General features: G+C 36.7%; 10 protein-coding genes and 1 long non-coding RNA gene across 29 annotated transcripts in view; 5 read left to right on the forward strand and 6 right to left on the reverse strand.

The window, feature by feature from the left end:
- Positions 1-13935: 13935 nt before the first annotated feature.
- On the forward strand, positions 13936-16164 carry LOC128883236 (mitochondrial import inner membrane translocase subunit TIM50-C). Of its 2 annotated transcripts, none has more exons than XM_054135388.1 (8): positions 13936-14303; positions 14535-14875; positions 14954-15073; positions 15149-15256; positions 15343-15474; positions 15551-15674; positions 15763-15866; positions 15936-16164. In XM_054135388.1, exons 1-8 carry the CDS (start codon positions 14162-14164, stop codon positions 16026-16028), a joined length of 1164 nt encoding a protein of 387 aa, XP_053991363.1. In that variant the 5' UTR covers positions 13936-14161; the 3' UTR covers positions 16029-16164. The 2 variants fall into 2 exon arrangements, with proteins under 2 accessions (XP_053991363.1, XP_053991373.1); XM_054135398.1 differs by lacking the exon at positions 13936-14303 and adding an exon at positions 14324-14451.
- On the reverse strand, positions 16075-19350 carry LOC128883213 (uncharacterized). The gene is made up of 11 exons (XM_054135322.1): positions 18817-19350; positions 18646-18747; positions 18428-18558; positions 18263-18353; positions 18075-18194; positions 17791-17989; positions 17580-17715; positions 17281-17501; positions 16956-17221; positions 16712-16885; positions 16075-16648 (listed from the first exon to the last, which is right to left on the reverse strand). The coding sequence occupies exons 1-11, from the start codon at positions 19058-19060 to the stop codon at positions 16224-16226; spliced, it is 2109 nt and encodes a 702-aa protein (XP_053991297.1). The 5' UTR covers positions 19061-19350; the 3' UTR covers positions 16075-16223.
- On the forward strand, positions 17043-26100 carry LOC128883302 (U6 snRNA-associated Sm-like protein LSm6). Of its 7 annotated transcripts, none has more exons than XM_054135535.1 (5): positions 17043-17183; positions 19404-19577; positions 25309-25390; positions 25755-25845; positions 25930-26100. In XM_054135535.1, the coding sequence occupies exons 4-5, from the start codon at positions 25755-25757 to the stop codon at positions 26076-26078; spliced, it is 240 nt and encodes a 79-aa protein (XP_053991510.1). In that variant the 5' UTR covers positions 17043-17183; positions 19404-19577; positions 25309-25390; the 3' UTR covers positions 26079-26100. The 7 variants fall into 7 exon arrangements, with proteins under 7 accessions (XP_053991510.1, XP_053991528.1, XP_053991537.1 ...); XM_054135553.1 differs by having other exon boundaries at positions 25348-25390; XM_054135562.1 differs by lacking the exon at positions 25309-25390.
- LOC128883244 (lysophosphatidylserine lipase ABHD12) lies at positions 20125-25119 on the reverse strand. Of its 9 annotated transcripts, none has more exons than XM_054135431.1 (10): positions 25032-25119; positions 23521-23679; positions 22257-22375; positions 22052-22157; positions 21785-21984; positions 21564-21699; positions 21359-21476; positions 21110-21271; positions 20904-21031; positions 20125-20821 (listed from the first exon to the last, which is right to left on the reverse strand). In XM_054135431.1, the coding sequence occupies exons 2-10, from the start codon at positions 23589-23591 to the stop codon at positions 20782-20784; spliced, it is 1080 nt and encodes a 359-aa protein (XP_053991406.1). In that variant the 5' UTR covers positions 23592-23679; positions 25032-25119; the 3' UTR covers positions 20125-20781. The 9 variants fall into 9 exon arrangements, with proteins under 9 accessions (XP_053991406.1, XP_053991435.1, XP_053991412.1 ...); XM_054135460.1 differs by lacking the exon at positions 23521-23679 and adding an exon at positions 24705-24799; XM_054135437.1 differs by lacking the exon at positions 25032-25119 and adding an exon at positions 24831-24845.
- Positions 26101-26118: 18 nt separating the features above from the next.
- On the reverse strand, positions 26119-27415 carry LOC128883280 (protein TIPIN homolog). The gene has a single exon (XM_054135478.1). It carries the CDS (start codon positions 27189-27191, stop codon positions 26274-26276), a length of 918 nt encoding a protein of 305 aa, XP_053991453.1. The 5' UTR covers positions 27192-27415; the 3' UTR covers positions 26119-26273.
- Positions 27416-28353: 938 nt separating this feature from the next.
- Positions 28354-40204, forward strand: LOC128883218 (long-chain-fatty-acid--CoA ligase ACSBG2). 4 transcript variants are annotated; one of them, XM_054135355.1, is made up of 13 exons: positions 28354-28513; positions 35455-35522; positions 36127-36178; positions 36261-36468; positions 36541-36675; positions 36755-36950; positions 37034-37135; positions 37274-37420; positions 37499-37974; positions 38057-38271; positions 38359-38510; positions 38581-38706; positions 38824-40204. In XM_054135355.1, the coding sequence occupies exons 2-13, from the start codon at positions 35460-35462 to the stop codon at positions 39016-39018; spliced, it is 2067 nt and encodes a 688-aa protein (XP_053991330.1). In that variant the 5' UTR covers positions 28354-28513; positions 35455-35459; the 3' UTR covers positions 39019-40204. The 4 variants fall into 4 exon arrangements, with proteins under 4 accessions (XP_053991330.1, XP_053991338.1, XP_053991310.1 ...); XM_054135335.1 differs by lacking the exon at positions 28354-28513 and adding an exon at positions 31831-31879; XM_054135344.1 differs by lacking the exon at positions 28354-28513 and adding an exon at positions 32581-32662.
- On the reverse strand, positions 28524-31625 carry LOC128883334 (uncharacterized). The gene is made up of 3 exons (XR_008458855.1): positions 31067-31625; positions 30770-30988; positions 28524-30663 (listed from the first exon to the last, which is right to left on the reverse strand). It is a non-coding gene; the product is annotated as an uncharacterized LOC128883334 (long non-coding RNA).
- An 879-nt stretch (positions 40205-41083) lies between the features above and the next one.
- On the reverse strand, positions 41084-42453 carry LOC128883293 (alpha-endosulfine). The gene is made up of 3 exons (XM_054135501.1): positions 41990-42453; positions 41619-41735; positions 41084-41483 (listed from the first exon to the last, which is right to left on the reverse strand). Exons 1-3 carry the CDS (start codon positions 42029-42031, stop codon positions 41313-41315), a joined length of 330 nt encoding a protein of 109 aa, XP_053991476.1. The 5' UTR covers positions 42032-42453; the 3' UTR covers positions 41084-41312.
- A 312-nt stretch (positions 42454-42765) lies between these two features.
- LOC128883287 (uncharacterized) lies at positions 42766-43978 on the forward strand. Its single transcript, XM_054135487.1, has 2 exons — positions 42766-42995; positions 43119-43978. Exons 1-2 carry the CDS (start codon positions 42924-42926, stop codon positions 43872-43874), a joined length of 828 nt encoding a protein of 275 aa, XP_053991462.1. The 5' UTR covers positions 42766-42923; the 3' UTR covers positions 43875-43978.
- On the reverse strand, positions 43866-45570 carry LOC128883231 (proline-rich protein PRCC). The gene is made up of 3 exons (XM_054135374.1): positions 45094-45570; positions 44965-45021; positions 43866-44899 (listed from the first exon to the last, which is right to left on the reverse strand). Exons 1-3 carry the CDS (start codon positions 45463-45465, stop codon positions 44000-44002), a joined length of 1329 nt encoding a protein of 442 aa, XP_053991349.1. The 5' UTR covers positions 45466-45570; the 3' UTR covers positions 43866-43999.
- Positions 45571-64794: 19224 nt separating this feature from the next.
- Positions 64795-69243, forward strand: part of LOC128885141 (aristaless-related homeobox protein-like) — a 15221-nt gene continuing 10772 nt past the window's right edge. Inside the window, exon 1 of the mRNA XM_054138991.1 lies at positions 64795-65177. Within this exon, the coding sequence (XP_053994966.1) occupies positions 65105-65177 (73 nt within the window). The 5' untranslated portion in view covers positions 64795-65104. The remainder of the gene's footprint in view (positions 65178-69243) is intronic.

The raw sequence follows: 69243 nt of genomic DNA on the forward strand, positions 1-69243 counted from the left end.
CTCCATCATTAAAAATTAATAAAGCAACAAAAACGAAGGATAAATATATAATTACAGTGTAAATCGTAACTTTCCTTTCGATTTCCTTAACCGCCCAATCGAAGAACGCCCCCGTCGAGGTCAAACAAATAGCCAGGGCCAATATGGTTGACCCAAAGCGTCCTGCTTTACATATAATGGGACCCCCATAAGTAACAATGTATCGCGGCGGTAATACGGCACCGATGGTGTGCGCGAAACGACCGTCTTGGTTGTTGGAGCAATTGTAACCAACGAGTCGGAGGGACCAGCCGAAAAGTAAAGAAAAAACAATGGAAAGGAAACGGGGAGGCCCCGATGTCGAAACATTTGGATCCCACTTACCGAGTCGGCCACAATGCATTGATTAATGAAGGACATCAAGCCCGACACGCGGTACCCGCTAAGAATTTAATATGGGCCAACACTGTGTGTTGCCGTCCGAATGTTTTACTAGCGTATTAAGCATGTCTAACAATGCCCCGGGTGAGAGCGGGCATATTTTCGTCTTTGATATACGTTTACTTGTCAGGGATGTCGGATGGCGGATCCGGGAAGAATGATTGCTAATAAAGAAGGAATAATGATCCTATTTCTTAACCGAGGTTACTTTTCGGTACGAAAGGAAGAAGCCACCACGGTAAGCGAACGCTGCTTGGGATTACTTGATGTTTCATTCCGTCTCGCGATGAATAATTGAATGTTACTTATTGGCACGATACTCTCCACGAAATTTATTAAAGGAGGACTTCCGCGGTCTCTAACCTCGCGTATTCCTGCTCTGAAATGATGTGGATACAAATTTTCTACATTATTTCTTGGGTTAATTTTTGTCAGCGTCAGGAAGACTAAGAGAAACTGACCAAAATGGCCCTCTGTGTAGCCTCAACACTGTTCCACGCTCAAGAATGTAACTCTGAGAAATCCAGAGATTTCTTTCTCAAAATTAAATACAATATTCTTGAAACGTGTACCTTTCGAGAAATGGAACCAAGAATAATCGATTTGTAAAGAATTTTAGTGTCGTTGCCCCTTGAAGGAAACTTCATTAATACCAAAGTGCAGTTGACTAACTCCTCCTCCTCCTCCCCCCCCCCCGCCTCCCAAATTGAAGTATGGACAGCTTTGAAGCTATGTGAAAAACAGTCCAGCTAGTAAAGGTACCATACAGCCAACATAATAAAGAAACCTGATCGCCCCTTCCGTTCTTCAGCTCCAGGCGAGCAGACGGCGCCAATGAACGCGATATAATTTCTTGCGTAAGTACCGCCAGCGGAATCACCGTTGCCGCAGTAAATTTTATACATCATGAACAATGCCGGCCGCCCATTGTCAGCGGGTATACATTTTTTGATCCAGTCCATCGTGAAACGTATCACCGTCCAGCGTCTAAGTTATTGCCACGTGGACGAGCAAGGTATTGTTCGATCGGGATGTGCGCTCGTATAGGACGTACGCTTTGTGCCCGTAAGAATAAAGTCACATTGTCTAACTGAAACGGGAGTAAGACACGCGGCCATTCGTCGCGGGATCCTAACTGTGAACGATGACGGAGCCATCGTTCGCGAGAGAAGAAGCTTTTCGAGCTTAAAACTCGCCCAGCGTTAAACTACTAAAAACACCTGGTGAAATCTGCCACCGAACCTCCAACCAATCCCGATTAATTTCATCCGCGTGCGGAAAATCGCTTCAAATAATTACGGAGACTTCGTTTACTCGATTTACACTCTCCCGTAAGGGAATTCTTCATCTACTCGCGTGAATTTCGTTCAGTTCCGGGATTAACGCGTTCTAAAATCAAGTACGGAGTTGAATGTGATCGGGAATATTCATAAGTCCTTGCAGCTTTTTAATTGCCAATCGCTGTCGAATTCGAGCGCTGAATTTTAATAAAAAGTTCGCCGAGCTTCGCTCATCCGAGGCACGTCAACCGTGAAACGGATGGGTAAGGGACGATGAAAATTGCCGTTTTTGTACTCGCTGTGGAAGACAAATTTTGGAATAACATCGGTATGTCCCGAGGAACCAGGAATGATTACTTAAGCGAGAAATAATGCAGACGGTTTTCGTTATTCAGATATAAACCTCAGAGACTGTATTGTCTTTGTATAGTTCGCTGAAAAGGGTCTAAAACCTCGCTTGGACTAGGTTCATTGTAAATATTAATCAACGTTACTGTAGAATTTGCTCGATGCTTGAACAGATATATATTTTTGTATCTGGAAGTGGCAGGAATGGTTCCTTTTGAGTTTATATTTTCCAAGCGAATATTTGCAGTGAAACAAGGGAAGAATGGCGTTTCGAATCGATACACGCGTGACGCAACCATTTTAATCTCTTGCCACTTGGAATGGCCGAAACGCTAGTCATTTCGATCACGTCCCGACGCATATGCGTGCACGCGCGAAATTTCGTTTGCTAAGTGTCCGTCGACGCGGGATCACGTACGGTAATCGGTCACACCCAACGATCGTCATTATCCATGCAAATGTCTGAAATATATGATAATTAATTTTATTGATTTGCGTGATGAAAACGCGCCCCGTCCAATCCGACAAATATTCGTCCGTGTGTTTTCGGCGGAAAATAAGAAACAGAATGGGACCTTTAGAACTTCAACTTTTTCAAGTCAAAAGTAGAAGCTTCATTTATTGTTTTACTATTTATTATTTCATTTATTTACAAGAAAATCGAGGATTTTTATTCAGTCATTAGTAATGATGCGCACGAAACGAGATAAATGTCAATCTCGTCTCGATTTCGAGATGTGATTCGAGATCGAGATTACCTGTAACATTCGAGATCGATATCGAGATTCAGCATATCGAGATTTGGGCGAGATCAAGATTATTTCAAATTCTCGTCGAGATCTCGCCAAAATGTTTTATACCAAATGTTTCAGATTATTATACCAATGTTTTTCGAGAAAGTAATATTTCCGAACATTAAAAGTTGAGAAAGAGTAATCGTGAGATATTTTTCTATAGTTTAATATCTATCGATTGGACCAACTAAATATTAATTTATGACAATAGTTAAGTTAATTATTAAAAATACATATTGTTTAAACAATGTTCGTGTATATGATTTTTCTGTAATATTAATGGTTCGCGAAATATTTCCTCGATGAATCCAACGAGCCTTCGAATCAACAGCCACGCGGTTGTTGTTTGCCTTTGCCCCACTCTTCTTCGATAGCGAACCGCGAGTCGCAACCCTCGACCGACACAGGTATACGAGGGGTGAGAGCTCATTCTTCGACGGTCCTTCGGTCGGTATGGATCTACCGATCGCGCGTCCGCGTCTCGCGTCCTTCCTATTTGTAGTTTCCCTTAGTTATCGTAGCTTGGTATTGGTTGTGGGTATCTTAGTTTGGTTTGGTTAGTTTTAAGGCATGAGTGTACGAGTATCTGTCCTCTACCAAATAATTATTAATCATTTGTTCAATTCTTTTGTTTGTTCGTAGGTCTATATTGGACTCGCAACTTCGTTCTCCACTTCGGTCACTATTACTTCATGTGATAAGCGAAGTGACCAACTGTGTAACTGGATAGAAAGGTCGGTTGCCGTCCTCCTGGTGGATCTGTATTCGAGAGGAAGACAATCGGCTCCTCCGGATCGGTTCTTTAAGGTCCTCCATGGTCCACGGTCCACGGTCCACGGTCCACGGTCTACGGTCTACGGTCCACGGTGTGGAGGACTGGTTCGGAGGTGTCGGTCGTCTTCCTTTCGAGTCCAGATCCAACAAGAGGAAACGGGACTGACTCAGTAAGTCCAGTTTCATGGTCGCGTCGTGTCGCGATTTAGCTTCACCCCTCTTAGTTCAAATAATTAATTAACAGAGTCAGACTTAGACTTTGGAAATCAAAGGGAGTTTGTTTTCTTTGATTTCCACGGTTTCGTACTTAGTATTAAGCTCGTCGACTCTATGTAGAGTATGCATCTACGTATGTATACTCTATGTAGGGGGAGATCGAAGGAACTTTGATTCCTTCTATCTCCGGGTCTCCAGTCGCAGCAACCTCCACGTGGTGAGACCTGGTAATCGGTATTATTCGTGACGAACAATCCTTCGTCGCGAATAATAGCGAGCTAATGGCTGCGAACTTGTAATAAGATCTTTAGATATAAAAAGTGTAAAGTGTAAAGGGCAAAAGTGTAAAGTGGCAAAAGTGTAAAGTGTTAAGTGAGATTAGATTTAGATTAACAGAGACAATACCGAGAAGCCGTGGCTGGTACTAGTGGTCCGTAAAAGAACAAAGTATTCAGTATATCATGAATTTTCAGAAAAATTAATTTTTATAAATTATATATTAACATTAATACATTCTCATTGCATAATGTTAGTCAATTATCACGACAATTTGTGTTTTTAAACTACAGACCAAACTACACATACATATTTTCTGAAATTTTGTTTTCTTGCATTATAAAATTATCCTATTTGTAATATTCTTACATTCTGTGCGAAATGCAATCCTTAAACTCGTATAATCTAACTGGAACACTTGTATATCGTTCCTAATAACACAACAGATATTGGCATATTTTGAACTGTATTGTCAATCTTGTCAAAATCTCGTCAAGATCTCGTCGATATATTCTAAATTGTTCATATGTTCTAAATATTAAAAATTCGAGATCGACATGCATGTTTCGAGATCAAGATCGAGATCGTAGAAATCTCGTCTCGTCTCGTCTCGTCTCGTCTCGTCTCGTGGGCATCACTAGTCATTAGTAATAATCGCTTTTGTGCGATTGAAACAACTTTGAACTCCAAGAAATAGTTATTGAATTTTTAATCTTCATTAATAGTAATCTAAATACTGCAAAATTGATTTTAATGCATTACTACTATAGAGCTTGATTGAATACCACGTCTGAATCGATTACCAACCCCAAAACATTTTTGTAACTGTATTTAAAAGTTGCAACAAAGACAGACACAACGGTATTTACTTTCATGGTTTCGGACGTTGAGAGTCAGGATACCGTTGCAGAGTACAAAACGTCCGTTTGCAAGAATTTGCGGCACGGATGCTTTATGATTCGTAAAATAGCGGCCGTCTAATTTACTCTTACGACCCTGTGGTTACCTCTCGCGTCGACGGTCTAATGATTTCGCGCGAAGAGAGCCTACACAGTATTGTGCAACCGAAACCGCAGCCCCGCAATGTATGACAATGAACGTCAAACTCGGAATAAAGGAGGAGGGCTGTAAAAGGACAAAGGAAACGCCGATTGCGTAACGTCGGTTTCGAGCTTCCTGCCCTTGGTATTTAGAAATTTAGATCCTTTCTGCAACTGATCAATTCATTTCGCACCGAATTAATCCATAGAAAAATTTTACATGTTTGTAGTTTTGCATGGCCACTCGAGCCGTTTCCATCGCCAACGAAAATGATCAACCCTCCACCGAGCCAAGAGAGGGATAAAAAAAAGTAGGCCAACCGCCGAGACGTCGAGGTGATCACGAAAAAATATTAATTTCGTAGCAGGACGGGATTAAGTAATTTCCGCAGGTCCCCGCGTGTTGTTCGGACGGGGAATATACGATTCGCACAATTCATCCGTTGAAAGGATAACATTTTATTAAAACCGATCCCCGTTAACAAGGCCGCGGCCGCGCGATAAATTACAGCGTAATATCGGAATGTACGGCGAAACAATGAGAAAGGATCACATTGCAATAACGCCGTTTGAATAAGTTCCACGGGATACGTAACACGTTCGCCCCGCGCGTTGGAAACACGTTGAATTCACGCAAGACTTACGCGCACGAGAGAAATATGAAAGCGTCGCCCTCGGTGTGCACTGTTGGCGAAGCTTTTGTCGGCGTTCTGCGCTGCTACGAAACGAAAGAATGAAATTCGCACTGTCCCGAGTGCCATTGTCCGCAAGAGCACTGTAATCGATCGTTGCTCGATGAATGCCATCGAGGTTGGGCGCGAGAAAGAGAGAGCGAGAGAGAGCGTGTGGCGGAATCGAAGGGTGGAGTTGGAGATAGGGTGCGTGCACCGGCAGATACGCAGAGCCGATTTTTATTACCAGTCGGGGCGCGCGCGAAGCTTTGTAATTCAGACGATCTATATGAAATCTCCCGGTCACCTTTATCCTTTGCATAAAGGAGGAGTCTCGTGTCCCAACTCCCAGTCGATCGTTTAACGCGACTTTTCAACGGAAACATCGCTCACGAAGAGGAACGGTACGCGCCACCATCGACGAAACCGAAAGTTTCTGCTTCTGGTACGATCTGGGGGGTCGTATGACGATGTTCGTAAAGATAAATCATTTTGTGAAATTGTGACACCTGATATATTTGCACGAAATGAGATATGTATCACAAAAAAACATGTAACATTCCTTTTATTTTTTGAATTTAATGAAGACGCATAGCCAACTATAAATATTTACTTTATTTGTTAAAATGGTGTGTCACGTCGTTGAAAATCTCAGGATGTCAAAACTCTTGAAAGCAGAAATCGAGAAACACGACGAAGACAAGGTATGAAATAAAAAATCGATTATTTCCTATAAGTTTGTTGTTTTGCACGTATACCTTGTAAAACGTAATATCGAATAAAGTAAACGTAGTCACAGTTTCTAAATAAAGTGACTGTTGTTAGGGTCCTAATTGATCATCTGGGTTTCACCAGTAGATGACACACTATCCTATTTTACTCGATTACCTGCGGTAGCAATATATCTGAACCGCACCTCGAATCCATCGTCCAATGAAAATAAAATCTTCCATCTTCGTGAAAACTAAGATAGAGGTCCCTCCATTTCCACAGCCAGGTTGATACGAACGACACGCGGGAAGACGCGTTAATACTCGTTCGCCTCCGACGAACAAGGAGGGCGGGGGAGCAATTTTTAGGTTGAAAAAGTGGAGCGCAAAGTAGCGCGAAAAGTTAGATTATTAAAGTCCCCGAATAGCCAGGGGTGGCGTATTATCTGCGCTTTGGTTTACCTCGGATGAAGAAAGTTTAACCATGAGCAAGATGGGTGGCGTTTGTGTTAAATGTCGGGGAATCATAATAACGAACCACGAATTTCGCGTGTACTCGAGGTCTCGCAGTGGGAAACGTCCTTTACGATGGGGTGAATTAAGTGGGCTGGAATTCATTTCTAGTCTCGAAAGATCTCGTCTTTCAGCTCTGAAGATATTCGCAAAATTCGAATGTTTGTGGTAGCTGCTAACTTAAAAATGTAAGGCTTCTTGTTTTCTTTATTTTTTAGACACTGGAAATGTTTGATGACACTGGAAATGTTTAATTTTCAGAACTGAGAAATAGATTTTTGAACCTGTTAGACTCTAAGCCTTTAAGGGTACTCATGAAGGATGCCCATTTCTCACGAATTAATAAAAATGGATAAAAATAACTCGATTTCGTATAGATTTCAGTAAATAAATCAAGCAAAACTGGACGGAAACAATGCAATTTTTTACGAATAAAAATAAATAAATGGGAATCGATAAAACCAATTAAATTTTAATTGAATTGCAATAACAATAGCGACGATGTTCATCTGTAAAACTTGATCGCTGATATTTTTTTTCTTTTTAGAGGGTTTTGAAAAAGTTTCGGAACCACTACACGAAGCTCTACTCCGAGCTTACGGTCTCGTCCGACTAGTCTCCCTGGTTATATTTATGCGACTCGGAACGTTGCTTTCCCACGCGATGAGAATTACTCGCGTATCTCACGCACGCGCTTTCACGACGACGGATGGCGATCGACGAAAATATCTGATTGTTCGCGATAAAAGTGTCCAGCCTTCGCTGTACGTATGTACGTACGTTTGTTCTCTCGCGTAATGGAATTATCGTTCCGCGGGAACTGTAGCACGCGATACCTCGATTACGCCAAATGCTCCCTTTCGCGGCCAGTGACGGATCCAACCCAGCAAACCCCTCTAACAATCTTCAAAAATTGTGTTTACTGTTCAATTTAATTTTAGATTGCATTTTATAAACGTTTAGGAGTGTTCAAACAACGAACTGATAATCAATGAACGATTCTGACTTTTTATTAAGGTCTGCAATGTCTGTATCAGAAATTCTCTTCTAGAATCTAATCCATTATAATTTTCGCGCTGAATTATTCGATGTATTATGAAATCAATCGTTGCGAAGAAATGGACAAATTTATTTTTATATATTTTCTTCTCCATCCTCTATGCAAGGTTCCTGGACCCGCCCCTGTTCGTGAGCGTTCTCCACCCTCCACTCGTTTTCCAATACTTCCACCACCGCTCTGTTATTCGACGCCTATAACTCGAACTCTTACTCATTCTTGGAAACTAGTGTCGAGGCAATTTGCGATACATGAGAATCCAAGCGGTTTTGAAACCTTTCATGTACTGGAAGAGGGGGTCGACAGAAATACAAGTGAAGAAACGTATTCAATTTTACTCATTTGTTCATGGTAGTGTTAACAAAAATTTCCTCGGAATTGGTTAACAAAAAAAGGGTAACCATTTAATATTACAAAAGCCAGCCGAGGCTAGTCAGAGCCTGAATTTTCGTTGCGAACAGACGTGTCTTTAAACGGGAGATCGACTGCCTCGAATGGCAAATCGTCGTCGATTCACTCCTCGATAGGGATGAATCGAGAAACCCCCGGCCGTTTCGTGAATAGAACGTGGCGAGGAACTTGAATGACTCGACTATTCCGGTCTCTGGAAAGGGAATTCCGCGCGAAAATCTTTCGACGAGGAGTGAGGTGTGCAGGCGCGTGCAAATAGCACTGCGAGACACCAGTATCACCTGGAATGACGCTTTTTCTATTTACACGATACGGGACATTTATAGATCCCTGCGTTCGGAATCCTTCTGATCTTCTGCGCGACGAGTCCACTGAGCGACCTGGATTAGGCTAGCATACCAACGGGATAAGATTGTAATAGCACTAAAAAAGACCTTTAGGAGCTGTAGGTTTACAATGTAAATCTGATGTGGAAAAAAACGCATATGAACCCTTCATTGCACAAATCGATTAACTCCATGAAACAGAAAGTTGCGCAATGCAATCAAAATGGCCTCTGAAATAAATTATTTGTTATTCAATGGCCAAAAAAATGTTGTCGTTTAATGGTGTTAATCTTTATTACTCAGGAAAGTTATTATAAATATAAAAAGTTATAACTATACCAGGTGTCTTGACACTTAAAGTTAAGATTTTTCAAAAAGTCGAGTTAATCGACAAAATTAAAATTTAAATAAAAATTGTAACAAGCAAGCCTGGACCAACAGGTACAATAATCGATGTAAAACAGATTATGTACCCTTATAAAATAAAGAAACAGACAAACAGCTCCAAAAAATGACTTTCCCTAGCCTCTTTTGTTTGTATCTATATCTTCGACTTCGCCTTATAATTTCAGTTTCTCGTTGCCAACATCAGGGACTTCCCCTCATAGAGAAACGAATCAAATCGAACATTTCAAAGTCTGTAATTCGCTAATTTGAAAACGGTCGAGGGAACCAGAAAGCGACGAGCTCCTGCGGTACTTAAAAGATTGATATCTGTAAAAATTGTAGGTTGCGAGGAAATTGTGCTGCAGAGAAGGGGTTCACCAAGCCATGAATACCGTACGAGGGGATAGGGTCCTTTACCCGAAGGCAATTTGTCGCGAAAACCTAGACGCGCAATCCGAAAGCAAAACAGAACGTCCAACGAACGAGGTGTAGCGGCCTTTTTGCGCTCTGGCTCGTCTAACCGACGGAAATATTTCGCATATTTTTATTAGGAATTAATCCAGCCCGTAATACTCCGTGCCCGGCGTGTTCACCGCTGAAAATTCTCTTGACAAACATCCCTCTCGGCCGCGTTCGCACCCCTGCCTCGCTAAAGGGCGCGTCACGCTCGTGTTTGTACGCTTTTCGCGCGTGTGTGCTCGACCGTCTGCGAGTAGAAAAACCCGCAGAGGATTCAACCAAACGGTCAGCCGACGATCTGTTAGGGTCACCAAACTCTAGCAGGTAGAGCGAAATTCTTAACTAGATAATACATTTCAAGGTATAAGAGACGTAATGTAGACATTAGACTAAATATAGTTATTGAATTTTCCAGAGCAATAGAAACGCCGTGTCAGGAGCCAACTAACAAATTTTATCGATACTCAAGGCACTGTTACTGTTTTATCATATGACCTTTGAGAATAAATTTCCACAGAGAACTTTTACGCCATACAAGTTATTTGAATGAAATTCTGCATGTCTCTATGGGCATATCTCTCCCCTAGTCGCGAGCGAGTGACCTGGAATTTCTCAAGTTTGCCCAGGGACAGAAATTAGTCGGAGCGACGTAATTGCTCGAACGTATGTGCTCACCCGTTAACGTTATGGCACCTCTCATTACGGTCCTAACAGCAGCTGACACAAGCAGTGGACGGGTTCATCCCGTGCGCACGGTTTACGGACGACCGAGACAAAAATTTAAGCGTTGTCCTGGGAAATCCCAGAAAAATTCAACGATATATTTCTGTCTTCATATATATCTTTAAGATACTCGTCAGTACTTGTAATCGTTTTCTCGAAATTAATTCCCAAAGAGGATTCCACTTGGACGCCTCAAGTAATTTGATTATTTATTTTGTCACCTCAAAGTGTATTTCATTTTCGTAAGTAAAAAGTAACGGCAGATTACTTCACCATCTCAAAAATAATACGAAACACATGTACAGTTTGAATGCTTGGAGAAGTAACGATCGCGAACAATGGAAGGCTGATTGGATACGCGAGATACCATATAATTGGGTTCAGATTAATCGATGCCTTATCGCATTAAAATGCATTTTAAATCCATTGTTAAGGGAGAAGGTGGACAACGCGAAAGTTCGATAATTAATATTTCTGTTGATTACGCGAACCTGTTAGCCGTTCGGCGTCATTTTACCACAGTGGTCCCAATTTCGTTGCGATCGTTACTCGAGATTGACGCGGCAGCTGAACACCGGCAAATTATTGTCATTCCATTGGGTCATCCCGTTAGTCATGATTAAGCAAATTTCATACCAGAGCTATTAATATTATAGCGGTTGACCGCGCGACGTCCACAAAATTCCCCTGGCTAGTATAGAATGCATATACTGCCCGACAACTGCCGCCACTACCAAACTTCCTGAAGTTGATTAAACCGGAAAGACCTTCAAATGTTCGCAGTTGCGACAGCTTCGTTCCGTAGGATTATTTTGATGAAAACGGCAACAGTTGACGCCTTTGATACCTTTTAATCTCCTCTAGAAAAATATTTCCTTTGCTTCTTATCGAACTCCCATGCCAACATTACATTTAACAATTTCTTGCAAATTTGATACATTTGATGCATTCAATATGAATTTATACATTCTATGCTTCACTACTTCATATATTGGATACACATTTCTTGCCAGACTTGAACAGACTAAATTAAAATTCGTCATGTTGTTTGGTGGTGTTTGTTGATATAAACAGGTGCAGACTTTAAATCTGCGTAGGTCTACAAGTCCAGTGAACTAAAATTGATTAATTGATTCACTGATATTCTTTATTGACTGTAGCCCTGTCGAACTGAGAACACTTTACATAAACAATAATTCTATTACATCGCGGTGTTTCATGAATCTTACATACAGTGGGTGTAGAATGTATTCGTACACAGATCAATTTACCAAAAAACTTTTGTGTGAAATTGTAGTTTATTAACTTCTTTTTTTGTAATCAATGATATGTTACATATTCTCGGAAGTCTCTAAGGTAGATATAGTCCAAACAATATTTACTAGTTAATATAATTTGTGAAATTAATAAAAAGATGCGAAAAGTGGATAAAAGTATAAAAGCAATAAGTATTTGTACGATTCTTATGACGAACCATTTGCAGTAGTGTTTGTAACGTAAACATATTAGTTTATTGCTCCGTACGAATTAGAAAACATCATATTTCCAATAAAATGCTTTTAAACAGTTGTGCGAATATTTATTGCTTCAACATTTCTATCGATTAATTGTTTTTTTCTTGTTAATTTTGCAACTTACATAAATAGCTATTTTTGTTGTAATCTATCTATTCTAGAGATTTCCGAGAATATGTAGAATATCATTGTTTATAAAAAGTAATTTTACACAGTTTTTTTGGAAATTGATCGGTGTACGAATACTTTCTACACCCACTGTATATGTGTTTTCTTCGTTACATTTCGCATCGTCATTCCTTCACACATCTGTTCAATATATTCTATTGGGGCCCGCTGCCCCCCCCCCCTCTAGCTCGGTCTAATTTCTACGCGAATATGTCGAATGTATTGTAAGCAAGCTGCGAACCTATCAGATGATGTTTTAAAAGAAATTGCTTTAATTTGTTATATAAAATGAAATGTATTCAAATTATGGCGCTGCAACTGGTATCGCCATCTAGCGGTGGATATCCTGAACTAAAATTCGTTGTTATTGTTGTTTGTTTGGCGTTTATTAAAAAAATAATAAACATATACAGACTTTAAACCTGTGTAGGTCTATTAGTCCTAAATATATAAAAGACAATACAAAAATAGAAATATTTACATTGTTACATATAGTACTTAATATTAGAAGTCATCTTAGCCTAAGTGTGTTTCTTTGTACTAGATATGTTTTTGTTCTGAGTGTAGTATGTTTGTATATATTTCTGTATTTTATTGTATTGTTGGTGTCCTTCTGTGATTCTGAGTGTTGTGTGTATTGTTATTTTTGTTTCCTGTTAAATCTGCAAGTTATTTTCTTTTAGGAACTCTGTAATTATCCGAATTGCTGTTAGGTTAGGTTCCTGTAAGAGTTCCTTTGCCTTGAAGGGAGGTGTATATCCACGCCTGTGCAGTTTCTCTATCATATTCTTCCTTTTTGCTGCATATAGTGGACAATTCCAAAGTATATGGTTGAAGTCTTGGAGTTCGTGGCCACAGCCACATTTGCTGTCTTTGGTAATTCCTGTTCTTGTAGAGAGGCAGCGAGATTGTAGTGGTTACTACGGTATCTGCATACCCATGATGTGGTGTATCTTTGCAGCTTCCTATTGTAAAACCATGGTTTCATGGATTTTTTAATGAATTTTCGAAGTATGTTTTGCCCTTCTGGGCACTTTCATTTATCCATGTTTGATATGCGTTTTGCCATATTATTTCTTTTAATTTCTTTGTGAGATCAGAGGGAGGTATGAATTTGGTGCTTTTCTGTGTTGATTTAGATGCTTCTTTTGCCTTGATGTCAGCTACCTCATTCTCTACTATTCCCTGATGTGCCGGTATCCATATGAAGTTTAATGAGCTTTCTGTATGGGGTTTTTCTTCAAAGTCTTTTATCATTTTTTTTATTTGTATGATATTGGTGTTCGTGTTATGGTAGAACATTCTTTTATGTATTGCCTGAAGGGCACTGAGAGAGTCCGAGCAGATGGCATATGATTATTGCTGCGCATTCCGCTGTGAAAACAGAGGTATTAATATTGAGACTGAGGGTGATTGTTCTGTTTAATTGTGGGCATACACATGCGGCCCCTGTGGTGAATGAGTCTTCCATTTTCGAACCGTCTGTAAAGACGGTGATTTGGAAATGAATGTGATTTGGAAATTGTGCCTCCATGATTAGGTTGAATTCACTATTGGCGATTGGGGATTCTTAAAGACTGCGTCCTATGGATGTATTAATATTGGCTTTAAAATTTGGAACTAAAATTCGAACCTCCGTACAGCGCTCCAGCGGGAAAATGCCCAAGTTTGTCCTCGAATAGTTGCTATTTTTACTGCTAGATGACGCCACTAATTGCTAATTATCGACAGTGGATATAGAATCTATATTAACATGTTCAATAATGAATAAGTAATAGTATTACAAGCATTGCCACATTGAATACTATCTAAGAGAATGTTCCTGAATCTTTTTTTTGTATAATTAGAATAATTAACTAATGTCGGTAAGGAGAATATGGCGGAGCCATCTAGCGCTCAAGAATAAGAACTACTTGGCTACAAACTGGAGCGTTTTGCCACCGATGGCGCTGATCACAGACAACATCAAATGCGATAAGTGAAGTATACTGAAGTATGCATATACCCGGGTCGAATCTGGTCGGCATTTGTGATCTGTGTACATGTTCTGGAAGCTCATGGCCTGTTTAAAGTAATGGCATTTGCGACGAGGAGTTTGCGGCATTTATACAAAGTATATAATGGAAGTAAAGGCACAATATATTCTACACCCCGCCTACCGATTATTCGAAAATCCGTTCTTCCAACAGTGCATCATTATTACTACAGCACTGAGAGTAAGTAAATGTAGAACACATAACCTTGTATAGCTAAAACGTGCGCGACTCGTATACTCGGTTTATACGAAAAGTTTATAATTACACAAATATAACGAGACAAAAGTCATTCGTGGCAATATGCGACATTGTGTTATTAATTCATCTGGTTGACATATATTTCATCGATTAGTTTTTATGTTAATATCTAAATCGAATTTTATCTAATATATTTACTGTATATTTTTACAGCACATCGTCCAAAAATAACGGGTAGTTTGACGAATATACAATCATCCGGTGGAACTGTTCAATCCCTAGCACCAGATGTGTTGGACAATAAAAAGTTAGGTGAAGAAGAAAAAGAAGAGGCAGAGGAAAATGAGAGACGCGAACAATCGAAGAAAGTGCTTAAATATAGTTTCACATTTTTTGGTGTGTTTATCACTGTTGGATTATCTTATATAATATATGATCTAACGAGAACAAAATATGATGAACATGGAAATATCATTGAAGATGAATTCTCAAATTTACCATTGTACCAGAGAGTATTTAAAAGGCTTACAAGGGAATTTAATTATTATTCTAAGGTAAACATTGTCATTCCATCAATTGTTTTTAAACATTTTGAAAGGCATTTTTGAGAAAAAGAAACTTATATTTCACAGATGGTTCAAGAACCCAGCAGAGATAAGTTGCTTCCAGACCCTCTCAAATATCCTTACATTCAGCCCCCTTACACTTTAGTGTTGGAATTGACAGATTTACTTGTCCATCCTGATTGGACGGTAGGCTTGATGCAAGTCTAAATATATTTGATTTATTTAAAATAAATATTTGTTCTTACTAATTGATTATTTCAGTATGAAACTGGTTGGAGGTTCAAAAAGAGACCTGGAGTGGATCAGTTTCTAGAAGCTGTGGCTCCACCACAATTTGAAATTGTTGTGTATACTGCAGAACAAGGATTGGTAAGCATTTTTAATTGTATACATATTGATGAATCAAGTTATAATGACAAAATTAAATTATCATATCATTTATTTAATACATTTAGACTGTTTTTCCTATCTTGGATATACTGGATCCTAATGGATATATCATGTACAGACTAGTCAGAGATACAACACGTTTTGTAGATGGCCATCATGTTAAAGATTTAGATGCTCTTAATCGTGATCTCAGTAAAGTAAGTATTGGACTTATCTTTCTTCTTGTAAGTAAACTGAAACCCACACAACACATTGTGGAATTTATTTTGTTAGGTTATAGTAGTTGACTGGAATGAGAAGAGTACAAAATTCCACCCTGAAAACACTTTGAGGTTACCACAATGGACGGGTAATGACGATGATACGACATTGTACGACTTAGCTGCATTCCTCAAAAGTAAGATTTCTTTATAAATCTTATAAATTTATTTTATGTACATATTTAATTATTTATATGATTTTTATTTTAATCGTATTTTTTTCAGCCATATTAGCAATAAATGTGGATGACGTGCGGGAAGTTCTCAATTATTACAGACAATTCGATAATCCATTACAAGTTTTCAGAGAAAACCAACGGAAATTGATGGTAACTAGCTTATAATAATATTTATATATTAAATAAATTTAATAACTTTCACTTTACAATTTTATTTAGTTGCAAATGGAAGAAGAAGAAAATAAGGCACAGCAAGAAAATAGCAAAGTACTTACCTCAAAGTGGAAACCATCTTTCCTCCGAAATCGTTAAATCATGATAGAAAATGAAAGATTGTAAAATGTAAAAATTTGTAGACTTTCGTTAACATGTTCGTTTATTTTGTTAATGCACAGTACATGTAATTATTGTATACTTTTTGCATAAATAAACAAGTAATTCGTCCAAATGGTTAATTGTTATATAAAATTTATAAAAATAGTAATTGCAAACATTTAGTTCCCCATTTTAACAAAACTCATCTTTTTGTGTTTTTCGTACATTTTCTTTCTTTTTCGAACGCGCGATTTTAACTTTCGGTAAAAATAATTCTTGTAAAACGTTACTGTCGTCTAAACAAGTTATGTCTACTTCTTGGGACACGCTTATTAATTCTTGAGTATTAATTGGTGTTGCTACGTTATCCAATTCCTCTTGTGTAGGAACTAATGGTTTCGTATCTGCAGATTCTAACCAGTTTAGAACTTTTTGATGAGGTGCTGTTGTTAAAGGTAATGGAACTTCTTCGCATATTTCCCAAACGCCTAAAAGTTCCGGTGCTAGTATATCCATGTAAGAGTTTAATTTTTCGAGAGATTGCTTCCAACTCGGTTCATAGTAATCATGTGATTCACGTTCGTTATGTTTCAATCGTAATTTTCTATTTGTAAAATCTAAAAAATTAATGTATATAAATATCTCATGTATCGCAAGTATCGAAGTGAATAAATATTTACTTTCATAAGCACGTTGCATATTCGATTTGTCCGAAATCGTAAGAGGCGCTATAGTGTCCGTTTGTAAACTTATCGCGTTTTCCCAAGCATTTAATATGTATAACGATTTACAATTGATAGGTGAATATTTATTTAATTCGGTATTATGTGTTATGCACTGATAATACATATCACCTGGAAGAAATACATTACTAATTTTTTTATAAATAAAATAAAATACGAAATGAACGAGTAATATCCGTACCAATCGAATTTTGTTGAAACAAAAATATATTTTTAGATTCGTTTGCAATAACTGTGGAACCAGTATTACATAAGTAGAATCTGTCTCTTAAATGTGGATTCAAACACATTCCTTGCATTTGAGATTCATTTAATGTGTTTATAATATGAGGAGGGGTAAATGGAAAATTAAATGAGTGTGAAGTCTCACTACTTGTCCAAGTATTTAAAATTACTGTACTTTCGCCAGGTATTTGACTAGATAAGACAACGAATTCCTTGTCATCTCTGCAAATAACTCTCTGTTAATCCATTTTTAATAGTTCCATTTAACAAGTATTTGTTACCTATTTATAACGTTGCCCATAAGCGGCGGACTTTTCAATTGATGAGTCCATTTTTGTTGTACGCATTGTTTTGGAGAACGATTATCGCACATTAGAACGCTATGATAAGTACCTACATATCTACAAGAATCGTTTCTACTTGCAATATCTAATGAAAGACTTTCACATTTTTCCAAATAAGATCTTGGATACAATGTTAATGCCGGTCGACTAAATTCGATCTATAACATTGCGTGAATTTATATTAAGAATTATTGTAAACAAAAAGTTGTTTTATCAATACTCAATTTTATTCCTACCCTAACATCAAGATAATGAAGGCAACATCTATCAACAAACAAAATAACACTTGGATCCATCTTTTGAAACTTTATACTTCCCCATGAATCATCTACTGTAGTGGTTTGCATTATAGTGTTACTACTTATATGCTTCCTACAGGAATAAACATAAATGTAAATTTTGTGTACATAACACATACTTAATACTGCATTTGTAGTTCACATTTACATTCTAGTTAAATCCCATAATGTTACAGATCTTGCCACATTTAATGTACAATACTGTTTGGTATCAATTAAATTTAAATCTGCACTAACATAAGGCACTTTTGATGGTTGTCTATGGATTTCAATAAGGCTGTATTTACTATCCCGTTCTGATAGCATGTAAAAGTTACAATGATTTTTGTATCTACCCATAACATTACCTAGAATATTGATTACAATTAAATGCTACTAACAACAGTGTTTTTACTACATTCTATAAAAAACATTAAAGATAAATAAACATACATGTACCACCATTAATGTTGTGTTTTAATTCATACAAGGAACCAATAAGATTACATTTAGATGCCCTTTGAAATAATGGTTTCCATATATATTCTTCTACGTTAACAATAGGTGCAGCAACTATAAATATATTAAAATAGAGTCACAGCCTTTTTAAAAGTATAAAAATAATACTTTCATAACGATACCTAATTCATCCATAAATGGAAAAAATAATATATTTATATTATTTAACTGTACATGGTTCACTGTTCCACCCGTATAATACCAATTATAAGCCTACAATAAATTTTGTTGAATGCTACTATTTCAGATTGTTTCCTTCTTCAAATATTATTATTAATTTGTCATACCCCTTCAAAATAAGGATCTGGATCCATGTCAATGATTGCTGCTATATCTGCTATATATTTAGGCACCTTAGCAGTAGCTGCATTCTTTGAACAATTCCATTTTATATCTCTCTTATGTATCACCCCTAACTCTATATAGAATTATACATGCTCATAAATGTATAATCTTTTGAAATTTACAGAACTTTCTTTAATGGTTAATATTATTATAAAAATACCTTTTTCATGCTTAAGATAATAATACTTTAGTCTTTGTATAGCATTATTCAGATGTTTTTTGATAGTAAGTAGTTCTAATGCAGGATCCTTATCCTCTAACACTATATGATATGCAAACAAAAATGATTAAGTTTATTTAACAAAATATTAGGTATTATTAAATCACTTACCACTTCTAGGTAATTTAGCAGGTGGCAAGAGAGGCCTTGGTAGATCACAATAATAGGGATAATCTTGATATTGTTGTACAACATTTTCTAAATCTATATCATCTCCAGAGAAATTATTATGTAAATTATATCCTGGTACCAAATGATGGGGATAATTTCTCAAGAAGACTGATTTTAATTTGTCTTTTAAATTTGACTCGGCACGTTTATATGCTTTTGACGTTAAAATACTTTGATCTTCCATTATATTTTTTTTTCCATTATTTTTGGACTTCTTTATAAACCAAAAACTGATTACACTGATTCATTCACATTTCTTCTTTTTTATTAACTAGTGCCAAATTAATTTATTCTTTCATCATAACGTATAACTAAGTTTTATTTACATTTCAGTACAAACGATTAATGTTAGTCATCACAGTAATTCTTAGATTTATAAAACAGTATTTGCAAAACATATTGGCTACGATACTTTCGCACGTGTCGAGTGTGCTCAACTTTGTATTGACTTTGATTGGATATTTAAAATTACCATAGTATATAAAGATGCATTACAGTATACCTGATTTGTTTTTAAATTCTTGCAGATAAATATGGCGAATGTCTCTTAGACGTTCCGTTAGAGGGCTTCGACCAGCAGCCGATTCTCATAAGTTTGACAGTTTCATGGCGAGTACTCAATTCTTTCAAATTTAAACGTTTCTTGATCGAAAGCAGATTTGCAGATTATCCAAATAGAAATTTCGAATAACGAATAAAAGGTAAGTAGTTGTTTCTACATTGTTGATACTAAAATTTCTTGCAGAAACAGTTAACATCCTTTTTAAACATTGCTTGTAGAAACTCATTCGTCTAAATTGATACTTCGTATTCATAATGAACACCACAAATAGTGAGCTTTCAAAAGGTATTAAAACTAGAATTAATATTTCTTCTTGGTTAAACTTTGATTCAGGAGCCCATTTTTTTGGTTAAAACTTATCAAATCTTGTACTTTTTTTATTAAACAGATTTTATTTATTCAGCGAATTATACAATACGCAATGTACGCGATATATTCGAAATATGGCTATAGAAACAACGTGCGTTCGATTCTCGGTAGCTATACAGTACAGACTCAGGTAGACTAATGAGAAAGATGAGCACTCAGCCAAATTCGGTTGAAATACAAAAAAGATATAAAGGGGCAAAAACTATGAACACACCGCTTGAGACAATGTTCTCACTTTACATACATACATACATACATACATGCATGCATGCATTATATTAAATCATACAGATGATAACAAGAAATCGTTGATCAGATTTTAACACTTTTCAATTCTTCTTTATTTCATTTATGCAATGAACATGGAATACATTGACACATAAGTAGTTTAATGCACTTCACAGATAATTACATTACACACACAATTTACAAACGACAACATTAATTACCATTATCTTACGAAATGCAAGGTAATAGTAATGCTGAGTATTCATTGATTGTAAGTGGGTTACAATAATTGACAGATATAAAATAATAAATACTGTTGATGGCCTTAAAATAGCTATCACAACATTATCTTCGGCATTATAACATGCTCCTATAAATAATAGATACAAACCATTATATTTGTTTAATTTAGTAAAATTAAAATTATTATAACGATGGTGAACGCATTAAAGTTACAACACATAACTTAAGATCAATTAATCTTGAGTAGTTGCCTGTTCGAATATTTTATATTCAATCAAATTGAAGTACTACACACTATATAATTTTAAAAACAATACTTAATTAAACGATATGAATGTGTGACTTAAATATGCCGACAAAACAACGTTGAACAAACAGATCATGACCATCACAAGGTTTGCTCATTAATTCTTTTTCAACATCTCATGACATCATTCGTATTTTTGTTCTACAGATACGTGTTGTAAAAAACTTGTCATGTTAGTCAATGTCTACTAAATAATTTAATCAGTCTGATTTTTATGTGTCTTTTCTACAAATAATCTGAAACATATTATTGGAAACATGAATTTTAACCAAAAATATATTTTACCAGAATCGTAATAAAATTATAAGTAAAACTTACTTAATTATATTAGGTAATTCCTTATAATGACATATATATTTATGGCCAAGGCCATAAGACGAATTTATACGCGTAAACTGAATACGATCCGTATTATTTCCGTGATAATTTATAGCTGCTTTGTATAACTAAAAAAGTAAACGTAATATTATTAGTAGTAGTAGTTATATTTCATTGTAACATTTTAATCTAAATTGATGTAATACCTTTTCACCCAAGGAAAATGGTACTACATTATCGTCTTCGGCATGGAGTATCATAACAGGACACTTAACGTTTTGTATATGTTTATCTGATTCGAAACGAAGATGATTGTTGTAAAATGGTTCAACAATCACCCAGTGAAACCATGGTAAATGCTTAAAAATCTTAAAAAAACAAGCAATATATGAATGCGTTTTTTAATACGTTTATAGCGACATAAGGTATTAATATTTTTAAAATATGCGAAATACCTGTGCTAAAGGATGTTCGCTTAATTCTTCTGCAATATTGTTAAATGGTGATTCTAAGAACAAACCTGCAGGCTGAACATTTTCTGCTGCCAATAATGCTAACACATGAGTTGACACACTGCAAATAATTATGTTTCATAAAGACCGAATAACCTCCATTTTGTCATCACAGTAATATATTTTGATACAAATTTAATTTTCATACCCAGTGCCTAAAGAATGGCCCCATACAAAAACTGGAGCAGAACCATTTACTTTCTTTAGCAACCATTCAAGCAGATATTTACTATCTGTAACTACACCCATTTCAGAAAGTTCTGCTTCTTCACTATCACCATAGCCTGCATGTATCAAAGAAAATTAAGCTTATAAATATTTGAATAATTAATTATAATATTTATAACTATCAGAGTATATTAGGCTTACCTCTGTAGTCAAAGCATATAACATGGTAATCTAAAGTCTGAAACAGTTTATAAAGTTCTAATCGATGCCTACTTGCTCTATTACCACTATTCCCATGCATATAAAGAAAAACAGGTTGTTTAGCATTACTTAAAACAGAGTCATAATCATCGTCATTTATAATAGCAGAATCGTTTAATAATGACTGAGGTAAAATTTGCCTAAAAATAAACCTTGATTATTTTAAGTAAATAAATATAACTAACTTACTTATGCATCTCTACTAACCATACTCCTATTTTTATGTCTTGATGAGTTTTCAAGTAAAAATTTCTTGCACCTTTCAACCCAACTGACTCTGGTTTTGTCAAATCCACATTAAGAGGCCATTGTACTGAAAATATGAAAACAGTTATGTACATAAATACACGTAACAGTAATTTATTAAATGTAATAAACCATTCACAAATATACTTTGGATTTAATTACTTACCAAAGTTTAAGAAAAGTATTTTTCTTTGAAAGGTGTAGGAATAGTGAAATATAATGGGCAAAACCACAAATATGAAAAGGTATGCAATTATTGATACCTTCATTGCCCAAAATAAATATCTGAAAATTATATTCTTACATGTTCAAGATATTATCTCAGTAATGATATAAATGAATTATTAAGCAGAAATGATATATTTATTTACAAAATGCATGCTTCAATTCCATTTATATTAATAAAACTAATAAATATTGAGTAATATAAGCAATGAATGTGTATTACCTACTATTAGTATATTCTTTTTATTGTTAGTATACATAACAAAATTTAATATGAATATAATATTATAAACATAAAATCTTTTATATTAATACATGCATATAAAATTAGCTGAACAAAAATATAAAAGTAGCACAATTCCTTTGTAACAAATCATTAAAAAAGTACCATAAAATATGATAGTATTTAAAAAATTATACCTTCTGAATTTCATAGCAGATATTTACATACATCTTTACAATTTAATTACTGATTATTCCACATTATTTAATCCATTTAATTAAAAAAAAATATTCACTTAAAATAAAAATTAGAAAAACACAAATTGAGTATTGCAAATGGAACTGTTTTCATGTTACATTTTATACATTTAATAAAATATTTCAAAAATTTGTCTTTATCATTTGATCTCATATATATTGAATACCATGGCCAATTAGAAAATAAAATTAAAAAGGAACATTTATTATTCAGTGGAGTTAGAAATATGGTGTAAGAATTAGATATCAGAAAGTGCTGAGTCACATAACGGAAAACTTTCAGTTTCTATTACAAAATCTTCTGTTACTGGTATAAGTAACAAAGTCCAAAAATATTCTTCTATAATGTTTTTTTTTAAATAAGGAATATTACCTCATTAAATAAACTTAATATTTACACTAATACTACTATTTACAATTTACCATACCATATACTGCTTTTTTTTATAATGACTTGAATATTAAATATTTATTGAAAGACACTGAGCAAAAGAAGAAATGTTACATAATGAAATCTTAAAGTAAAATATGTTTATTGACTTAATTAACATAATTAATTCACATTTATATCTTGTGTTTTTTATTGATTATGATTGTATTGTACAAAGTAACAGAATCTAAGAAATGTACCCATAAAAATCTTAGACAGTTTGAGAGTTAACATTCATAAATATTTTAAATAAATGAAGAAGTAAATGAATCATAATTATGACAGAGTGACTTACGTTCCCGTATACCAAGTATCAAGAACGACGAATGGTGTCACTGCTGCTAATAGTAGATAAGTAGACTGCATGTTTGTTAGTAGCTAACAAACCTAAGGCACCTTTTTAATTCCTCCTTTTAAGGTAATTTACTTGTGTAAAGGTTCTTGCAAGGTATTACTACAGAATAATAACATGTTAAAAATGATATATAATGTTAAGCTTTGTTATATGTATGAAAGTATAGTTACACCCACACCTACAGATTAAGTTCTATCGCACAACTTCCTCATACTAATGTAAACTTGTGAATCATTATGAAATCATTAGTATTATATAATTTCTTATAAACATTTGTAATAACTTAATATCACATATAATTTTATAATTTACAAAGAGATAGATGTACTAATATGTGTATTTTATATAAGAAAATGTATATTAATTTATTACATTTGAAGCTGTATGGCAAGGTGTTTTAAAAATATTGCAAATATTACATGAAAAATTGCCTATCATACCATATACCTTTTTGCACAGTTTCTTATGTTCATTTAAAATAAAAAATTAATAATACTAAAATATTCACACACTTAATCTACAAGATTTGCAGATTTTAAATTCAATTCTACTTCTTGTGTTTAAATAAATTACTAAATTAAATGATTCAAAATCTTAAGACAAAAGGTAATAATTACACTTAACAGTTGCACTTGCGTAAATTGGATTACTATTAAGTGTTAGTTACACCATTCTACTAAACTGTTAGTATTCCAAAGTAGATGAATGACAATACTATATAGTAGAACCAGAATAAGGAAATAAATTATTAAGAAACGAAACAGTACCTCTTTTTAAAACGTTTCTTTGGCAACCAAAATACCATAATAATTGTAAATTAATAATGTTTATGAAGGAAACGATGTCTCTACTCGCGTAGAATTGATACACTGATTTATATAATTACACTTCAACTATACTATAATAGCAAGTCAAATATAGGCAATGTTATACTTAAAACGTAACAGTTTCGACTTAGAATAATGACAAATTTTTGAAAATTATAATTTCGTTTTAAAACGCGTCTAAATGGAAAACTATTATATATTTGGATTCCTTATGTCAGTTTGCACTATCGTATACAATACTGAAGAAACAAATGCAGAACAATACACATATATCCAAAGATTAAACTTTGTGTTGACCTGGGTGAGACGTAGCTTGTATCAGCTCGTCTGTAACCTGCGTCAATCACAGAGATGGTAAAGAAGGACTTGAGAAAGTAATCAATCAAAGTTTACTGAAAATAATAATGTTAAGTATTATATTACATTAAGTATTGTTAATCGCAGATACTACATATAGTAGAGGCCTGGCATTACACACGAGGTACGGAATAGACAGAACATTCAATGGGAGTTTGTGTCCCACAAACTGAAATACCGACCTAGTCTGATAAATAATATTATATGTGGTCGTTATTTTCATTTGTGTAACACAATCTTCCTTAAGATGCTAAATCTACCCTATACCTTGTCTGTAATCTCGCCATTGTAAAAATATTATCTATAAAGAAAGGTCTGTAAACAAAATCACGTGACGCGTTAGGATTGGTTAGGATCGAAACTAATCGAAACGGCAGGGCGCCGTGCCTTGAAGAGATACAATATCGAAACAAGTTATTATTCATGTAGAGTATTTACAGTTCTGCATTGAAAAACCTAATGAGAGAGTAAAAATAAATTAATAATATATTTATCATCTTATTTTGCATCAGTTATACGATATTACGATACATTTTTGACACAGCGAACCAATGAGATTTCGTCATGAAGTATAACGTTTCAGGCGTTCTACAAATAAGAGTATAGAAGCTTATCAAGAAAAAAAGGTAATTATTTAGCGTGTTACGTTTATTTTGAATTATAGAAATATACGTTGCTCGAAACATAGTAATTCTTTTTTTTCTTTTATTCATGATCATTTAAAAAATCATTCATCCTTGTGATAAGTAAGTTAAAATCTACCAATAGCGGGACATTTCTTAGCAACCTATTGGTTATTATTTTTTGGACAGATAATTTGTAAATGTGAAACGATTGTATTGTATTGTTAATTTCATAAACCAAACACATAAAACAAGTATAAAATACTCTACACAGGTTTGAGATCTACGAGGTACGAGTTAATTTCAAAAAGAAGGTAACTATTCTAACCTTATGTACTCAAATTTTGTATACAATATTAATTTTCAGATGAGTCGAAAGGAAGCATTATCTCAGTTTATTCAACAGATTCATGGACGTCCTGTTGTTGTAAAGTTAAATAGTGGTGTAGATTATAGAGGTGACAAATTCGTACTTATATATTTATACAAATTCCAATAATGTAGGAATTGTTTGATTGATCAGTGTTATTTTAATTTTATAGGTGTTTTAGCATGTCTTGATGGTTACATGAATATAGCACTTGAACAAACAGAAGAATATGTGAATGGCCAATTAAAAGATAAATATGGTGATGCGTTTATTCGTGGTAATAATGTATTATATATCAGCACACAAAAACGTAGAACATAAATAAAAATAAATGTATTATTTGTATCGTGTTTCAATTGTTTCAACCTACATGAATATTTAGGAAATACTACCCTACAATTTGTAATACTAAATTTTTGATTTGTCATACTTATTATTTTCTAAATGCTACATTAATACTTTTATATTATAAAATTTGTTTATAGTTTCTTATAATTCCTTTCGTTCCTTTTTGTTTTAAGAGTTATCATCTCCATTTGCTTCTTCCGAACCAGTCTCAAAATCTTTGTTCTCCAAATTCTGAGTTTCACTAGGTGTTTGTACATTGCAAGAACTATCTTCAGACTGTGTATCCTTAGCTTCTACCAATTTCTTTTTGTTAGCTTCATCTTCCATAGCTTTAAGTCTTGCGAGTTTCCTTTGAATAGCTTGTTGTCTATTCCTTTCTATACGTTCTTTTACCTCATTGCTTAAATGTGGTGGACGAGAATGTTCTTGAACAGGTTGAGAGTTTTTATTATTGGTCTGAGAAATTATTTGATCAAATAGAGCTTCAGCTGTAGACTCCTGGTTAATAACTTGCTTTTGTTTCTCTATTTGTTCAGCAATTAATAAATCAAATTCATCAATAGGTTCATCTTGATCTTTATCATTTTCTTCATCTTCAATATCCTGAACAATTGTACCATCGTCTGCACTAATCATATCAAGTCTGTATTTTTTTATGAACACCTGAAGATCTTTCTTAGTACCTAGTTTCTCCACTTTCTCAAGAAAATCATCAAATTCTAATTTTGGGAACAATCTGTGACCCCAATGTTCCATCCTCTTCATGATTCTATCCAAATCTAACTTTTCATTTCCTTTCCCATGAAATTTAAACCCCTCAAAGTACTTTTCAATAGTTTGTATTCCTTTAGAGCCTTTTAAACGTTCTGTATTCAACTTAGGTATAGGATTTCTTATGACATGCTTTTTAGATGTTGATGGATCAATCCTTCTTGCAGTGTTTGCTTCTTCACTTTCCTCATTCTCTGAGCCAAGGACTTGATCTCTATTAGCATTAAGCTGATCTCCATCTGAATCTTGTTTCTCATATTCAGCTACTATATCATCTACGTCCTCGTAATCAGAAGCGTTTGATAATGTCGGCATATTCAACAAGTTGTACTCCCACCTTTTTCAACTTACTTGAAATGATAATTCTGTATTTAACAGACAAATTCCTTAGACAGCCCCAGTATCATACAAGTATCGATGCATAAGGAATTCTTTAACCAGGTTTTTCTCTCAATTACTATTCTGTTCCTCGGTCAATTACACGTTCGTAACGGTACTGTTACCGTCCAACGTTATATAGGTTATGTGTTGCTTACTTAAAACTCGCTGTCATCTTGGGAATCGCAATCGGTGCTTCCTTTTTCCATAAATTTATCGAACTCACCCTTCGATTTGTTCATTCTTTCTAACAGCGAGACTAATAACTTTTTGTTTAATTTGTCGGTTTGTGTTATTTCACGTACAACGGGTTCGCAGTTCGGATTTGGGGGGCGTACAGTGTTTTGCAATTTTTCGAGTGTGTCGTTTTCTTCTTTCATCGGTGTGCCTGGCATGTTGATCGATTGACCAAACTGTCGTTATCCAACTGTTTTAAACTTGATTTTATTTTATGCGGTTCTTTACGGTTAGTAATAACAGTCTGACGCGCAAGAACAAATATCGTTTAACCTATCTGTGCTCTCATTCCCTGCGCATGTATCTACACGCGCCATTATACAATTATTTTGAAAAAAAACGACCAATAACTAACTATTCAAAATTGTTACATAGTATACATTGTAATCTTATAGGCATACAATTTCTGAATTTTATATAAAGTATTCGGCAGATTTTATTTATCAATAATATATTTTATATACATGTATCAGATATTTACAAGAACTTGTTTTAATTGAGAATCAGTTCATAACTGAACGATTAATTTTAGGTCAATTTGTTTTTGTCAAAATAGATATTAAATGAAAAAGAAATAACGTGTTTAACATCGAAATGTGTAATTGATATAATATATTTGAAATTCGTTAAGAGTTTGAAGAAGAGTAGGATGTTATTACGTTTCTATCTTTCGACAATAAAAACGTCTTTTTAGTCCCCGACGATATAATTTATACCTTATGTTAAAAAATCAATCTGCGTAGAAATATTTTTTTTAAAAGTAATATCCGCGAACCTATTTCCATACCGCATTGCTACCTAATCCCCGCCACATGGATGCAGAATTACCCATCGCAGTGTTTCGTGTAGCACAGTCCTGTAAACGAATCTCGAGTTCATCGTGGATTATCGCGGCAAAGCATCAGTATCGTAAGAACTCTCGTGCTGTGCGGAAGTAATTGGCCGGAAAGGCCTGAATGTACAGCTTCAGACACCGTTCTCTCGTAAGGTCACCGTGAAATTGTAATTCAAGAAACGATCAGGTACGTTTCGAATAATTTGTCCGCGTGAAAAATTCAATTGTGCACGCCCTCTTTAAGATTCCACCAGAAATAATTTCGCGGAAATATTTCTAGGTTCGTCGAATTTAATTATTCGACGAATTTTTCTTTGGCGAATAAGTTAATTCGATAATTATATTTTGTTGAATTTATAATGCCATTTTTTTGTTATTACTCTAAGTAAAAAGTATATAAATAATCACCAGAAAAAGCAGCGGAGTGATTTCAAAATAGCCAGCGAATTCCGATGTGGCATGATCACCGATAACGGGTTGTATCCCACTTTTCAACGAATCGACGTTGATATCTTTGACATCATGAATGTTGCAATTTTTTAAACAAAATTGTGTATGCTTTGACTTATGGGATTTAATGGATATATTCAATATATCACATTAGTTGAATTGTGACTCAGATTTGTTTAGAGAAAGGTACGCAATTGTCGATTGGTGCATTTTAATCATCCCGGATCGTATGTTCGTGCAAAATTTAGTAATCAGCCAATCGTGAGCCTCGACGTCATTAGAAAAACCGATTCATTCCGTCTACTAGATATCAACGACATTTACCTTGGATCGTGCATGTGCAGTGATAGATAAATGTTGGGGAAACAAATCATCAATTACAAAGTGTTAAATCTGCGAAGAAAGTTTACATTATTTTATCATTCAGAATTCATTTATCCTTAACCTAAAATGTCACTTGGACATTTTATTTGGATAGCAGATGACATAAAATCTACGTATAGCGATTTATTCGTGACATTTATTGGATTTAACAATTAAATTTTTATTTGTTCACTGTGCAGTGTTTTATTTTATAATTCGAACTTTGATTTTTATTCTGCGAGTAACGAATCAAAAATTTTTGTACGTTCTTCGTCTAAAAAATATTTAAAAAGTTAAGTTGGTACTTGGTCAAATTGGTTTCGTTCATCACTGTAGGTCATGATAAAATGAGGTGATCACCACAGAAGATCGTAAATATATTTATCATCGTTACGTGGGCGTCCTTCAACCTTTCTTCTTTTTGGCAGTATCTCTTTTTGTTTCTTAGTTGAGATTGCGACTCAATTTTTACACTGTAACGAAGACTGCGAGCAACTTGTCGAAAGTAAACCAGCATTTTTTTTGCAATTCGACAGGTTTGAAGCTGCAAAAATTTCGTGGAACGTATTTACATATAGTGAGTCACAGAAGTAATCATCCCAATTGCTAGCTTTAGAGACTGTCGATATTTTAATATGAAAAATGTTATCAATTCTTTACTGAATTGTTACTTTTAAAAGAAGGTTAATTAATGCGGTTAATATATTTATTGATACGTATACCGCAAACTTATGGTCTAAAAATGTATTAGGTCAGTTTGAAATCAGCAGATGAGGAAGTCGAGGATTTATGTGACTCACTGTATGAACGTTGTCAATGTTCTACTTTCTTTAAGTTTCACTCGTATGTCAAATGAGCAATATTCAAATTTATTAGTAGATATTTGGTATATTAACTAATGAAATAAAACTCTTAACTTTAAATACGGAGTATTAAATTAGAATATACATGAATGAAAACTGCACGTTACTGAATTTATTTACCTTATTATGTGTACGAGAAAAGTTCAACGGCACGATACATGATCGTATTAAATTGATTTTTTAATAGTTTTCAAATGCGGGATTAGGCTTTTCTGGTTGGAAGTTACCGATTAATATTTCTTTCGAACTTTTGTATCTTCGATGTAAGAAATCATTTGTGTCGAATTTATGCGTCTTTTATCAACGTTTCATTGTGTCGATAATGTTCTAGTAATGAGACATGTAATTGCAATTTATATTTTCGATTGGATGATTAGCGTCGAGAACATGTAGACGATGATGAATTGTCTTCTGTGATTTTATGTAGAGATTTATTCGTGCGAAAATAGACATTCTCCACTTTACGTGTTCGAATGAAACACTGACCGTTTAACGGTACAATTCTAAATAGAACACGAAGCAAGGATATCACAATAGAATTAGAGGTTACGGTCACGACGTTGTTGATAACAATGCTTATATCATCCGAATAATTTCGATCTCGCAGTTACAGTATAGACATACAAACGTACAACTAAGTAAGTTCGTATTAGTATAGTTACTACAAAAATAGAACAAAAATGAATTAATTTTTTATTGGGAAAAATATATATCTACTAATACTTACTAATACTAATCATTTACAAACAATGTGTATCTAATTATACCTGGATTGGACGCATTTGAACTCTTCCTGTTTCTGGATTATATTTGCGTTAAAAAAACGTGCAGCCTTTGTTATCAAAGATCAAGTTTGTTCACATATGGAAATGATTCACTTGATGGACTATTGATGGATAATTTCGTGTACTCTTCGATAACCTTCACGTCAAAAGGACATTTGAATCGGTGCAATTTTTACATCTTTTTTGGGTTCAATTAAATATCTAAATAGCAATTTGTGCGTTATTACATATTCCAGTATTACACTATTCGTTGTATAACGTAATTATACATGGTCTTACTGTGTTTTCCGAGTGTCATGACATGAAAGAATTACGCGGCCATGATGTATTCTATTTTTCAATTGTTAATAATTGATGAGTAATGTTCACGAAACAACGTGTCTTCTTTTATATGACTTCTGTATTTGCGTTTGCATGCTCTTATACCTTTCATATGTAAAGTAAAAGAAATAAAAATAATATACATGTCGAATTAAGTAACCTCTTCCTTTTTCGAAGTCAATTGAAAATGAGATTATATAACACTATGTACGTTTGAATCTACATACTCTTATCTCTAAAACGTAATGTTTCAATAAAAACTATTTAGTTTTTTAACGAGCCAGAGGAAATAGTCTTCTTGATAGTCTGTTCCATTATGCATGTAGTGACACGGCTGTATTTCTACGTAATTATTAAACACCGGTAGATTATCTTCTATAAAATGTATATTTTTATGTTAGAATTCTATTGAGCAATGAATTTCGCATATAATTAATCTTCGAGCTATTCAGGTATCAAAATATTGCAATTATCATTTTTAAATTAGTGTGTTGTATGTATGTTTCGTTACCTTTATGTTAAGAAACATTTGGCAGTGTCTCGTGGCTGCTGTAGAAGTTGCGTATCTTGGAAAATGTTCTGCTCGAAGACGAACGAGTTCAACGACTTATGATTTAAGTCAGTCAAGGTCAATGAAGGTCAAACAGTAATATTTTAATAACTGAATACCCTGGAAACTATTACTCTCACGATACGTGTACTTTAATACTTAACTTTAATACCTCGATCTGTATAAATAAAGTATGCACAAGATCCAAATTACGGTAGGAGGTAAGGAAAAAATTTCATTACATTAAATTTATACGCAATATCATTCTTTTCATAACTCATAAATGTTGATTTAATTTTTAAATATTGTCCAAGATATTAATATTATATAATCTTCAGAATTCATTAATGTTAATTGAATTTATAAATGTTTTTTTTAAGATAACGTACGTTTAATACTATACAAGATAATAATGAAGTAATTTCTAATTCAGTCATTACATACACGGAAAAGTGGAAAATTCGTTCTTATCACCAACATTTTATTTGAATTCAATTTCCACGTGCATTTCCACGTGCGTTTCCATGTGCGCCTCTGGTGATAGTGGTCAGACAAAATGCGCGAATATATGCGCTAGTGATGCAAATGGGTTAAGAAACGTCGGTAACAAGCTGAAATCAAACGCAACAACAATCCTGAAGCCATGAATATTAATAATAACAACGAAAGCCCTAAATGTTAAATTAATTTCTAATGTCTTTCTAATGTCATCGTCCGATGCACGTTCATATGCATCATCTTTTCCTCGGTTTTATACCGTTTTCGTAGAGATATGTCAAAGCCTCTATAAACATCAAAGCGATATACGATCAAAGCCTTTTACTTTTTTTATTGGTAAAAAAAAACACGAATAAACGAAGGATTTATTTCACGTTTGAAATTACCGCCGGAAGGTGGTGTGATGTTCTATTATTGATTTTAGCGAGTCCGCAGTTTCGCTCGTGGTATTCTAACGCGCCAGCATACTTCGAAATCAGTCAACATGGTTATTCTACTTTTCAAAGGTATTTCTTCAAATTAATTAAAATCAAACGGTCCATCGCCGTCCAGAAAATTGATCCCAATCAAATTTCAATGGCACTTTCTGAAAGCAGAGCCTTTCGACCTAGCAATGCACCTTCGAAAGGGTGGGAACGTCAGATGCATATTCGATCGCCTTGTTTCACGTTAATAGTTCATGAAATACGCGTTAAGACGCATTTGTTTCTAATTTACAAGTTTCATCGAAAGTCTAAAATATCAATCTATAAACTCTTCAACGACACCTTAATTCAGAATCTGCTGCTAATCGCCATCAAAATATGTTTGGGAATGTATAAATATTTTTTGAATAATGATTTACGTAGTACAAAATTCAATGATTACGTAGACACGATATTTATAGCCGTTTGTAAACTGTTTTGAAGAATTGGAAATTTCCATCTTGTATTCTCTTAAACCAGCCTCGTGTTTACATCTATTTCAATTACGCTCAATTCTCTACTGATTTGTGAAATGAAATATTAGATTTTGTTCGTTTCGTATATCAATAAAACATAACAAATCTGATGTGCTGTAAGCGTTGTTTTTTTTTTCTCTTTGAAGGTATTCTGGTAACATATTTCATTGACAAATCGATTTGCAAACTTTAGTAAGGAAACATCAATTTTACAGTACTATAGTTCAGAATCGCTGCTTTACAGCATAAAGTGTTCAACTGAAACCTTAATAAAAACCGTGCATGCCGATACTACGACGGGAACTACAATTAAAATCATATGCTTGTAACTTGGGGCAAATATGTCTAATCACTTCGATGATTACCTTCTTCATTATTATTTAAAATATGTTAAGTTTTCGAACTTTACATTTCATACAGTTTGCCTGTAAGGTAAATATATGTATAAAGACTTCATTGTGCAATATTTGGTTCTTTCTAGTTTCGTACGTCGTGAGATTTTTAGCATCGTTATGAAATTCAAATCGACCGATTTTATTGGCAGGATTCATAACGCAGCGATAGCTCGCGATAACTGTTCCCGTTGAGAAGTTAACAAATGTTAGTAACACTTAACAATAAGCTATTGACACTGTGTCAATCGGCCTGTTCGATAATAACAGTGACTAATAGCAAATAATTCACCGCAAATTTCGTTGCTGAAAATTCACAATTTCTAATTCCAAATCAGTCGTAGTCAAGGTTAACGTACTCAACGATATATCGCTGTTTTACGCAACATACAAAATGCTTAAATATTAGTGTATATCAGCTGTACTTTGATCGTACGTCGCCCGATGTAATCAAGAAGAAAGCAAGTAATAGTGGTAATAAATTTGTGGCGATATCTTTCAGCATATCCCTTTCGTATTTATAATTCAACTTCAAGGGTCGAAACTGTGTAACAAATGTAGACACTTTTCATAAGTAAAAACGGAAGGAAAGGTTATTAATACTACAAAATATTCCCTGGTTCTTGGGTGGATTTTGTAAAGAATCATTCAGTTGATTGAAAATAAAAATAAACACATTGTTAAAATTCGTTTTAGTATTTGAAAAAATTGGACCTCTGGTAGCGCGAGGCGCGAGGCTATGGCGCCAACCAAATTCCCTTTTAATTAGCGTCAGTCAGAAACGAAACTAGAGCGATGCGCGCGCATATGCATGTAAAATTTGAATAACGAATATATTTCGTTGTTTAGCGGTCTCTCCAGTGGTTATTCGGAATTGAAGTAATCAGAAAATCATTTAACGATCCGAATCCTTTCGTAATTTAGGCTGACTCTGTTCAATTTTGATTTATAAATGAGTCATTCAACCTATTATATCAATTACATAACACTTCCAAGCGTTCATAGTAAATTTGTTTCATAATAACATGAAAATGCTTAGCAGCGTTTTTCGTATCGAATTACGAAACAGATTTAAAAAAAAAAAAAAAAAAAAAAAAACAACGTAGAAAAATCACTTGACATTCCCATAGGAATATTAGTTTTTTATTTTGAATAGTGGAAAGTAAGTGACGTTAGTCCGTTATTCTTTTTTCCCTGAAAAATGAGTCCTTCAACTTTAATCAGAATTTTAATAGCTTTCCGTTATTCAAAATAAAAAAAAAAACCTAGATTTCTACTTGAGTTTTTTTTTTATGCTAAAGTCACGTTCATTGATTTTGTTTAAGCAAACAAATCATTAAAAATTCAACGCGATAAAAAAAAGCCGGTAACGTAACCGTCATCACCGTACATTTTTATTAAAGATACAAATCGCTTATACTAAACAATCTCGAAGTGCAAGGAATTGAATTAGCTTAATGTCGACTACAATTTTGTTTACGATCCTACCATTCAATCGAACGGAGTAACATTAACAATTTCAACTGGTACCGAATGTAAAGTTCTTATATTCAATGACAAGCTATTTTTAAAACTCACTACAACTGAAAACATCGCATAGCGGTGTTAATCAGAAATTAATTATCAAAATTATCGTTACACGAGTATCATTTCAATAGTTACGTAGCGTGAAAGAAGCAAACGTCGGTGACCTTTAACTTATTCAGTTTCAAAGTTCGTGCGATTTAACGTAATTGTGTTCGGTGTTGAATTGACATCATTTTCTAGCGCGATGAAATTAATTACATCATTATTCGAAAGCACCTGTTAACCTGAATATAAATTGTCTTTGCATTAACGATCTTATTGTGGACGGCGTAGTAGTCGCGCTGCATATTTTATTTAAAAAATGTTCGATTCGATTAAATAGAAGAAATTAATTTTTCGACCAGTTATATGGTGCAATTGTTTGTTGTTATTATTTTAGACAACATGACTACAGTGCAACCGGTCCAGTCAAATAAAGTAATGAAAGGGTTCGCAGTAAACGATAAGGTAAAATAAATGAAACATTAACAAAAGAAATATTTCAACATTGTTTTGTTTCTTCTGGAATCGGAGAAAGACTTTGTATTAAATTTCATCTTATACATTGTGTTTCATTTAACGGAAGTTTCTAAAATAATTATGTTGATCTTCAAATCACTTTGAGTCTGAACTTAAAAGATGTTCGAAGTTAACAACGGCAATCCATTTTGAATATTTTCTAAATTTTTTTCTGCGTGATTTTTGTTGTTCAAGATCATGTAAAAATCAACGTTACAAACAGTTTAATTTTTGATTTTTTTAAATAAATATATTAGGACTACCGGAAAGTTTCTGTCCGTTTTTAAAATAAAACAAAATAATAAATTTCTCATGCCTTGAATAAATTTGATTGAATAATACAATTTTTATTATTATTTATGACATCTTACCAGCGTGATTGCAATTTGTATATCATTTTGAACGAATATCCGCATACTTGTTGAAACTTGTGACCGGAATGGACAGAACTTTCTGGTAGACCTAATATATTCTAAGTATCTTTCTTTTTGTTTTTATCAGAATAATACGCATATAATGTATTGTATTAATCACTTCACTAATATTTGAATAGGAAACCGTAAAAAATGGTACTTATGCGACTTGCACTGAAACCGGTCTTGACGGTAGGTATTCGCGATCTTTTTGCTAAAAAATAATCCTAAATAAACATACTTATCGTATTATTTTTTATTTGTATGGCCAAAGGACCTGAACAAATCCTTCCTACGGATGACACGGTTACATCACTCGCAAATGGTCGCGTACAACTACTATTAGATAATGACGGTATAGCTTCAAAAAGGCCCATATCAATACCTGGTTTACTGATGCAAACAGCTACCAATTATCCAAATCAAATTGCTCTGGTTACAAGGCCTGATGACGACGGGAACAGGAAAACATACACTTACAAGTACAGATTATATTAACGTATTTAAATGAACTTTTTACATGAATTTAAATGTTTTTGAACGTTCACTTTCAGGGAATACGAGAATACAGTAAGAACCGTGGCAAAAGCTTTCTTAAAGTTGGGCTTAGAGAAGTATCATAGTGTCTGCATTATAGGATTCAATAGTCCGAAATGGATCATTTCATATGTTGCTGCTATATACGCAGGGTAAAGATAAATATATTTTTCGCTTGAAAACATTATAAAACACACCCCAAACTTGATTTTCTGTAAATTATTTTTATAGAGGATTTGGGGTGGGCGTGTACACTACAAACAGCCCGGAAGCATGTGAATATTGCGCTATAACTAGTCGTGCAAATATAATAGTGATTGAAGATTCGCGGCAATTAGAGAAAATACTTAAAATAAAGAAAAATCTCCCCCACTTAAAGGCAATTATCATGTACGAAGAGACACCACAGGAAAAAGATGTGTTGGACGTAAGTTTATATCGCGTAAATGATGAAAGCTTTTTATTCGTATACTTCATAAAAATATCTGTTTTTTTTTTTTTATGTTTTAGTGGGATGATGTACTTAAAATGGGAGCAGAAGAGCCTGATGATAAATTAAACGAAGCTCTGAAGAAAATTGCAGTGAACGAATGTTGCACTTTGGTTTTCACGGTATGAGAAATAAAATATTTATATGGATTTCTTTTTTCATTGCTATATAAAATATGACTTTGTGAAAATAATGTATTATTAATAATTATCCATAATTTTCCACTATAGATAAACTAAGATGTACTGTTTTATGTATAGTCAGGTACAGTTGGGAACCCGAAAGCTGCGATGTTAAATCATGATAATTATATATTTACTGCATACACCACTGTTAAACGACTTAATCTCCAGATGGGAACCGAAATTCTAGTTAGCTATTTACCGTTATCGCACGTTGCAGCACAGGTCAGTACAGCGAGTATATTTTATATACCCACAGTATAATATTACCAAATTATTAATATTACTATTTAATGAATCTAGCTAATCGATATATATTGCTGCATGGCCGTTGCGGGCACGTTACATTTTGCGGAGAAGACTGCACTTAAAGGTACTTTAGTCCAAACCCTAAGTTTAGTGCAACCTACTGTCTTCTTGGGCATACCTAGAGTATGGGAGAAGATTTACGAAAAAATGCAAATAGTTGCCAGTAATAATGGAATAATAAAAACTTGGATTTCGTCTTGGGCAAAAGCACAAGGACTTTACTACAATCTGAATAAAATTAATGGCACTGATTACAAACACTTCGGTTACTTAATTGCCAAATGGCTAGTATTTGACAATGTGAAGGCAGCGCTTGGTTTCAATAGATGCCATATTTTTCTGTCTGGGGCAGCACCTTTAAGTTTAGAAATTAAGCAATACTTCATGAGCTTAGATATTCTTATATGTGATGCATACGGAATGTCTGAAAGTAGTGGCCCACACAGTATGTGTACTAATTACGAATACAGGTTATTATTTATTACTTATGAACATTTTTACTGATATTAACAAGTAGGATGTAAGATGTTTAACAGCATTATTTATGTTTAGACTCGGTAGTATTGGTAAAACATTACCTGGATTCGAAACAAAATTGGATAAACCAGATGCTGTGGGTGAAGGGGAAATTTGTATGCGCGGTCGACACGTATTTATGGGATATTTAGGCGAATATGAAAAATCCATAGATGCTTTAGACAAAGATAGATGGCTGCATACTGGTGATCTAGGCAAGAAAGACTCGGACGGATATATATTTGTAACAGGTAAATATCATCTACTATATAAATACGTGTTTTCTTTAGTCTCATTTCATGTTATTTTTAATATACCTTTGTCTTGTTGATACTTAGGAAGAATAAAAGAATTGATTATTACTGCTGGTGGAGAGAATATACCACCAGTTAACACAGAACACTTAATGTTGGCTGAATTACCTGTATTGAGTAATGCTATATTAATTGGAGATGGAAAAAAGTATCTTACCATGTTGGTTAGTCTAAGGGTAAGTTCAATACATTATAGTATAATATAATTATAACTATTTATTACTATTTTTTTTTATGTACTTTCAGACTGAAATGGATGTTGATACTGGTGCACCAAAAGATACATTTACATCAAATACATTACAATGGTTACAGTCTATTGGAAGTAAATCGAAAACAGTAGATGATGTTATAAAAACTCATGATCCACTTGTAAGATAATTAATTTGATTAATTATTGTACATAAAAAATTATGTTTAATCCATAGTACATTATTTTTTTAGGCATGTTATATACTACAATATATTAATTCTACCATTTGTTTTTAGGTGTATGAAGAAATTGATAAAGCTATTAAAAGAGTAAATGATAAAGTTGTAAGTAATGCACATAAGGTACAGAAATTCCGAATTTTGCCACATGACCTCTCAATTCCAACTGGAGAATTAGGCCCAACACTTAAACTCAAAAGGAATGTTGTTTACAAAATTTATGAAAATTTGATAGAAGATATGTACAAGTAAATATTTTATACATAAAAGTGCAAAATGTGTCCTCAAGAGATTGTTCCAATACCATTAAAAAAGTAAATATTGAAGCAACTGCAAACATGCCTATATAAAGTGCTTTGATATTGAAGGTAATTGTGATATTATACAAGTAAACAACCTAACCTGTAATGTAACAGTGATTTATTTTTTACAAATTTCAAAACATTATTTAAATTTCAAAACTATACGATTATTACTTAAGTTGTATATTAACATCAAATGGTACTTTTTTGGTTATTAAATACTTTAATAGAAGGAAATATAACTTAAGTATAACTAATTGTACGTTTTATAAGAATCTCTATTCTTGTATTGAACTGTGAATTATGTACAAATTATTCTTTAAAATCGACATATAATGTATAATATATTTAGGAATATGTACTAAATATACATTATAATGTAATTTAGAAAAGCAAATCTTATATATCTTTGGTATGATCAAATTGAAAGTGTCACACTAAGAAGATGTATAGTTCGGGAAATTTCAATTTCGCGTGCGTCCCAATTGTTTTTCATTTCTTACTATTCTAATTAAACAAAAATTTCATACACATACATATGTCCTTTTGGCGTGACACTTTCAAAATTATATAATTTGTTGTAACAAAGTAGTTTGTTACTAATATATTAGTTTCTTTGACAATAAATGTTGGTTTGATTATTTATTATTATTCGATCAAATATAAAGTAAAAAAAAAAAAAATAAACTAAGTGGAGTTAAAATTTTCTCAAAATATGGTAATAGATAAGTGCCTCTATGAATAAAAAATGTGAAATTAGTATAAACATGAATTTGTAAGCAAACATTATTGTTAATAATAATGTGTATTTACCAAAGTACATAAATATAAATAAACAATTTAATAGTACTGAACAGAACTAAAATATATTCAGTACTATCATACTATTCATGTATGTATAAGAGAGCATCATGTGTTGAATGCATCAATGGGTAACAGTACTTAAATCATGCAAGGAATGCAGAAATTAATTTATGTTTAGAAATGTAAAACATTAAAGTAATCTAAACACTTCTTTTAAGTAAACACAACGAATTTCTCTGTACATTCTCACTACTGTTTATTTTCTTATGATATTTTATAATTATGCAAAGTGTATTGTAATCAAATGAGGAAATAAATAATAACTGAAAATATTTATATGAAAATTATACATGGAGTGCAAAATGGATGTAGTCTTTTCTTCCTGTTATTATAATTAGTTAAACAATAAAATTTAAATCAATAAACTCTCTCTGCTTACATTTTTTTTATTTTAAGTGCACTTTTATTATTTGGATATATTTATTTTTTAAATACAATTATATTATTAAATATTCGTCTTGTTATTCGTATAATAAAATAAATTTCTTACAATCTCTACACACTCCAACACACTAATATATGATGAAAATAATTAATGACAATTAATAATGGATAGAAGCTTATTTTGTAACTTTTTCTTCATTATTATGAGAATGGGTGGGTAACTAAATAAATATTATTATGTTTAAATTGCAATATATTACTAATATAGTTTACAATAACCAAAACAATTGTTATATTTAAGATTGTTTTATGCTACATACATATTCTTATGACAACCTGACATCTTATAAGAAAATAGTCTTACTAAGTGCATCACAGCAACTTTGGAAATGCAGATCTGTAAAATGTCTTATCCTGAAATTCTATTGCATGTACAAGTGGTTACATTTACATTATCATCTCTTATCATCAATCATATTTTTCCTTGTATTCCTATATACCTAGCTTCATTGCTTATTTATACAACAAAGTTCGAATCCTATCATCATGCTTGCGAATTTAAAATCCAAATTTATTGCTGCCTATAAAAGTAACTCAAATGTATTAAACAATAGGTGGGTGTTACTTAAATATTAACACCCCTATTTTTGATAAATGAAAAATCAGAACTATATTGTTTAATCCATAATACACTGTCACAAAATATATTATAAATGAATTGATTCTTTTAAAGTGTCTTAAGGATCTTCAAAAACAACTCTCAAAAATGCTTTCTCAACACACAGTATATTGAAAGTAATATATAGAATTGCAAACATAACATTTTTGCATCAAAGCTCTGATCGTCAAACAGGCATCTGAGAAGTGTCATAGAACCTAAACTTTTAAAATAATATCATCTAGAAAATATAAAGACACTGGTTTGTTTAAAATTTGGATTGCATGCGATCGCACCATATCACTGGAGTTGTAATACTTTGAAAATGTTACAGAAACTTATGAAGTACTAGACGTATTAAATTTTTGTTGAATGATAGATGTTTTTCGTTGCGGTACAGTTTCAGGTGTAGGTATAGCATCACCTGTTGGCAAAACACCAGCTGGCTTTGGTTTAGCTGTATATTTTTGTTTTGCCATTTGATAATCCCCAGAATCAAAATATTTTTGCTGAAAGTGTTTCATGTATTATTTAGAAACATTCAATAGTACTAAATATTAATTCATTTAGTCCTTACAGTAACTTTGTTACTTTTAGGCATTCTACTCCAAAATAAATGTGTAAAATTTAAATATCTATATTACCCCTTTAGCTAGCCTCTTCTGCAGAAACGCTGAATGTCCACTAATTGGACGTCCTGTGGTTGGAAACTTTGCTCTTAATTTTGCTTCTTCTATCTTCTCAATGTCATTTGAAGACAACTGTAACAAAAATTATTTTGTTTTTCAACAAACCTGCAAATGAATGTACGCTACGATATACATCGATTTAAAATAGAATTTCGAGAAAAAAAGAAGTTTCATAATATGACATCTGAACATGTCCCACTAGCGATCACATAATTTGTTTAATAATACGAATTTTGATATAGGAATACCGAAAATTATTTTTAAGACCTCGAACTACAAATATACTACAATCTTTATAAATCTGTACTCATTAAAGGGAATTGTACCTCAACTGTTCGAGCTAGTTCGTTGGCTTGATTGTCGCTCATCCTGACTGCTTCTAACCACTTCTTTCGGTGGTTGTTTTCAAAATTGATCAATCACCCTTTAAATACGCGTTTCGACACTAGCGCATAAAAATACGTAGTGCGATGGCACCGATACCCTTTCTTTCTGAATTGTACAATTCTGCGCGTTCCCGATTTTATAAACTCTCTCGTTGCCGAAAACAAATAACTGTCAATGAAAGTGTAATACACAAAAGCAGCAACAGCGGATTCGTATAGGATCATGGGTTTCCAGGCGGCCGTTACCGGAATTCTATCGAGGTGCGAATTTTCATGACGTAGACAAGCGATAAAAATCACAGTTTAAATAAGAATTTATGAATGTACACTGTCTGTCAACTTATGTAAGCAAGCTATCATAAAATCTGCTAATAGTAAACTGCACACGTGCATTTCCGGTCGATAAAAATAGTTAAGAGAAAAATTTCATTTCATACGCTCGCTTGATTTTGGCGTGGAAACGAGTCTTAAACAAGGATTCTCAACAAGAATCACATGACCCCTACGGGTCACTTTGATTTTTTGAAATTTACGAATGAAAAATGTAAAAAAATAGGAAGCTATAACTTCTAGATAGGCGACAAAACCACCAACAAAATAGTACTATGAAAATATGGTATCATTTGATATTGTGAAGAAAAATGATCTCTGTATGATTCAATCACAAAAATGAATCTTAAAAGAGAATCACTAGCCAACAAGATTGAGAGACACTGTCTTAAGCAACTCGTATCATTTCGTAAATTTCGTTTGTAGAGACACAAATATATATTTCAAGGACGAAATGCAGTTTATTATGTTGAATACAAATTAAGTAAAGGACTACCTACTTTCATTTTATCCATTCTTTTTTTTATGAAAGAATCTGAAATTTATGTATTTAGGAACTCTTGTAAGAGAGCGTAATATAACAGTTTTTGCATTTATTATGGAGTGTAACAGTGAGGTAAGTTTCGTCCTGTCTATGTATACATTTCTTTGTTAACTGAGAACGTTTCTGAATTTTTAAGACAGTTTCATAAAATAAAGTGACATTCTGAAATAATTGTAAATAAAATTTAAATAACAGGTAGGATCACTCTCGCAGAATGATACTGGCTCCAGCACTGCTTCGAGTGTGAGATTTCGCGAAGACATTTCTTCGGAAGAGCAGTCGTTACTTCAGGTTTTAGAAAGAGGAATTTCGGAGACGACAGAGGAAAATATCGCATTTGGAAAAGAAATTTCGTCGTTGTTATCCCAATTAAATCTAGAATTACAATTTTTACCAAGTGACATCAGGGAAGGATTGCAAAAGATAGCATTAATTTTACGATTTGTGAAACTGTCAGATCTTGATGATGTTTCATTAAGTATAGTAAGTGAAAGGAAAAAAATTGAAGAAAAGAAAAGACAACACGAAGAAAAACAGCTGTCATTATTGTATGATCATCTTTATAGAAAATATTCAATTTTTTCAAGGAAGCTTAATCACTTGCAAGAAGCTGTAAGTTCTCTCGAATGCTTCTTGGAAAATGCACAGAAGGAACAAGAAGATACTGATTGTGATAAAATGTCATTATCTATAAAACTAAATGAATATCAACAAACCATGGAGAACTTAGAAGCTGATCTGGAAGATATGAATATTCAAGATCTTTATCCGCAAGAAATATTAGAGAAATATCATAAGTATTTAGAAACATTGGGTGAATTAGCTGAGCTTAAAGAATACCTTAGTCAGTATGGAGATTTACCACCAAATTTATTACAAGCTAAAGCTCAGCTTGAAGTTAAACGAAAGGAGTATGAAACTATTGAGAAAGCATTTTTAAAGAAAGTTTAGTATGAGCAGTAGACATTAACAGTATCGTTAATTACATTTGCAATATGTTTCATTTGTAAATTTTTTCACTTTTATACAATAATAAAGACTATTATATTTATATATATTTTTGTACAAATCTTTATTTAAAATCCATATTTCGACTGTGTCTGTTTCCGGGTCATTCTGTTTTGTGCCCATTGATTTTTTAACTCCATTTCCATTGCCTTTGCTTGATGTGCTAAGTATGTTATTTGATGCTTCTTTTTAGATTGGGAATTCACTCCACCACCTTGCATAGAAACTGGTCTCTGTACTGGCTCTTCTGTTAATGCTTTTACCAACCATTCCCGTTCATCTGGTTTAATATCTTCACCATTAATTTCAATAATATTGGCTTCTCCAATTTCTTTATTTTTTCGCTTTATTCCCCTTCTCCCACAAAGATATTCAATAGCTTTATCATCAAAGGCTACATTTCCTTCTGTATCAATGTTATATTCTTGTTCAGGTACAGGTAATTTTGGACCAATTTCTGCTTTGTTTTTTAGCAAAATCTCTTCTTTTGGTAAGTTCATGACAGTACTCACTAATGTCTTTTGAGAACCATTTGTACAGGCTTCATTTACAGCTATACTAAGTGTACTGCCACCTGTGTTTGAATCATTCTCCATTGATGTATCAAAGTTACTTGATGTCTTTTCTAAATGTGAGTTGCTAGGTAAGGAATCCAATATAGGAGGATTTGAAATACTTTCAGTTTCTGCTAGAGCAAAGAAATCTGTAGTACAACTAGTACCACTGCTTGTGATTATATCATCTTCATCCTCAGAGTTTGAGTCGTAATTTATTCCTATAGAAATTTTTCTTGTTTCAGGCTTTGTTACTTTATTTGTCTCTGAAGTTTTTGTGTCTGTATTTGCTTGTAGTTTCATTTGATTTGTTTTTGCTACTGTTTTACTAATAACATTAGGTATTAAATTATTAATACTCTTTATTTCAGATCCTCTTGGTGGTGGTAGAAGTGCAAAAAGTTTGGTACCTTTCTGAAATTATATATAAATTTATCAGACTATGTTATTATGCATTCATTGTCTATAGATATACTTACACTTGACACTTTAATTTTGTTAGATTTCTTTTCATTCTCTTCTTCAACATCTTTAAACTGCAATTAATAAAACACATTAGTTTGTTGGATGTTAACTTGTAATTAATCACTTGTAATCATTATTCTTACATCAGATAAAGAAGGAACTGTTATTCTAACTGGTGCACGATCTTTTTTGGTTGCTTTTTCGGATTTTAATTCGATTTCTTCCTTCGGAAAAGGGATATCGTCCTCTTCCACGATATTTTCTGGTTCGTTAATCGAGCTTTTAGGTTTAGGTAATTTATCGAAATGAATTTTTTCCGATGAGATGCCTGTGTCAACATTATTGTTTTCAGTCTCTGTTATCAGTGGATCGTATTTTGGAGAAGGCAAGCACAATTTGTCATTTGTTCGTTTAACTACAGCTTCCTCTGTAGCATTGTTTACACTATCCATTTCGCAATTATACCCTTCATCTTCTGTACTTTCATCGCTGCTGTCATACGCCACAAGACTCATTTTTAATACGAATAAAATTGTTCATTTACATAAAGTTAGTCCTTTATTAAATGTATGCGTTGAAACTATGACCTCAAAAGAAAGATTGACAGTTCCATAATAGAAGTGATTGCAGCGACTGTTTATAGAGGTCACTGTACAGAAATGCATATACTATTATTATAATATCATAGTATCAGAGACGAGACCATGACATTTAATGGAATTTCTGTTCACGATCGAGTATAAAAATGAATTATTTTAGATATATTAAATATAATTTTTTAATCAGCATTTAAAGGTCTGTGATCAGCGCCATCGGTGGCAAAACGCTCCAGTTTGTAGCCAAGTAGTTCTTATTCTTGAGCGCTAGATGGCTCCGCCATATTCTGCTTACCGACATTAGTTAATTATTCTAATTATACAAAGAAAAGATTCAGGAACATTCTCTCAGATAGTATTTAATGCGCCAATGCTTGTAATACTATTACTCATTCATTATTGAACGTGTTAATATAAATTCTATATCCACTGTCGATAATTAGCAATTAGTGGCGCCATCTAGCAATAAAAATAGCAACTATTCGAGGACAAACTTGGGCGTTTTCCCGCTGGAGCGCTGTACGGAAGTCGGAACTTTAGTTCAGAATATCCACCGTTAGATGGCGATACCAGTTGCAGCGCCATAATTTGAATACATTTCACTTTATATAACAAATTAAAGCAATTTCTTTTAAAACATCATCCGATAGATTCGAATATTTATTTACAAGTTGCTTACAATACATTCGACATATTCGCGTAAAAATTTGAAGCATGTATTCCAGCAAAATTTATTTCTAGAAATAAAATAATGAAACGAATGTACGAGTACTCAATTTCCTTTTCACATATTTTACTATATATTTTCGGGTCATGCATAATTGTTTTCTCACTTAGGGCAATAAAGTCTTCTTTGAGAATGAATTTCAAAGCTTTCAAAGTAAATAGATCGAAAATTCCAAGCTCTAATATGGTTAACCCGGACCTCCTAAAAATGGCAACATCATAAGAAATTTAGAATACCCATCTCCATGGAATGAAAATGTTTCTTCAATACAGTTTCTAGAGTAACAATCTTCACGGAAATTTCAATATCCTCGTATCGAAACCTCTTAAAACTGCCCTTTAATAAGCAACACGGATATCACCAACGTCGGACCTAGCAATGATCGAAGGATCTCGAGCGACTCGGAGGTACTCTCAGCTTGCTCATTCTTTATCGGGTTCGTTTCCGCGGTTAATTTCCAAATATAATCACTACCGTGAAGCAATCGTCTACATTTCTCTGCAAACAGGGCGGCAGCCCGCGGGGGTGGGCCATAATGAGAAGAAAAAATTCCGATTCGGTAGTTTCCGAAGCGGCCGCGGCGCAACTCCTCGTATATACGCGAAGCCCGTCGACGAGGAGGGATCACCCCGACCCTGATTCGCTCGTCTGAAAACCTTGCTCTTTTACGCAATTTTAGCGTTTATTAAAGTTTGCTCGCAAATGAAACGAAGCCCATATAACCTACCTAATTTAGCGAGTAGCATTTTCGAGTGGGGGCCACTCCAGGAGAGGAGGAGAGGCCGGGTTCTATTGACAGCGGTTATTGCCTAACTGCGTGCCTCCACCTAATATGCCCGCTCGGGGATTCGCATGCAGGGCCGCTCGAACGAAAACTGCGAAACACGCCTGTGAATCTTTAATTCCGTCGGTGGTAATCCGGCATCCCTCTCTTCTGGCTGGTCTCCACCCCCTAGCCCACCCTCCCCTGCCAACGGCCTATTCGGGGCTTGATTTTTTCCCTGGCTTCGAGGCGAGTCGTATCGTATGGGAATTCTTCATCGTCGTTTGCAAACGCCATCATTGTCGACTTTCCATTTATTCGATCGTTCGTATCGACGTTCCACCTCCGCTATATCCCCCCCCCCCCCCGCGGCCATTTCAGCGTGGAATCGCTGCTTAAATTGAGACTTATCGTGCTTAATTTTACACTGTGATTCGACACGAGGTCCTGGTTTTTCTCGAAAAAAATCGTTGTCTTTGTAAACGGAAGAGGAAGGATAAAATTTTAGTTAAATTTTTGAACGACTCTTCTTTCGAAATTTCATTGTACGGTATATATTATACAATGGCCACCGAAAGAAGATAATCCTTTTTTCGCAGTCAGCACGTAGTAGTCGAAGACGAGATACTATTTAGAACTCATAATCCTTCAGGAACGGTCAGGCATGGACACCAACCCCCAATCGTTCCATTTTCCTCTCTCCACGGACGTCTTGCGTTTCCTCGACGGCGATTGGCTGCGTATCGAGTTCACGTATATTTCGAAAAAGCATAAACTATGTCCGAGCGGCGGGCAGGGCCGCGGATGCGAGCAAATGACGGCCCTGCCTGCATTTGAAACTCTGTTAACTCACCGAATATTAGCTCGTCGAGCGAGATTAACCCCATTGTGCCCCGTTGAAAATGATGACATCACCATTAAACTCCCGTCGGCTTGCGGAAATTGATTAAACTATCAAATTAGCTCTACTAATATCAACACATCAACACTCGGAACCCGAGGCTGGCTCCACGGGCTCGAGGTTCAAACGCGAATGACATGAATTTACGTGTCCGACGATCGTTCGACGTGCATTCATCGGTCTGATTATATTTCCTAAGAGGTCCGCAATCACGAGTCTGCTGCATGCACGTGGGATTTCGAAGGAGCTTAATACCAATAACAGTGTGACTGCCGTCGAGGGTACGTACGGTCTTGCGAACCTCTGGGGGTTGGAAAATAAACTACGATGTGGCTGGGGACGCGTTGCCAAATCCGAACCACCTAGCACGTTTTCGATGCAGCCAAGGAAATTCTTGGAGTAACTAGTCTTTTCTATGTTACAGAGATCGTCAGGTGGAGGGTAGTTTGTGGCTGAAAATATTATTAAGGATGAAAGAGTCAAAAGGAATTAAAGTAAAGTATTTCGTTGGACTTGGAACAACGTAAAGCACGTTTATCTTCGAGTTGTATGTTCTTCTTCCACACGATATCTAATTTTCTCTAAGATTTCTCAACACAATGCTAAGCAAACAACTATCCAACACCCCACTGTTACATGTTTCACATTCTCTAAACCAAGTCTTCGCCACGAACGAATTTTGTAGGTATCGAAATCAATAGTAATTAAAGGAGTTTGGCGAATAATGGGACATTCCCTAATCAAACTCTAGCAATTGTTGTCGAGAGGTAAAAGTGTGGTCTCGACTTCCCATTCATTAAACCTCAACGTTTCTTCTCAATTCGCTGCTAGATACCTGTTACCTTAATTACTATTTCGGCATCGAATATTCTACCGTTCCCGAAGACCTCCGTGAAACAATGAACGAATCCGAACAAATCACGCTCGTTGATCCACTTACCGCATTTTGCATGTCTCTAACCTCGTAATCCGCCGCGTAAGGGTTGTTTGAGAGCTCGCCATAATAGAGGCACTCTTCCAGGAACAGTTGCGTTTGACGCTCCACTCGTAACGATGTTCTAAATCCGATTATAATGGCTTTTCCTTAATATGTGGGAAGGATTTCGAGGATCGGTTCGAGACCTAAAACCAACGTGAACGATTTGTACGTCTATAGTATGGCTTCAACCTGGAAATAGTAATATACCTCCTAATTGTTAGGAGGTCAATGGTTCATTCAAACTTAATTATTTTTCTGGGGCTTGAATCCGGTTTAGATACTAGGATAATCAGAGTGTTATGCTCCTCAGGTTGTCATGAAAGGGTTGGTATCACTGTTAATATTTATCTGCTACTTCATCGCTGTTAAATTTTCGATATTTCTCAGATGTAGAAGTATAGAATGATAAAATTAATCATGGGGGGAATAATAAGAATGTCTCAAAGACAGAACGTGTATCATCTTAACATAATATTTTTAATATTGTAGTATCCGCGCCTCCCATATCCAAGAATGAGGAGTCAAAACAACAACGCGAACCGTACAGTACGGGATTAATCGTGTAGGTAAAGCGGTCGACTGTGGTTCCGAGGATCGTGGCTTCGAACCCCCGTGTCTTATGTTTCGTTTAGACTCCTACAATATATTAGGTTAAATTTTCTTTAATCCTTTATGTATATAAAATCTATAATAAAAATATCTACGAAAAAATAAAAGACGATATTTGCATCCCCCATTGGAGGAAGACAATACGACAATTTCTGCATCGAATGCCGAATGATTTCGGAGTGCCCATCGAGTGACTCGATTGCGAGATAATAACGAAACGCGAGTTTCAAGAATTCGAATAGCACAGGGTGCAGAGGAGGGGGGTAACACGTGGTGCCCCCTCCTCACTGTGTCGAGAACATCCCTTTGCATCCCGAGCATTCAGGAACTACGGAGCGTTAGATGTACTGTCAAGGGAAGTGTGAACAATTTCGCGCATTGTCAAGACTATAATATGGATGGCTGGCAGGATAATTATTGGAGGCCGTTTGAATCTAACTGTTTCCTTCATTAGCAGTCTCAGTTCGCCCCCGTGCTGTCTCCTTCCATCCCCGCTGACTCCCTCGCCACCCCCCCCCAGCCGTTCCCCCTCTCTTTCTCTCCATCTGAATTTTGTGCAGAATTACCCACCATTATCATAATTGCGCTATTACCGATAATATCTGCGACTCAGCTTCGAAACTGTACCTCGATGCTCTTAATCCATTTTCTATTTGGACAGCGGGCTTTCGGTGGACGAGAAGTCGCAAATTCCGTTGCGTAATTTCCGCCCCATTGAGCGTCACTCTTAGGTATGGAATTATGTGTTTCGCGGAGCCCCGTTGGATCACGCTTGGAAAATGAAGCCGTGCGCGACGCCTCCTGGAAGCGTCGGATCGCGTAGCGTCGTTACAAAAAAAAAAAGAAAGAAATAGATAAGTAACTGTACTTTTCATAGTGTTTCTTCATGTTGTTGTGGTTCAGAATAGACTTCGGGAAACTGCAACAGTGTCGTCGATTTTTTTAAATAAACATTTAAGGAATTTGCAACAGGTGAAATGTACAGTGATTTGTTTGGGTCTACAGGAATTTAAGAAAAATTGGATAACTACGAAAATGATATGCCCTCGTTATAATTATTAAATTATAAGGGGTTCATAGGAATTTAAGAAAAATTGGATAAGTATGAAAATGATATGTGCTCGTTATAATTATAAAATGATGTAGGTAATTATTTTTGCGTTTATGATTATTGAGTATGATTATTTTTGATAATTTCTAACATATTTTCAATGTATGATTGACAATGCAAGAGAAACTTGCAGTTTTCGTATCCCTGGTTAATGTTAGCGAGAAGATCGGATCTTCGATGTATCGATTCTTGCGGTCCCCACAGGCAATTAGGAGGGCCAGCAGGTGGTAACCTGAACGTGACAGTTTTTAGTAGGGAGGAAGAATGGAGGGTTACCTCAATGCCACAAATAAATCCCAACTCTGTTATTGTTTGCAACCAGGCCGTGCAGACTCGATGGCATGGTTTGTCCAGTACAATTTGAGTGCACAAAATTGCATGTAAAAAGGAAATGTAGGTTAGGACAAATGCTTCCAGTTTTCGTAAAACAAACCTACTTGAAGCTTACTCGAAGTATAGACTTCAGTTCCCATTTCTTCATTGAGATTACTTCTTAACAACATTTCCTTAAAATATCCTTCAAAATATTTGTTATATACTATTAAGGTCTCCAGAAAGTTCGTGCAATTTAAAAAAAAAAAAATGCAAAGGCACATTTGAATTTGAATACATATTTATTGAATTACATAGGTACCATTTTGTTCCACAACCTTTTCACCTTTTAAGGGATTCAGACGTGTACCACCTATCAAAAATCGACATGGACTTTTCAGACAACACAATATATTAATGTCGTTATCTTTCCAACCCCCCAAATGCATGAATCCTCTTCGGATTTATTTTGAAGAATGAATTCTTTCGGTTTCTCATCGAAATACCCTTATCTATGAGCGACGCGGCGACGAACGTGTTAATCCGATTGAAAAATTTGAATACGACCACTCGACCTTTCCCTCGCTTCGGCGAGAAAAAAGGAAGAGGAGCCTGGAGAAAAATTAATACCTTCCCGATGTCGTGATTGCAACTTATCTCGTTAAATCCCGTTCTTCGACAGGACGACGAAAGTAACCGTAGAGTACGAAGTGAAGCGGCGGATAGAGAAGTGAAGGAGTAGCGGGGAGGGTGAACGGTGAGTAGGTGGGGATGTGGCATAATTACGAATATTAATTGCGTTTCCAACGAGCTGCTGGAACCGGGGGCTGCTGAGTGCAGATGTCAACCTATTATCATCCCTTACCTTACAATGGGTGAGATCTCGCTTTCTCTGTGTCGCTTTAGCCCCCTCCCTCCCACTCTTGCTGCTTCATCGCTTCAAACCTCCTACCCCCTGCGCCTGCCAAACCCTTCCCTCGCGCTCATCGACCCCCCTCCCTCCCCCCCGTCCTCTTTGTCCCCTGGCTGACGGTATCACCCCCGCTTTATTGCAAAGTTAACAATGTTACTCGTTCGTGAATAGCTGCGGAGTATCATTATCAACGTGTCATCAGCAGGACGAGGATCGTCTGCTTTTATAAAGTAAGACAGCAACGGGCGCAGGAAGGAAGATCGGTAGACGCGGGGTAATATGCACGGGCAGGTGTTTCGTTTGCTTCGGGATCAAGTGGTTGCTTCCAAGCGAGCTTCTTCGTGGACTGGGGGGAGTGGATGCGTTTAACGACGAACAGAGGGTTGCGTGTGTACGTTTCTTTTTAATCTTGGGAAATCGAATATCGCCACAGAACCTGTGGATATCGATGCTTCCAGGGGGTAACAGAGAAATTGTTCGATAGTTCTAGTAGTTTCTCCTATTAGAGGATTCTCCCCCCCTTTTCTCCTATTTCACATCTTTCAATTTTATTAATAACCTTCAGTCCTCGCGATCAAGATGCAATTTAAAAAAAATGATTTGATATTTGATAATAGATGTTATTTGTTTTTAGTTTCGTAAGTACAAACCAACTCGTCAAGAATTCTCGATCATCTCCTCTCCCTTGGTTAACTAAATACTCCGGTCGTAGCATCGTACTAATGTACTTGTGTCTTTTATTGCGCTTTCCTATTGTCCCAGTAATTGAAAACGATAAGTGAACGACGAAATCGTGGAAAAGAAAGAAACATGAGCGGCGAGTTTTCGTCGAAGCTCCGATTCTCTTCAAGGAGACCAGCCAGTTTCGAATTCCGATGGCACGCTCGGCTTCGAATTCTTCGGCTAAGTCAACGGGAAATAATGAAATTTCCTGTACTAATATCCCGGATCCTGTATCGACGACGATTACCGTCGGTAATCTGGAGTGCCTGTAAATTAATCGTCGGAAACTAATTGTTTAAGCAATTACGCCAGTGGTTCTTAACCGTGGAATAAGCTACGCCGTACCAAAGTTCAACTAATTTATTTTAGTGTTAGTTATCAGAGACATTCCAGTAACAAAATCCATTGTAATTAACGTCAGGTATACTTCTTCAATTGCAATGAATTTTGTCGATGTACTATGAGTTTTTATTTTTTTAATAGTTTAACGAAATATTAAATTTTGTTATTATGAACTGTGTTAGGTGTTTTTACAACTATGCCGCAGAATTCTTCAGGTTTGCGGTGTATTATGATCTACGTAGACCTTAGGATTATGTTCTGATACAAACCAATTAATTTCTTAAAATAAAAGAAAGCGTTAGATCGTAAAATGTTCAAGGACTTTTCGAGATTTTTTTCTCGCGAAGAATTGTTCCTGAAAAAGGATTTTCATGATTGGTAACGTCCACTCTATCGCAACTTTTCTAATTCAATTAGATGTATTAAGCTCCAAACAACTCGTGGCATGCGAAGGATGTCCTGGGTCCAAGTAGGCTAACCCATCCTCGAAGAGGTTAAGAACCACTGAATTACGGACATGTCGTGGCGTCGTCACCGATACTCGCGTGGGTATTCGTCTGGCAAACGAGAAGTAATTACATTCTTAGCGATTGGCGTACCTTCGGCCGGAAGGACAATGGAATAAAATAGTAGCAGAGGGCTTAATTTGCCGTGAGTGGCGACTATACATCTCCCGATCGGCGCTGAAGTAAAGAAAAAAAAGAGAAGAAAAAGAAGGGTGCTAGTTGGGCGGGTGGAGGTTGGACCGAGGGGTAGAACGGAAGGAGGCAGAAGGAGAGAGCCGTTTAATAAAAGTATGAATATCGCCAATAACTCCTCGCTCATTCCTGAATAATTTCCACTCTATCGGAAAATAATTATACTTTATCGCGGCGGTCCTGTCTCCTCCTCTTTCTTCGACCACCCCTGTTCCAACCCCCCAGCCCTCCTCCTGTCACCCTTCATTTCTCTTTCTCTCCCCTTGGACGACGTCTCAAATCGCTCAATTATATTTCCTCTTCGTTCCTTCTGGCCATTGTCTCCTGAATTCTGCCACCGACCAATCCCACCCGGAGAAATCCTTTCGGCGACGATCATTTCCTCGTCTTCGTCCGCGGTCTTCGTTCCATCGTGGTCGATTTTCAGCCTCGAGCCCCCATCCGCCCGTCTATCTACCTCTCGACGGGTAATCGGCGTCTCGTTCCTCTGCTTGTATCAATGTTCGGTTAATTCGATCATTCTTCCCGCTCTTCCGGCATACCGGAGGACAATAAAGGCGCCGAGTGTTCGACGATCGTCTCTGTCAGGTACTTTCCCTCCACGTTTGTCGCAAAATCTAAATCTCAAGTTGTCGAGTACTTTTCTTCCATTTTTCTTGCGAAATTTATGTTTCTGGTTTGGAGAGTAAAGGAAACCACTCGTGTTCGGTATTAGAAGGCAAGGTGTCATAACTTCAACCTCCTTCAACTTCCTTGACCTACGATTGTTACAGGATCGTCAATCGCCGTTCGGTTAAATCGAGGAAAATTTCGCGTCCTCCGACAAAGGTGGCAATTACCGTGGCAGCACATCGTAACCGAAAGCTCTTAACGAAGGGTATGATATTAAGAGGGCAGGATTGCCACGGGGGAAGGTATAAACGAATCTATCGACGGCGTAAATCGCGCGTACATCGCCATGCAACGTACGTAAGTGGAGAGATAGAAGGATGAGGACCGAGGATGAGGAACACCGGCGGAACATTCGGAAGTCCGATCAGAGCCATTGGCTTTGATCCGTTACGTAGTATAGCCACCCCGCACGTGGCTGAATGCTCCCCGTGGAACCCGCCACAGTGCCAGAAGACACCCCCACCGCACCGTCGCTCTACCGAGTCCCTGTATTCACGGGGAATTCCAAATGATCGCGAAATAACCGCTCACTTATATCAATTCACCGACTGCTCTTTATAAAGGCGCATTCACGCGTGTCATCCACGAACGATCCACCCCCTACGCACGTTAAGGACCCTGTATCCCTCCCGCCTCTCATCCCTGGTTCCCTCTACGTTCCAGCGACTTCCTCTCGCGTCCTTCTTCATTGGCCTCCTTCGTCGTTCCATCTCGTTCTGGTCAAACCACCCCCTTTTCGCGTAACCCACCAAACGATCGAGCCCTCGACGCGATAGAGACCATCGTACGTAGCAGGGTGACGTCCCCCGTTCTTTCTTTTCGTTTTTATCAGATGGCTTTTAGCGTCGGGCCTCGAGAGGCGATCGGGAATTATCTTAGTCAATTAACTTGGACGCGCACCGCGCGTTCTCTCGATTATCGCGCGTTAATCGCTCGTTGAAAGGAGCAAAAAAGAAGTGCTTTCCGGCGCGAGCGTGGGCACCACTTTGTTTGCCGCGCGTCGGATACCGTTGAATGGCCGAGGGAAACCGATTGTTCGACGGAGGATGATTGGCCCGTGTGCAATTCGCCCGAGCAGAGATATGAGCGGAATTCTTAGCCAGATGAAAATCCTGCGTACGAATGAAAGAAAAACTTTTTTATTATTTAGTTTGTCACGTGACAATCGGAAGTGCACTGTGGATCAGATAAAAGATTTCGTTTAAATTAAATAGAGCTCGGTATTTCAGTCTCACTCTGCATGCACTTATAATGTTATTTCAGTAATTAATTCAGTAATTAATTTATACAGTCAGTCCCATAAGTATTCGTACCCTCTATATTTATTGAAGAAATTTGTCTAATTTAAATGAATGATTCATGTTTCCAATTAAATTTCTAATTGTAAGGATATACATGTGTGAAGTTTATTTAGGTACATATTTATAATGGTAAATTGATTTGGAAACATGGAGCCTATCATTTGAATTAGACAAATTTCTTTAATAGATATAGAGATATACTTATGGGAACTACTAGAAGAAGATATACTTATGGAACTGAATGTATTAAAAATTCTCAACTATTTTTCTATACAAAAATTCTAACATAGTAAATAAAAGATATATATCCAGGTCTTATTAACGGGCTTAACCAACAATTAGGACCTGCAGCTATCGAGCAAATGATTAACAAGTCGCCTGCAACATCTTCATATTTCTATAATAATAAAATGTTCTCTCGTCTAACTTAATAACCATTACTTGCAAACGTTTATGATAAATAAATTTGCACTTGGACTGATAAACAATGACCCTTACCATCTTAAAGAGTCGAGTTAATCCTTAAGTACCCTAAGTTTTAAATTTGATACCCGACCTTTAAATTGAATTGTACACTAGCAATTGGTTTGTTTTTAATATTTGGCTGTATTTTACCGTTGTATAAAGTTCTTTCGAACAAAAATTAAAAACATAAACGTCAGCTACCAAAACTGTTCAAATAATAAATACATTGATACTATTTTAAATTTAATATGGAAAATCAGGCTTCTAAGGTTTAAGCTTCCACTTTCGACGCAGAATTCACTTCCCAGCCCGGAAATAAATGGGATACGTGAGTCCTGATCGACCAGGATAGAAGTCCTTTCTCCACCGAATTAATTAGAGGGGATGGTCGTCCACGAGGTTCGCAGTGATTTTTTAAGGAGCAGGTCGGTACGGGGCTCGAATGTTGCGCCTAGGAGAGATTCGTGGAGTGACGAGGGCACGGGCCAACGAAGAAATAAACCGGACACAAACACAATAATTACTATCTCTTTATTTGGCTGTTTGTCGGAGCCGAGGTCTCCGGGTGGCTCCGTCTCCGTTTAACCCGAACGAAACGTGCGGCGCGTCGTCGTTGTGCAGAAGTTAATAAAATCCCGGCAGCCGCGCCGGGGTGCGCAGTAACCACCCCCTCTGTCTCCACTGATCCTTCCCTGCCCCTCGGGGGTTAGTTTATTTAGCAGAGACGCAGCCACCATCCTCCCTCGTCTTCTATCTTTCCTTTTTGTCGATCCACCTATCTATGCGGTTAGTAAGTACATTTTAATCTTACCCTCTGTCTCGTCGGCGCTACCGATTTCTCTGCGGCAGCTCGACGTTGTTTATCGCGTTGCCATTTTTATTATTAACATAAACTCTAGAGAAACATGAACGCTTAATGGAATCATTTTCGATTTTGTTACACTTCTGTAGAAAATTCGATGGAAGTCCATGCACATGTAAATTTTTGCTACATGTCATGATTTAATTTTCCAGATTCAGAAGGATTACTTTCATTTTTCTCGTTTTCCAAGCTCTCGTTCGTATTCCGAAAGCTTTAATCTGTTAAATAGATGGAGACTGAGAGTAACATTCCTACTAAAGTCGATTGCATCTGATTGAAAAAAACATCAGACAAGTACAGATCATTCCAATTCGCCCAAAGACAAGACGTTTACCTAAAAAATAACACGCAGCGAATGATAAAACACGATCACCAAGGATTCTCTCGTATCCGTTGCATTGTTATATCCAAATGTCACTCATAATTTCCCTGGAAGCGGCATAACGCGATTTACCTGGCGTGGGAGGCAGCGAATTCGCGGCCGCAAATGTAGCACAAACACGATTCATCATCGTCTGGTCTCTCGTCTTGTTCCTCGCTCTGGTTCGCCTTTTGTCTCTCGCTCTTTCGTTTGAAGAGACCGTGTACACACAAACGTATTCCCCGCGACGTATACTCACGTCTTCCTTCGCTTGTGGCCGTCGTACGCTCACACAGACTTGTCTCGGGTTAGTCGTTACCCCGTTTATCCCATAAAAGTCAGTGGTTCTTCGGTCTCGGTTTATCCGGTGCACGGCGTGCCACCCGACAAAGCTCGCTGGCGCCTCAGGGGCCAATAACGCGACGCCCCTGATACACAACCACGAAAGAGCATCCAACCCCCACCTCCTCGACTGCCGACCTCTTCGTGGCTACTCGATCGCGTTGTTATCGCTTGAAAAGGATCCGGGATTAACAAAAAAAGAAAAGAAAAAATCAGCCATGGGAATAATTTTTGAGAAGCTTACCGGTGTTCCAGGGGACGCCTCCTCCTTTTTGACTTTCCTCAAGGTCCTAGGAAGAAGAACTCGAACGTGAATCGTTTGACAGAGGAGTATTGGTAATTTTCTGTGATTCTTTTCGTTTCGTTTCGAAAAATAAAATAAAATTCATTCCGCAGAGGAAGAAAGTGTAATAGTATACAGACACGCAGGAAAAGGAAGCTTCAAATTTGATAATGCAGTGAAATAGTACAGGATAAATTTGCATAGATTGCAGAGGTGTAAATGAGAGAGAGGCGCAAAGAATGCAACATGAATAAAGAATTACAGAAAACAGTCTGTTCTAGATGGAAGCTTATCAGCGGACCGTCGATTCTAATGAGAAGAGTGGCACGATAATTGTAAGATTAAGCGTTCGAGTCCGCCGATTATTTCCCCGTACTTTCGTTTCATTCGATTCGAGCCACGTCGATTGCTTAAACATGCAATCCTCGCCTCGTTTGTCTCATAAAATTCAATGGTTCTCCGCTTGAATCGACGGCAACAATACGCGCGTGCCCTCGGGGGATAATAACTGCGTCCTTGATACCGTGACTTCCCTTACAGAATCCACGCTAAACTCGTTCCTCCCCCTTTCTGCTCAAAGAAAGGACGCGCGCCAATTTGAGGCTTGTATTATCTCGTTGTTTTTACGCGCACCAATAAACTGGACTTCGACACGACGCCGCCCGGATAAACGTTTCTTACCCTTTAACGATAAAAGGAACGAATTTCGTTCGTTATGGTTATTGTCACAATTATCGTTGTTCCCTGATTGATTCAATATTCCTTGCTCGCTTATTAGCCAGCTGGTAATCGTTATCATTTTCCTATTACGCAATGCTGATTCGATAACCTTCCCTATTGTAAGCTTTCAGTACTACCTTCTCCCTGCTATCTTTATTATCGCATTACCAATATAATTCTTTAATACTATCGTAGTTCTTAAACGTTTAAGCGTTTGATACGATCACGCGTTCGCAATTTGTTAGAGATTTTCTTTCGGGCAAAGCGAGTGTCTCGTGTAACATTATGAAACCTCACTGATCGCTTAGTGTATAATTTTCAGTTTTGTCGCTCGTTACGAGCCGTATTATCTACCACCTTACGTAATCTTATCTTTTAAAATGCACTTCGAATTGCATTGGAGATAATTCGAGCGAACGAACGAAAGGCTCTTTGATAATAGCCCGAATTGAACTACCAGAACGATTTTCTCCCCTTTCATTCCGCTAATGAAATTCGTTGCTACTGTAGCGTGAAACTGGCAGGAAAAGTCGCAATTGTGTTCACCGCGGTATCGCGAGTTAGCGTCGTCGTCTGGTCGCTGGCAAATACGAGCGAACTTTTGACGTACGAAGCAAGGATGAATTCTTAACGACCGAACTTTCGACAATCGAAGTTTTACGACTGGATAAAATTGCTATTTTTGGGATAAAATGTGTCGCGAGCAGATACCACAGAAACGTCGACACTCGAAGCCGGGATACGTTCGAAACGTACGATACTTCAACGTACGAACTTTTGACAGATGGGAGTTTAGAGTATGATAGACTTCCAATTATTTCAATAATAAATTATGGGCTAGCAATGCCTTTCAAGTTAAGGTATTCTTTTCATGCTTGCAAAAAGACATGTAGATGCATGTTAGTTTGCAATGATTTAAGTCTTGTTCTACCAACCCTCTTCAGATATACACTGGAGTGTAAATCTCGTTATATTCTTTTTAACGTAAAAAAAAAAACAAAAAAAAATAGTAAGGTTGATCTAATACGTATACTAGAATAAAAATGAATTCGCATTTATTTAATATTATCAAATAAATATTCATAAATGAATGAAATAAGGGGGAAGATATGGGTACAATCTGTGCATTTATAAATGCACAGATTTATAAATAGAGGTAGCTCTAGAAGTCACGATAGATTTGCAGCCATAGAATTTTCGACATAGTTCGACGCTGATTTCGCGAATTTTTGACCGCAGCGTCGCGAGTCAGCGACGTCGTCCTGTTGCGAGCAGATACGACCGAACTTTTGACACTCGTGAAGTCTTACGCCGGTTATGGGCGTCGGTAGTTCTTGCAGGGGTGGCGTTTGATCTTCGAGCCGGTTCGCCGGGTCTATTGTGAATTGTATCTGCTTCCTTTACGCCCGATTCCACCCCCTTCTCACCATTCTGTCGCGCGCGGGAGAGAATCTCCTCTCTTTTGCAGATTTAATGTTGCCTATTGTAGAACGTCGCCTTGCATGCCTTCCTCCTCTCTTTCCTGTCCCGTCTCACCTCTTTGCGCCCGCTCCTTCTTTATTCCTATCGTCCCCATCCCAGTCAGATTCGTGATATAACAATTACACCCACGAGTTATCAGCCGCCCCAACCCCCCCCCCCTTCGCCCCCACGTCCGATCCCCTACTCTCGTCGATTGCATCAAAGGCACACCTTCCGCGTTTTTATCTCTGCTCGCGAGGAACGAAGACGAGCTGGCTGCGACGCTGGGGGGAAAAACTGAGACGAAAAGTTTGCGGAAGGCGTTTCTTTTTGTTGGTCTGAGCAGACTGTTCGATTGTCGCTGGCTGTCGACGCAGGTTTGCGAATTAAATTAGAAATCTCGCTCGTCGATTCCGTGGCGAACTACGTTTCAATTTCTGGTGAATATTATGACTATTACTAACTTACCAAAAATTCAGCCATTTTATAGCTTGAACGATTCAGCCTCAAAGTGTGTATCTAATTTTCTTTCGAAGCATTGGTTATTCGTTAATTCAGGCCTTAGCTAATTATTTCAGTAAACGTGACATTTAGGATCCAGTATATTTATCGTATCAAAGAGCATGGTTTCGTAAAGCGGTCAAGTAAATAAAAGATACATCTCAGGAATTACATCTTGAAATTTCTTTATATTTACCGTGCTACAGGGCAGGTTTCCGTGAAATATGTATAAACGAAGGTTGCATCTTAAGGTGTACCAGGTAAACTTTTTCCCGTCCCAAGCCGATTATATCCAATTTGAAGAGGGTGACGCGCATCAGGATCAACGTTAATCAGTTTGCTGGAAATGTACCGCCGCTGCTTTGACCAAGAATTAAGCTCATTAGCAGTTCATTACGTTTCGGACATTATCGTATTTACGTGGCTCGCGTGTAACGCGCGGTGCTCAATTTAAACGAACAATGAAACTGAAAAGAATCGAACGAATTGTTATTATGTTACGAGTCCCGTCGAATGGGCTTGTCGCATTTTATTGCAATTTTTTTCATATTTGTTAGCATTCAGTCCGCGCCGTAATCCTCTGCATTCAATTCTTTTTTTTCCATATTTCCGTGCACGCGCAACAAATATATTAATAATAAAAGGGACATGCGGGCAGGGGAAAAGGTCTTTCGTAGACAATCGCCAGTGTTTCTGATCCCGTGGCGGACAATGCAGGTAAATGATCGTCCTAATAGCCGAAGAATCGCGCGGATAATCTCGCTAACGTCAGGTTTGTCAATGTCTGACATTAGGAATTCCCAATTATCGAGTGGTACTCTTTTTTCGAATCCTTTAATGCGCAGTGGTCGAGTTAACATCTGCAAAGTATTAACTGTCTGTCGCTATCTCGCTCCAAAGGGGATCAGCCTGATTCCTTTGGATCGTTTCTTGCATGTAGCATGACACTGACGTTCGCGTCGATAGTTCAGGTCAAATTTCCCCTTTTCCAGGGGGTATTTTCACGCTTTCGTGCCTTGATTTGTTCAACATGGTAAGGGCCTTTGTTTCGTGAAAAATTCATATTTAACGTTTTCAACCCTTAGCGTTGACGAAATCTTACCAAAGAAGATCTAAAAATTATACAAAGAACTTGGAATACCCTTTGCTTCTTTGACAAATATCGCGACGATGCCGATATCACGGTTCTTCGATCAACTCTCAGCGCAGAAATTCCACGCAAGTGCTTCCATGCTTTTCCATTTTTTTTTCTCGTTTAAACAACGCCTGGAATTGTTCATTTCGGGATGTACTCGGTAAATCTGCTTGCGAATGTATGTAAAATCGTGACGTCGTTCCTTTTTTTTTTTTACGCCAACGAGGCATTCTGTTTTTCAGAATCATTCCCGTAAGAGATACTTTTTTTTTTGGTACGATACGCTGCAGCGATATTCCCAAAAATCTGGTTTGCAACGTCACCGTGCGTCGAGCAGTGACCCGCTCCGGTTTATTTGCATTATAAAGCCCAGCCATACAAAAGGGGAGGTTACGGGGTGACACTGTACGCCCACACCTTTACGTGATTGACGGAAGATATTCTGTTTCGTTAAATAAATCCGGAAATTTGATATCCAATCGACGAATTCGCCCGCCCACCGCATATTTTGTCGTTGTGACGATGAAATTTTTGGTAATTATATGGGAATTTAACTGTTTCAATTGGGCGACTTTGTTAAATTCGATTTAACGTCACAGCCGTGTTTCATAAATTTATCGAAACGCGACAAGGGGAAGGGGAATGGTCGTGAAATAAATTAAACGAAACGCACCCGTCGTTGTTTCGAATATAAAAGAGGTTCGAGACTAATTATCTGTAATCAATTTATTTATAGAATAGAGATGAACTCGTCAAAGGGGCTTGCCTGTGAAAAATGAGACGACAATTCTAGTTTTAAAATGTTTTAATGGGTAAACAAGTGTAAAATATTCCCTTCTCAGAATATTGCATCAGTAGAATGTTAAATTTGTGAACAAATGTTTTTAGAAAATTTGATGGAACTCTAAATATCGAAACAACTCGTGTAACATTTTACCAGTAGTGCAAAGATAGAATGACGTTAACGATTTAAAATTGAGTGCTGAAACGTCAACATAGGACTTTCATTCGAAACTAAAATCGTTGACCACAGACTAAATGATTTACAACTTTGATTGTACTCGTTAATTTCCTTAAGATCACTCCCATTCTTTGTATTGTTCCCGCTACAGGTAGGGTCAATTCGTTAGGACCGAAGGGACTATGACTTTTAAAACCCCTAATGCAATCCGTTCGTGTTCGATTAAAAATGTCACGTTTACTTTTTTAAACACGTAACTGAAATGCACTCGATACAGTACCATCGGACAGGCTCTCGCATAATGTTTTTAAAAAGTCGATAATAACGTTAAGTGTTGCCTTTTAAACTACAAAAATGTTTCCGACTCCCAACAAGCGGAAAACGAAGTTTTCTAGGTTTGGGTTCGAGCCCGTGGGCGTAGCTACTTTGTGTCAAATGTTGACGATGACAGGAGGTCCTAATCAGAGCAAGTGCAAGTCGGACCACGCCTACTACGCTACAGGTTACGTTGTAATATTAATGTCCATGCTTTTGGTGTTTGTAAGGATTCGTAATACATTCGATTAAAATTAATTTTAGTAGAAATAGTAGGTTCGGAAAACTTACCTCCGTCGCTGATTTCGAAACCTACAAACTGAAGAGCAACGCTGTAATTAACGAAAATAGAACTGGTTGTTTCGCACAACAACGGAAGTGAATTAGAGCGAGGATGCCCAAGGGATCGTCGAGAGTTCTCGCAGGGTTCTTCGGATTAGTGGTCGTCGAAGACAGATTACAAAAGAAGATTTCGTAAAAAGGATGAAATCTGAAAATCGTGGCACGGGCGTGGGGATTTCGGGACCATGCTCCGTCACTGTTCAGGCAAAAACCACGTCTTAGGATTAGATTACTGATTTACCCTGGCCTCACCGAAAGGCGTTGTCTTAGAATAAGTAGGATAATCGTAAGCAAATTTTCGGACGACCCTTTCCGTTGGACACCGATCAACGAGGCGACCTCGTTTCTCGCAATTTGCACCTAGAAGCCGCAGGGTTCCAGTATTTCCAGGTTACCTGCGGCTTCCGTTACGTTCGTGCTGGACATTAACGACAGAATCCACGCTTTTGCAAGGGAATCCGAAAACGGAGGATCGTTCCAGGATCAATCAACAAGCTCCAGTGGTCGTGTTTGATGAAACTTCGCTGGATGCATTGTAAATGTTATTCATTTGTAAAGGTATACTTTTAGCGAACTTTAATTCTTTATTTACGAAAGATTAGTATATTACATGAAGACTTAGTATTTTTATCCATGTAGGGTTGATGTTCAAACTGACATAAATTGAATGCCGACCATACCTACGAAGAATTCTTTTTTTATTAATGCTATTGAACCTACGAGGACTTATTGTTAGTTAAACTTAGTTGTTGGTCATCTCGATATTTACTAGTTAGAAATCCAGCTGATACTAGATAGTGCGAACTTCACGTTTCGACTTTTCCATTCCAACTACGAGTACGTGCTACCAGACCTTGCCTTTTCAGCACCTTCGAGAAGATGATCAGCAACTGGTTGGCGATGGACTCCAGCTGGCTGAGGCCGCGATTTAAACATTTCTCTGGCAAACAGAGGAGAAATGATCCGAGCTGTTCAGCTTTTTAGATAAATGGAAGATTAATCACGATCCCGAAAAATTCGCGTACACCTGAAGACGCGGTAAATAATCCACGCGGGAGTGACGGAGAGCGGAAGAAATATCCCGCCAGTTGGATCGAAACCGTGTGCGTTGGAGTGAGCTGGCGAAAACGAAAGACAGACAAAAGGATGGACATACGGGGCGACGGCGAGATGAACAGAGAGAAACAGCGGATCGGATAGAAGGAGGAAGACTCCGTTTGGGAGGGGGTAGGAGGAGGTGGAAAAAAATCCGGGGATTTACGCGGAAAGGGCAAAATATTCCCCGCCCAGGCCTCATTCAACCCCCGAGTGCGGGGTGGCTTTGGGTGAGAAGCGCGCGCCCTCATTGGCGGGGAGGCTAATATGGCGGTGTTAGGGGTTGCGAGGTGGGGCGGCTGTATGCGATATTAAGGGCTGCTTTCATGTCCGACGAGCCAGTTCGTGGTGCGCCGTCGATTGACGCATTTTCTTTTCCCCAAAGCCGGAGACTACCCGCGTGCTACGATCCTCAGTTTCTCATCTATGGTCTCCGCAGTCGTATCCTATTCGCACGTGAGTCTAACCTCTTCGTATCGCTCTTCATTCGCACCCTGAGCGCGCCAACAACGTTTTTTCGCGGGGCTCCATCTGTCCGCGGGAATTACGATTTTCGTCGGGATCTCCGGAGATTGTCTCTCGACCAGTGATCTGTCGTGCACCGAACGCCGCTTCCGGTTGCCCCACGGCACGGCTGCAACAGTGACTTCCGGCTCTGACAAGCATGGCGCAAACATACAAACAGAAGATGAACGTGTACAGCATCGACCAGATCCTGGGACACGCGAAGGACGAAGGTACGTCTTGCATTGCTGACGGTGTCAATTTTAGCACCCTTGTTTACATTAGTTTGTTAAAATAGTGGTTGTAAGATTTGATGCTCGTATGACGAATGTTGGGCTCTGTGTGATATACATCTTTGGAGAAATATGAGTGACACACTCGTGTATAATATGAACTAAGTCCATTTCTCGACCGAAAAGCTGAAAAAAATATATACATTTATTTAATCTTGTATAATGACATTGGTGACATTAACTATTAGAAAATATCCTGTATGGATGTGTTTGGCAGTGTATGAATATATTGTACACCCGTAGGGCTCTCTTTCGCTTTCTATCTGAGTAGAGTTCGTCAGGGGATCATGAAATAAAACAAACGTACATGCATGGATGTGTCTGTATATGTTTGTTGGGCCCCGTTTTACTGTATATCGGTAGAGTGACAGTGACGGCGACTGTGGTATAATTATTATTTTGCAATTAAACTTGAGAGAAGTACGAAAATTCTGAATGTATGAACTTGCTTTCGTGTGTATGATGGAACGGAGTTTTAGATTTAAAAAAAACTACCTCATTTTAAAATGAGATACCTGGTAGCATGTAATTTTTTAATACGACTTAACATTAAGAAACTCAGATGATAATTAATATAATTTAAACAAGAGAAAATAGTACATTCGCTCGACGACCAACGAGGCGATCCCGCAATGTTTAGAGCAACGATTGCGAGCGCTAAGCGTCGATTTGCTCGGCGGTAATAAACCGTCGCGTAATATTGCATTGTTATCTAGTATCTAATATCGTTAAGCAAACTAAGGTCTCATTTACCAACATTTTATTGCCCTGGCATCGATCCGGTCGCGATTGCGATAAAAAAAGAATTTCCTAGCTGAAACAAAGTGGGTTATCTGCGTTAACCCATCGTCCACCGCATCAGATACGGTAATTGTACGCCAATTTAGCAAATGGTGTTTTACCGATTTTCGAAATCGCTGTCTTCGATCGGATCGATCCGAAATTCGAGCCACGAGGGAAGCGGTACCGCGTTCGTGGGAAATACGTGCGTCATCGTACGTCATCGTTGACACTTTTTCGCGTCTCGTTCGCCCGTTAGTTAATTACCGTGAGCATACTAAAAGGCTAATTAGGTCGGAGGTTCGAATCTGCGGCGACGATCAGCTCTACGTGAATTTACGACGTGACTTATAGCACGCGAACGCTGCATGTGCACGCTTGTTTGCCACTCTCGTTTCCCTACGGCGGACGCAAACCCAAGGGCACGCAATTATTTCATTAAAATTTTCCGACTATGGGTTAAAGGAATTTCTCAAGAAACCACGATTACGTTTAACGAATCTAATTTCCACTTTGACCGCCAAGTGGACGGTTTCGCGACGAATTACGTCGTTTTCCGTGCAAAGTCGACGGATGTAAATATTGTCGTTTTAATTACGCATTAGCATAAGTGACCCTTACCCTTTATCGCAGAAAATGCGAATCATTTTTTTTTTATGTAATATTTATCTCTATTTTTATATCATTCTATGCATTATCTCCTTTGTATTCTAGTATTAAGTAACTGAGCCTAGGTTCCATCTTCATTTTCACTACTTTTCCATTGGCGTAACTATCACGTTTTTCTGTTATTTTCTATTGCTAGAAATCACAACAATTATGATTTCTTTATTAAAAGGATACGGCTTAAATTGCTTAACTTGCAAAAATCGCACTGAAAACACACAAGTGGTTGAAGATTAAAAGAGAACCGGCCAGCTGGAATTATGACAATATAAATTGTGCGAAGCTGGCGCGTATCAGAAAGAATGTCGCGTCCACGGGTTAAAACTAGACGTAACAATTAACGCGGGGCAAGGCAACAGTTTTTCCTCTGTTCTTGGTTTACGAAAGGGAGGTGGGGCAACGTATGCGCTTAAATTGTCCCCACGACCCAAGGGTGTGTAGCGTATTTACGATCCTCGAAGACTTTAACTCGATCGTCTCCCAAACGCCGTAGAAAATTAATAAACTTACGTAAACCTACACTTATTAAATTTCCATGAAGAAAGTTGCCCACGCCAATTTTTTGCTCAAACGATTATCCCGTGGAGTTTAACGACGAACGTATTACCCCGTAAACCCTCTTAAGGATTTTATTAGATTTCCCAGCGTAAAGTCCGGACCTTGTATAATCCGTTCCAGCGAAGTATATCTTGTCCACGGAGACACGTTACGAGTTGTTAACGCGTTTAATGCCTGGCCAGTTTTCTACGTACATTCTTACCAGCTGTGGAATTTCCATCGGCAGAAGCCGATTATAGTTGAATATTGTTTGTGAAATTAAAATTAAAAAAATTATGACTCGCGAGAATTTTTAGCATGTAAGCTGTGATTACTTGTATTTGGAAACACAGGGTACATCCAGGGGGATTAAAGACTCGAAACTACTCGAACTTGCGGAAACAGGTGCCAGTAATGTCGCCCTGCATTAACCGACTTACCTAACCCCAGAGATACAGATAAGACACTTACGGGAGGGAAAAAGGGATTCTTTCGTGCCAGTTATCGTTCGAACGATCGAATTTCACGTATACTACGAATCGATTACGCTGGTACGCTCCTGTGTGCGTGTAGAATTTCACGATACACGATGGTATACAAGTAGGAACACCGTCCATGATCACTGTGTACAGGTGGACCGATTATTGGTCCGGTCCGAGTGTGGCGCGCAGAAATCAGGATGTGTTTGCGGATTTCGAGCGTACAGTCGTCTAACATAATTAATGCGTCTGATAATACCTGAGTATTGAATGTCCGCTGATGCATCGGGACTCGCTTACAGATCGACGCGCTCGGGGTCACGGGTCGTCAAAAGGGACATGTAATCGAGAGATTTCGTACTCAAGGGTCGATTACCGATGCAACCTGCGACAAACGAATCGAGGCGAATTAATATTTCCACGAGCTGGTCCCACGAATACCCAATTAGGAGGCGGGAGGGGGGGGGGGGGCTATTAATTTGGGACGCTAAAGAGAGTCGTTCCTTCATGAATTTTTCCATCGAACACCTTTTATTGGGAAATGAGAATTTTTAGTTTGGGAAGCTAAAAAGAAGCGGTTCTTCGTGCTTCTTTATAATATTTTAGCTTTATTTAATGTTTGTACATTCTTATGGTCATTCTTTAAGAAGCATTTAATTTTTTGCGTCGAAAGAAATAGGAGCTTCTAGTATGGAAATCTGAAAAGTTCCTTCGTAATCAACACTGTTCATTAATTATTTCTTTGTACGTATCGTTTAAGCCACAATAACTTCTTTCATCGTTTTTAATAAATTCCGTTAACGAACTTTCAGCAAGCAAACTATAAAAATGAATGTAAAACTCTCAGATTTGACACGAGTGACCGTGTCAAATTTTCAAATTCGATCCAGAGTGCTCCAGGAACAACAAGCGAATTTCATATCGTAATGGCGAGGTTTAAGCGATAAATACCTTGAACAAAGAGGCAGAGAGGCTCGCTCGGAGTCGATCTGAACGGGGCATGTGGTCATCACCGGGGGCACGGTAAATAAATCTTTAATTTCGCGCCGTGAACTGCCTTCAGCGGGCCACCCTCCCCAGGACCAACCCCTATCGGTGGGTCCCGTAGATTTAATAAAAAGCAGCGGAGAGTTAGGCATCAAGTGGGTGCCCCATTGTGCCCTAGCATGAAAACATAAAAATCTCTCTATTCACCGTGGATTATCCCGACGTTTGTTTGCGTAAATGTTAGTGCGATTACGTGCACACGTACGCGTGTAACCGTGCAGGGTCCGTCACCCTCTCTCTCCATCGTACGGAGCCAATGTGCGTGTGCCGTTCGAACGATTCGCATCATCGTGAACCTACGCAACTGCCGGTTAGAGCGGCACCGAAAAGTAGGATTAACGTTATTACACACGAGTAGTAAATGCTCGTCTAATTAGTTCAAGCAAACGTGTGTAAGGGGTGGATAGAAGCCGGCACCCGCCGTGGAAGAGGGTGAGACGGACATTGAAACTCTGTAAGCCAGCGTCGGTGGTCGTTATCGCGTTATTATCTAATTT

Source organism: Hylaeus volcanicus, chromosome 1 (assembly GCF_026283585.1).
Source record: "Hylaeus volcanicus isolate JK05 chromosome 1, UHH_iyHylVolc1.0_haploid, whole genome shotgun sequence".
Lineage (NCBI taxonomy): Eukaryota > Metazoa > Arthropoda > Insecta > Hymenoptera > Colletidae > Hylaeus > Hylaeus volcanicus.

What these genes read in the sequence shown, in the direction of transcription:
- LOC128883236 (XM_054135388.1), top strand. Translation starts at nt 14,162, where the DNA reads ATGGCATTTGCGACGAGGAGTTTGCGGCATTTATACAAAGTATATAAT. An exon ending in CTTAGCTGCATTCCTCAAAA is followed by an intron (nt 15,675 to 15,762) that starts GTAAGATTTCTT and finishes TATTTTTTTCAG; the next exon opens with CCATATTAGCAATAAATGTG. An exon ending in AAAACCAACGGAAATTGATG is followed by an intron (nt 15,867 to 15,935) that starts GTAACTAGCTTA and finishes AATTTTATTTAG; the next exon opens with TTGCAAATGGAAGAAGAAGA.
- LOC128883213 (XM_054135322.1), bottom strand. Translation starts at nt 19,060, where the DNA reads ATGGAAGATCAAAGTATTTTAACGTCAAAAGCATATAAACGTGCCGAG. An exon ending in TTATGGGATTTAACTAGAAT is followed by an intron (nt 17,716 to 17,790) that starts GTAAATGTGAAC and finishes TTATTCCTGTAG; the next exon opens with GAAGCATATAAGTAGTAACA. An exon ending in GTTTCAACAAAATTCGATTG is followed by an intron (nt 16,886 to 16,955) that starts GTACGGATATTA and finishes TATTTCTTCCAG; the next exon opens with GTGATATGTATTATCAGTGC.
- LOC128883244 (XM_054135431.1), bottom strand. Translation starts at nt 23,591, where the DNA reads ATGCAGTCTACTTATCTACTATTAGCAGCAGTGACACCATTCGTCGTT. An exon ending in GGCCATTCTTTAGGCACTGG is followed by an intron (nt 21,477 to 21,563) that starts GTATGAAAATTA and finishes AATTATTTGCAG; the next exon opens with TGTGTCAACTCATGTGTTAG. An exon ending in GCGAACATCCTTTAGCACAG is followed by an intron (nt 21,272 to 21,358) that starts GTATTTCGCATA and finishes TGTTTTTTTAAG; the next exon opens with ATTTTTAAGCATTTACCATG.
- LOC128883302 (XM_054135535.1), top strand. Translation starts at nt 25,755, where the DNA reads ATGAGTCGAAAGGAAGCATTATCTCAGTTTATTCAACAGATTCATGGA. An exon ending in TAGTGGTGTAGATTATAGAG is followed by an intron (nt 25,846 to 25,929) that starts GTGACAAATTCG and finishes TTAATTTTATAG; the next exon opens with GTGTTTTAGCATGTCTTGAT.
- LOC128883280 (XM_054135478.1), bottom strand. Translation starts at nt 27,191, where the DNA reads ATGCCGACATTATCAAACGCTTCTGATTACGAGGACGTAGATGATATA.
- LOC128883218 (XM_054135335.1), top strand. Translation starts at nt 31,852, where the DNA reads ATGCACAAGATCCAAATTACGGTAGGAG. An exon ending in CGGATATATATTTGTAACAG is followed by an intron (nt 38,272 to 38,358) that starts GTAAATATCATC and finishes GTTGATACTTAG; the next exon opens with GAAGAATAAAAGAATTGATT. An exon ending in TAAAAACTCATGATCCACTT is followed by an intron (nt 38,707 to 38,823) that starts GTAAGATAATTA and finishes ATTTGTTTTTAG; the next exon opens with GTGTATGAAGAAATTGATAA.
- LOC128883293 (XM_054135501.1), bottom strand. Translation starts at nt 42,031, where the DNA reads ATGAGCGACAATCAAGCCAACGAACTAGCTCGAACAGTTGAG. An exon ending in AACTAGCTCGAACAGTTGAG is followed by an intron (nt 41,736 to 41,989) that starts GTACAATTCCCT and finishes TTTTTGTTACAG; the next exon opens with TTGTCTTCAAATGACATTGA. An exon ending in AGAAGAGGCTAGCTAAAGGG is followed by an intron (nt 41,484 to 41,618) that starts GTAATATAGATA and finishes AAACACTTTCAG; the next exon opens with CAAAAATATTTTGATTCTGG.
- LOC128883287 (XM_054135487.1), top strand. Translation starts at nt 42,924, where the DNA reads ATGTATTTAGGAACTCTTGTAAGAGAGCGTAATATAACAGTTTTTGCA. An exon ending in TTATGGAGTGTAACAGTGAG is followed by an intron (nt 42,996 to 43,118) that starts GTAAGTTTCGTC and finishes TTTAAATAACAG; the next exon opens with GTAGGATCACTCTCGCAGAA.
- LOC128883231 (XM_054135374.1), bottom strand. Translation starts at nt 45,465, where the DNA reads ATGAGTCTTGTGGCGTATGACAGCAGCGATGAAAGTACAGAAGATGAA. An exon ending in CAGTTCCTTCTTTATCTGAT is followed by an intron (nt 45,022 to 45,093) that starts GTAAGAATAATG and finishes TATTAATTGCAG; the next exon opens with TTTAAAGATGTTGAAGAAGA. An exon ending in ACAAAATTAAAGTGTCAAGT is followed by an intron (nt 44,900 to 44,964) that starts GTAAGTATATCT and finishes ATATAATTTCAG; the next exon opens with AAAGGTACCAAACTTTTTGC.